This window comes from Ictidomys tridecemlineatus, chromosome X, assembly GCF_052094955.1.
Source record: "Ictidomys tridecemlineatus isolate mIctTri1 chromosome X, mIctTri1.hap1, whole genome shotgun sequence".
NCBI classification, from domain to species: Eukaryota; Metazoa; Chordata; class Mammalia; order Rodentia; family Sciuridae; genus Ictidomys; species Ictidomys tridecemlineatus.
The window spans coordinates 90,442,966-90,515,054 of NC_135493.1; the positions used below are offsets into that span (position 1 = coordinate 90,442,966).

Sequence of the window (72,089 nt, forward strand, 5' to 3'; positions counted from 1 at the left end):
AAGAAAATGTGGTATATACACAATGGAATGTTACTCAGCCATAAGGAGAAATGAAATTATGGCATTTGCCAGGAAATGGATGGAACTGGAGACTATCTTCCTAAGTAAAATATGCCAATTCCAAAAGACCAAAGGCCAAATGTTCTCTCTGATACTAGCATACAGTAAGGGGCAGGGAGAAGGAAAGAAGTTCAATGGATTAGACAAAGGGGACTGAAGGGAAGGGAGGGGGAATGGGAATAGGAAAGACAGTAGAATAAGTTGGATAGAACTTTCCTATGTTCATATATGAATACACAACCAAATGTAACTCCACATCATGCACAACCACAAGAATGGGAAGTTAAACTCCATATATGTATAATAATGTCAAAATTCATTCTACTATCATGTGTAACTAAAAAGAACAAATAAAATATTTTTTAAAAACTTTAGTTTTTTATCATTTACATTTATAACTGATCTGTAATAATTGTGCATACTTCTGGGGTATTGTGTGACAATTCAATATGTGTATACAGTGTGTAATGATCAAATCAAGATAATTAGCATTTCCATCTCCTTAAACATTTATCATTTCTGGTGCTGGGAATTTTTGAACTCCTCTTTTCTGTTTTTTTCCCTCTCTCCCTCCATCCCTCTCTCTCTTCACCTTGTGGTGGTGGAGATGGAACCCAGGACCACTCTCATGCTAAGGAAGCACTCTACCACTGAGTTTCATCCTCCATCCCCTCTAGTTCTTTATAAACTATAAAATATGTTATTGTAAACTATAGTCACTCTACTGTTGTAGAACCCTGGAACTTATTCCTCCCCTCTATTTTGGTCTCAGTTATCTGACCTTAGAGAGATTTTTTATTATTTATTTATTTATTTATTTATTTAGGTTCTAGGGATTGAACCAAGGGATGCTTAACCACTGAGCCACATCCCCAGACTCTTTTTTAATATTTTATTTAGAGACAGGATGTCGCTAAGTTACTGAGGGCCTCACTAAGTTGCTGAGGCTGGCTTTGAACTCAATCCTCCTGCTTCAGCCTCCCCAGCTGCTAGCACTACAGGAGTACACCTCTGCACCTGGCTCTTAGATGCAGGGAGATTTTTAAAAAGGGATTGGGGACTTGTGGTAGATGATCTCAAAATTCCTTTATAGTACTGAAACCTATTGTTGAGTTGTAGTGCTCATGGAAGTACTTCTTAGGCCAGAAGCTCAGTGCAAACAGGTGTCACTTCTGTTGCATCACTGAGAAAATAATACCATGAAACCCAAAAGTTGTATAGAACTGACCAATTCTAAGTATTTAAGTAAAGCAGTCATTCTCAAACTATGGATACTCTTCTTAGCTTGTTTTTAAGACAAGCCAATGCTGTGTGTGTTAATTGCTTGCTCCTTTTTATTGCAGAGTAGTATTCCATTGTACGAATGTACTCAGTTTATCTATTTCTCTGGTAATGGATAAGGACCATTTCTGTTTTTTTTTTCTACTGTGTTATAGATGCTATGAACATTTGTGTATAGTTCTCTGTTCAGACATTTATTTTTATTTCATTTGTCTTGGGTAGGTATTCAGGATGGGATTTCTAGGTGGCAGGATGATTATTTAACTCCAGAAGTGCTGCCAAAATGTTTTCCAAAGCATTTGTGCCATTTTGTGTCCCTATCAGCAGAGCATGAAGAGTTTCACTTGTACTGTATCCTTGCTAACAACTAGATGTTTACATTGTAAACATTCTCATAGGGGTACAGTAGTGTCTCACCAGTTTTAATTTGCACTTCTCTGATGACTAAGGACAAAAAAAGACATTGAGCATCTTTCATTCCTTACCTGCTCTTTAAAAAGTAGCAAATGGCTGGGCGCAGTGGCACCTGCTTGGGAGGCTGAGGCAGGAGGATCGCGAGTTCAAAGCCAGCCTCAGCAATGACAAGGTGCTAACCAACTCAGTGAAACCCTGTCTCTAAATAAAATTCAAAATAGGGCTAGGGATGTGGCTCTCAGTGACTGAGTTTAATCCACAGTACCCTCTCCCCCCCCCAAAAAAAAGAGTTGCAAACGACTAAACTCAAAAACCCTAGTCTGTACTCATGGAGTTATCTGAATCCAAAAGTCTCAGGATAACAACAGCATAGCCATTTCACGTTGGTATAAATCTATAATTTCCAATGTCCTTGGATGGGTACTGTACACACACAGTTCCTAATATATGGCAGTTTAATAAACACTGGCTGAATTATGGTCTAATGAAATGCTTAAAGGCAACAGTCATCATAATTAGGGGCAAGAAGGGTTTTACAGAAGGTGATGTATCTGATTTAAGTTGAATATTTCAATATCTTGGATTTTATTAGACAATGAAGCTCCTAGAGGGCAAATAGTTTTTAAGATTATTTTTAATTAACAAAGTGTCAAGATTATGACAGAATCCCTGAAACTTGAAGACTGAAAAAGCAGTTCTCTAAAAATACAGGGCATGATCTCTCCAGGACTTAGCTTCTCCATCTACAAAATAAGACAATTAATGAATCTCAGTTCTCTTTCAATTCCAGACACTGCTCAGTATTTTGAACTGCCCCATGACTATTAGGTAGTTTTTTTTTAGTGTGATTAGATTAATTAGATTTAATAGCACAGTTTTGGAGGAAAAAGAATATCCCTGTCAGTACTGACAAAGATCTTTTCCTGCGGTTTTTTTTTTTTCTGTAAGATAATTAAGTGAATTGAATCTCTTGATTTCCTAGCTGTGATAGTTAAATATGCATGGAATCTTTTTTTCCCAACATCTTATTATGAACATTTTCAAACACACTGAAAAGTTGAAAGAATGTTACAATGAACCCACTACCTAGATTCCACAATTAACATTTTCTTATACTCGTTTTTAAAATCCCATAGCATCTATTTGTCACTCAGATTTATCTTCTTTTTGTTTCTTACCTATTTCAAAGTAAATTATAGACATCAGCACACTTCCCCCTAAATGCTTATCAATTTTGCTTTAAGGATGAACTCTGTGGATATATATATATATATATATATATATATATATATTTCTTTTCCTATAAAAAAAGAGATGCTAGAGTATTTCCTAGAATAAATATTCTAGGTAACATCCTTTAGGACAGTGGCTCTCAACAAAGGGCAATTTTGCACTACCCTCCCCAACTCGACGTTATTTGGCAACATCTGGGGACATCTTTGGTTGTCATGACTGGAATGAGCTACCGGTATCTGGTGAGTAGAGGCCAGCAATTCTGCTAAACATCCTAGGATGCACACGACAGTCCCTACAACAAAGAATTTCTATTTTAATGAGTTTTTTCACTGCTGTGACTAAAAGACCCAATCAGAACAACTATGCAGGAGGAAAAGTTTATTTGAGGGCTCACAGTTTCAGAGACCTTTGTTCATTGGAGGCAGACTCCATTCCTCAGGGCTCGAGGTGAGGCAGAACATCATGGCGGAGGAGTGTGGCACACCCCCAATGAAATACTTCCTCCAGCCACACCCCTCCTGCCTCCAGTTACCACTCAGGTAATTCCATTAGGATTATTTCACTGATTAAATCAAGACTATAACACAATCATTTCTTTTCTACACCTTCTTGCATTGTCTCACATGTAAGCTTTTGGGGGACACCTCATCCAAACATAACAATTACCAAGGCCAAATTGTCCATAGTGCTGAGGTTGCAAAACCCTGTTTTAGGAAATGGTAGATTTATCTTCTAGAGTTTCTCAGAAACAGATTGGAGTGTAAAGTTGTACTGACATACTATAGGGAGTTTAGTTAAGCTAAGAAGAAACAAAGACTTGATGAAATGGTGTATTTCTTTTTTAAACTTTCCATGGTCTGCTTATGAAATGAATTTTACTGAGATATCTTATGGTTATCATTTATTTTTTCCATTCCCCATTTTCCTTATTTAGATCAAAAGTAATCATGCATTTTCTTGCAAAGTGGCCTGAAATATGCAGATAACAGTACAGCCCAACATTTTCAGGATGACAATTGTAATACAAAAACACCTCCTAAAGAATGAATAAGTTGGAACTGAGGATGTAACTCAGTGGTAGAGCATTTGTCTAGCATGGATGAGGCACTGGGTTTGATCCCAGCACTGTGTGTGTGTGTGTGTGTGTGTGTGTGTGTCTGTCTGTCTGTCTGTCTGTCTGTCACAGAGAAGAATGAACAAGTCATCTCAGGGGTTAAGGAAGAAGGAGACAAGTTGTAGAGGAACAGGAGTCTGAAAGAAACACATAGATTCATCTATTTTTCTAGTTTTCACATATTTCCTTAACTCCAGTAGCATTTAAGTTTAGATCATCTAAATAATTTTCTCTGAATTTCTTATCTCTACTTTCTATGACATGCTCATTTCTTATGAAAGCATAAGGAAAACAAAGAGTTGAGAGACAAAAGCAAAAATGTAGAATCAGACCCCTGACATGTATTCACTCATGGTAATGATCAGTGCTTCTGAATATATTAGATGTTCCTTTTCCATGTACCTACCAACTTCACCATCATTAGGTGAGTGTCAGAACAACTACAGCAGAGAGGGAGAGTGCAAATCTTCATCATTTATCCCAATATTGGAAAGATAAAATACTGTACCTGAAAGTTCACCCTGATAAAATTGCATTCTCTTAAAGTACTGCAACCAGAATGGCAAAGTTCAAGAGAACTTTGTGGTTTTGTGTTTCTTTTTCCTTGCAATTATTTATTTACTGATTTTTGAAATAGGTAAACCAGTCATATAGTAAAAATTCACCAGATACAGAAGGGTGTACCATGCAGATCAGTCTTCATCCTCTCTGCATCCTTCTTTTGTTTTGCTTTTTAAAATATTTTTTAGTTGTCATTGGATCTTTATTTATTTATATGTGGTGCTGAGAATCGAACACAATGCCTTACTCATGCTAGGCAAGTGTTCTACCACTGAGCCACAACCCCAGCCCCCTGTATCCTTCTTATGTGCCCTGACAACCTATATTGCCAGCTTTATGTACATCATTCCACAGACGTTATATGCCTATCCAAGGATGTCTTCAGAGTTTCCAGTTCTTTTTTATGCAAATGGAAGCTTTCTGTACACACTGTACCATGCCTTTAAAAAACCCTGACACAGTGATGCACCTTTGTAATTCTAGCAGCTGAGACAGGAGGATCGAAAGTTCAAAGTCAGCCTCAGCAACTTAGCAAGAACCTGTCTCTAAATAAAATATAACAGACAGCCTGGGGAGGTGGCTCAGTGGTTAAGCGTCCCTGGGTTCAATCCCTGGTACCAAAAAAAGAAAAAATGAAGTATAACATAAAGGGTACAAGTCTTATGTATATAATTCAATGCATTTTTATCTAAGTATGCATCTGTGAAGCCACCTGCCCAAACAAGATGAGAATGTTAGCAGCATCTCAGAGGTTCTGTGATATCTGAAGAAGCCAAAAATCTTTTTAAAAGACCTCCTCCTCTGAAGCTTTGAAGTGGCAGTGACTTTTTTTTTTCTAAGTATATCTTTAAAGTAATATCTATACATACCTTGGCGCCTTTGCCCCTTTGCCAAGTCAGTCACAGGTGAATTCCTGGGAGTCTAACACCATTATAAATAGAGTAAAAAAGTAAGTATATATGATAAGACTGAAATCTCACTATTTCCTCTGGATTCAAAGTAATCTAAAAAATGCTGGAAACTTTGAGAGAGGAAGAATGGTTTGAAAAACATCATTCTAAGCTGGGCATGGTGATGTGTGCCTGGAATTCCAGTTACTCTGAGGCAGGAGGATTGCAAGTTCAGGTAACTTAATAAGACTCCCTCTTAAAATACAAAATTTTGGAAAAGGATGGGAATATAGCTCAGTGTGAGGCCCTAGGTTAGATCCCCAGTACAGAAAGGGGGTGGGGGAAGGAAAGGAAAGACATTCTAATTTTGTTTCTGCCACTTACTAGCTTTGTAACTATGGGCAGGTTGCTTGATCTCTATAACACTCAGTTTCTCTGTGTAAGGAAAACAATAATGCTTACTTGACAAAGCAGTTGGGAGAACTGCAAATAGTTAATATTCAGAGTCTGGTAGGCGGACAGGGCTGTAGGCCTACCGGGAAATGGAGACAGAAATGGAAAGAGAAAGACTTCTGAACCATAGCAGAGAAGATTTTGCTTCAATAATAACCAAGTTGAGAATTTAGTTTCCTATATGGTTTGAGATTCTCATTCATCAACAGAAAGGTGAATACATTTTGAGAATCTATTCATCTGTTTTGGATTGGGAAAATCTATCTGGAGGTGGCATGGTTGTGGTGCTCTGATTCATTCTCAGGTCCATTCTGCCTAAAGAAAGTGTCATTTTCTGGTTTCTCAGATATCAACTTTTCCCTAAAGTGCCACAGTTTGGGAGTGGAGACATCAACATGAAAGATCATTCCAGGCTCCCCAGATCAGGATGCCTAGGTTGACTTCAGCCTTGCAGATCCAGACCTGAATGTTGTCGGTGGCCACAGCATTGACTGTACTCTGAGGGGACTGACCCGTGTGTAGAAGACATAAAATGCCAACTTGGTAATTTTTTAGCTTGTGAATGTTCGGAGTCAATTGCCAGAGGTTCATGGCTCTTAGCCAGAATCACTGTCATCGAGCCAAGGGCTTCTGGGGAGATGGAGTTGTTATAAAAAAGAGTGGGGAAGGTGGAATGAGGCATAGCAAATGATCTCAATGGCTTGTTCATCCTGGCTGAGTGTGTTTCATATCAGCCAGTGTTTGGTAAACATGCCCACATCTGGGTTTCTGGGCTTTTACTAGTCTGGAACCTGACAATACCCATTCTGGGGTCACCCTTTCTTCAAACAGGTGCAATTTAATTGATTTGGTTTCTAGCCGACAGTTGGTATTTTTTTCTTTATGAGATAACAACCAGCTCATCCAGAGATAGATTTTGGTGTGTATGTGCTGGCAACGAGGAGGGATTAGGCAAGCACTGTCATTAAAAAGAAAATTTAAAATTAGATGTGAATGTGAATATTTATTTAGAAGCAAACCAATTTAAGGAGAATATTTATTTAAAATGTCCACAATCCCTCAACCCTCGCCCTACAGGAGGGAAAACATGATAAAAAGTAAGTGGGAACAGAAAGAGACAGTGGTATTAATTGACTGGCATGATACTATCTGCCTTTTGCAAATCTAAATTTAATTTTCTTATTTATTTATTTATTTATTTATTTATTCACACTGGGCACTGAACCCAAAGGCATTCTACCATTGAGTTACATCCGTGGCCCTTTTTATTTTTTATTTTAAGTTGCCTAGGTTGGCCTCAAACTTGGGATCCTCCTGTCTCATTCTCCAAATTAGCTGGGATCACAAACATGCGCCATCACACCCAGCATCCTTTGCCAAGTTTAGAGAAACATCTGACTATGTGAATACGTAGTAGGACTCTGTTCAGAGCCTTGGAAGTAAGGACACCATAGAAGAGCTCCAGAGTAAATTTACCTCTGCCACGCTCAGGAAGCCCATCTGTGATACATCTGTCAAATTCTTCTGGCAAGTCATCTTTTACATTTTCTGGGTGGATTTTGCTAGTTCTCTTTCAGAGAATAATTGTAGGCTCCTCACATGAAGCCAATTGTGTTAAATGAATAAATAATAGATGTTCTAAAACCACATTTTAGCCAGTACAATGACCATATGATCTTTCTCTCATTTTTTTCTATTTCTTTAATACCTTACCTGCTTGGAGTGCTACAAAGATGGAAGAATATCAAAATAAAGGCTGGATAGAGGTATCTATTTATTTACATAAGTGTGGTGGCACATGTCTGTAATCCTAGATACTCTGGGGGTTTAGATGGGAGGATCTCAAGTTTAAGGCCAGCCTTGACAGTGAAATGAGACCTTGTATCAAAATAAAATTTAAAAGGGCTGAGGATGTAACTCAGTGGTAGAATGCTTGCTTAGCATGTTTAAGGCTCTGGGTTCAATTCCAAGTACTACCAAAAAAAAAAAACTATTAAGGAATTACTGTATCAAGACATCACCACCTCCAGGAGGATCACAAGTTTAAAGCCAGCCTCAGAAATTTAGTGAGGCCCTAAGCAACTTAGCAAGACCTTGTCTCAAAATAAAAGATAAAAAAGGGCTGGGGTTGTGGCTCTGTGGCTCAGTGGTTAAGCACCTCTGGATTCAATTCATGGTACAAAAAAAAAAAAAAGATAAAGAAAAGAAAGTGAGCTGTCTCATAATCTCAAGCCACAAAGATGACCTCTCTTGACAATTGTTCGTCTTCTTCCATGTTTTCCAGTGTGCACAATTTCTGTGTTTATACATAAAAATGTCAGTGTTTATACATAAACTCTATGTATTGTTCTATACTCTAACATTCTCACTTAGCAGGATTTCATGCATGATAATGCCCTGGTATTATCATAAATAATTTAGGACTGAGTTAAAGAAAAGAGACAATTATTTTAATTGTGCATTTTCATTATTAGTGAGTTTGAGCATTTTGTATTTATTAACATTTTTTCTTTCTTATCTACACTATCTGAGCTCATCTATCATTAACTTTTGGTTTACTTATATTTTTCATCTTGATTGTAGAATCCTTTTTATTATGGACATTGAATTGTTGTTTAAATATTTTTTAAAAGGACATCACTACCTCTATGAAAATACTTATGACTTTAGCAGGCTGTTCAAGGGGACATGCTACCTATAGCCAGGTGATCCTTGATTATCTCTAGTCAACTTCATGAATGAACTGTTATCCAGAGGTGAGTAATATTGAAGGAAGTGACATACTGGATGTTCACCCTCTCTAGAGAACATAAGTCAAGAAGAAATAGGTTTAAATAGCAGCAAGAGATTGAGGTGAGTATAAAACATAAAAAAACAGTTTTATTTGGAGGACAGCATGGACTATTAAGGCAATTTTGGATCAATCTTTCTCATAGCTCTTAGTGGATCATCAAATTCTCATCTTTCCAAGGTAATTTAGACACAGGTTTATTTCATGTTAGGAGGCTAAGCAAAATCACTACACAAGATTCCTTCCAGTTGAAATGACATTCAGTGTAGGTTTGCAGCAAATCCAATATCTTAAATTCAATTTACAAAAAAAAAAAAAAAAAGGAAAGAAAAGAGCACAAGAAAAAGAAAGTGTGCAGGGGTGGGAACATGGGAAATACATTTTGAAAGGAATTTTTAATGTAATGGAGGACTTCCTATAAGTTAAGTTTATATAACAAGCTGTCTTCTGGGATATTTAAACTATATTATAGCCTGTGGACCAAATCTGGCCTGCTCTCTGGTTTTGTAAATAAAGTTTTATTAGAACATAGCCATAATGCACATTTATTTATAATATATATATATATATATATATATATATATATATATATATATGCTAGGCAAGTTCTCCACCACTAAGCTCCATTCCCAGTCCTTTTTTTAAAAAAAAAAAAACTTGACAACTCTTGCTTTAGATTATGAGTAGATTTACAAAAATTCAATTATGTCCATAGTGTTTGATATGAAATCCAGTCTTATTTTACTCAGTTTCTGTTGAGAGCCACAGCCAAAGGGGCCCCAGCAAACTTCCAGCTGCCAGCTGATGATTGACTCACAGTGGCCCTAGCAACATCTAGCTGATTGGCTCCTCTGTGGTGATGCTCATTGGAGATGCTCATTGAGCTGTTTCCCCGCCCTTTCAGACTGCCAGCTGATGATTGGCTTACAGCGGCCCCAGCAACATCTAGCTGATTGGCTCCTCTGCGGTGATGCTCATTGGGCTGTTTCCCTGCCATTTCAGACCACGGAGCTGCTCATTGGGAGACTTTTTGGCTCCGCCCACATGACCCAGCCAATTGGCCTCAAGAGCAGGAGGACTGTGGGAAGTGGAGAGGCTGGCGGTTGTGAGAGAGGCTTGTGAAAAGCCGGTGGTGGCAGTTGGGCTCTGAGGGGTTTTCCTGAGGAGCTGTTTTGTTTGGCATGTGTGGTTCTAAAAATAAAGTTAGTTTCTTTTGACAAGTGGCTCCTGATTGTGCCCAGCCAGACTGTGGCACTTCCAGCTGCCAGCAAGTTTCCAAGTTCATATAGAAATTTTTTTTTGGCTGAAGTGACTTTGAACTCATCATCCTCCTGCCTCAGCCTCCCAAGCCTCTGGATTTACAGGCTTGCACCACCACACCTGGCTCAAAATATCTTTTTGCTGATGTATTTGGTGAGTGTGTGGGTATCCAATTCCACTTATCACCTACCAAAGAATATCAATTCATTGCCAGAAATTTCACATAAAAATTCAAAAATACATTTCCCTACCTGAAAGGAGAAATTAAAATCAAAACCAAGAAATCATCAACTGTAAGGTTCAAAAATTAAGTTTTCCCCCACCCCTGAAGTGCTGAGTATTGAACCTAGGGTGTCACATACGTCAGGCAAGTATTCCACCACTAAACAACACTCCTGGCCTGTCAAGATTAAGTTTTTATGGAAATAATGCAGGGGCTAGAGGTGTAGCTCAGTGATAGAGGTTTGCCTAGCATGTGTGAAGCCCTTGGTTTAATCCCCAGCATTGCAAAAAATTAAAAAGTTATAACAATAATAATTCAAATAAAATTGGCTTATTCCATTCAGGTTAGTGTCAGAGAGCATAGTAGAATGCAGATTAGAATGTGACATAAAAATTGAAGATAGTATATTAGTAAAATAGAAAATAAAGCAATAAGTAGTATAGTCTGCTGTCAAATCATCTTTTGATTTGACCATATCAACAATGTCACAATCTAACCATTTATTTCACTTAACATCTGAGGACTTCCTAAAGCCATCCATAGAATCCTGACATTGTTTTATGTCCACAAAATCCAATTCAACATGAAATAGCTTGTGTAGATTACTTAGCACATTTAGTTGCCATCACTAAAAAAGAGATATTATGAGAGGAAGGCTATTTATTTAGACTTTTCACTGATGAAAAAATTTAGTCTTCTGCTTATAAAATGTACTCCAAGATTAAATTTTATATGAATTTTCCAGGCACCGTGGCACATGCCTATAATCCCAATGGCTTGGGAGGCTGAGGCAGGAGGATCTCAGGTTCAAAGCCAGCCTCAGCAACTTAGTGAAGCACTAATCAACTTAGTGAGACCCTGTCTCTAAATAAAATATAAAAAGGGCTGAGGATGTGGCTCAGTGGTTAAGTGCCCCTGGGTCAATCCCTGGTTCAAAAAATAAATAAATAAAAATTTAAATCTTGGCAGTCCTAACCCCCAATACTGCAGAATGTAACTTTATTTGGAAACAGGATTTTTGCAGATATAATTAAGTTGAGGATGATGAGGTCATACTGGAGTAGAGTAGATCCCTAATCCAATTTGACTTAGTGTCTTTATAAGAAGATGGCCATATGAAGACAGACACACAGGAAGAAGTCCATGTGACTACAAAGGCAGAGAATAGAGTTAAACAAAAAGCAAGTCAAGGAACACCAAAGATTGCCAGCAAAGCACCAGAGTTCAGGAAAAGGCCAGGAAGGAGTCATGAAAGTTCCAGAGAGAGCTTGGCCCTGCCAACACCTCAATTTCAGATTTCTCCCTCAGAACTCTGAGACAATCAATTTCTGTTATTTTAAGTCACTCTGTTTGTGGTACTTTGTTATGGCAGCCCCAGGAAACTAATACAGAAAATACAGACAAAATGTTGTCAGATTAACTCTAAATTGCCTGAGCTGAGTAGGAATAGGAGAGCAACAGTGAAAGCCTTACTCATTCCTGTTTCATATTTTCCATTGCTAATATTTTCATATTAGCAATTCTCTTTCACTGATATATATATATATATATATTTTTTTAATTTATTTTATGTGGTACTGAGGATCGAACCCAGTTCCTCATGCATATGAGGCAAGCGCTCAACCACTGAGCTACAGCCCCAGACCCTCACTGATATATTTTAACAAGTTGCTTATTGAGTTTTCCTGCCTCTTCCAGCCCCATCTCCTGCCTGGACCTCTCAGAGAGGAATCCTCAGGAGAGAAGAGGAGAATGGCAAAAGCCATGCCTCAGACGATCCATCCTCCTCAATCCCTGGCATGTGAAGGATTTCCCAACTTTAGGGTAGACAGGTGCCATTTTGGACACCCACCTAGAGGCCTGGTTGCTATCTTAGAGAGTGCCCATATAGAAGAGGCCCTGTACTTCTGTTCCTGTGAAGAGCTACAGTCCTGACAGGAGCCAAAGGCTGCCTTCTACCTCAACATGTGAGCAGACCTCCAAAGCTGGCCTCCAAAACATGTCACCTGGAGCCAAATCACCAATGGATTTTTATTTTTTGTTCAGTCAGGATTTTGACCTAGAGTTAGTGTTAACTTACTTTAAATCTCCAGCCATAGAGAAGTTTCTCCTCTCCCCATCTAACTGAGATACAGGGAGCTAATCTTATCTGCTTGATTTTTTTTTTAATCAGCTGTTTCCTACTTGGTCAGCCTGATAAGTTAGGTAAAGAAATAAATCTTTAGGGGCTGGGGGGTGTAGCTCAGTGGTAGAGTGCTTGCCTAGCATGCATGAGGCCCTGAGTTCATATTCCCAGCATTACCATAAAGAGATAAAGAAATTCTTAATATCCCTTGTTGACAATGTAAGACAATGATAGTAATTGCAGAGATTTATGGAGCCAAAGATTTACAGTTGCCTTAGCTCAGCAAAACCAATTCATAGCATTAACACCATTCAACATTTTTTTTTTAGTATTAGGGATTGAACTCAGGGGCACTCAACCACTGAGCCACATCCCCAGCCTTATTTTGTATTTTATTTAAAGACAGGGTCTCACTGAGTTGCTTAGCACCTCGCCATTACTGAGGTTGGCTTTGAACTTGAAATCCTTCTGCCTCGGCCTCTCTAGCTGCTGGGATTTCAGGTGTGTGCCACTGTGCTGGACTCAATGGTAAACAGTTTTACTCAGTGAAGAACATTTAATGTTTCCACAAGTAGTGACATGTGAAAAAACCCCACATTTTATGTTTACATGATATGGGATAGATGGTCAAGATTAATATTTGTTTCATATGTATATCCAGTTTTTCCATCCCCATTTAGTGACAAGACTCCCCCATATTGAACTGTTTTTGTGTCTTTATTGAAAATCATGTGACTGTGTATGTCCTATACCTTACAATTCTGTTACACTTTATTGTTTTCCAAACTCTGTTTTTTTTTCTGTACCAGAGATTGAACCCAGGGGTGCTTAACCACTGAGTCACATACCCAACCCATTATATTTTTTTAAAAGTCTGAGACAGGGTTTCACTAAGTTGCTGAGGGCCTCAGTAAATTGCTAAGGCTGGCTTTGAACTCGAGATCCTCCTGCCTCAGCCTTCTGAGCCACTGGGATTATACATGTGCACTACCATGCCTGGCCAGTTTTCCAAGCTTTTAGTGTTCATTTCATTCATACAACAACTTTATGAGATAAGCATGGCAGGTATTATTAACCACATTTCACAGATATGAAAACAGGTTCAGAGAGGTGAAGTAGCTTGTTGGAACTTACACAGCTCTAAGTGGCAAACAGGATAAGAAATGGTCTCTAAGGAACCATCTGGTCTTCATTGTTGCTGTATATCCTGCTTCCCATTTCATGGTCACTGTGTATAGCTTTTATTTCAACATGCAGTTGCCTGCTGAACATCTAAAATTCTTTGCAGTAGCTAGTAACCAACACCTCTAGCTGTTTTCCCCTTCCCCTACCAAATCTGCATTTCTCCAGTTACTGAGGCTCAAAACATTGACTTAAATCTTTACCTTCCTTTTTTTCTTTTCCTCTTCATTCATAACCAATCAGATATTAAATGGTAGATTGCTGGCCAGTTTTCCTCTATACCATTCCTCATAGGTGACCCTTCTCTCCCTCACCCCTTCATTGAGATATAATTACATAGCATAAAATTCACCCTTTTAAAGTGTACAACTGAGCAGTTTTTCACAAAGTTCCTTAACCATTGCTATCATCTAATTCCAGAATATTTTCTTCATTCCCAAAAGAACCCCATACACATTAACAATCATTCATCTGGAGGGCTTTGGAAAAGGATTAGTGCCTGGCTGCCACTCCCAGAGATATCAATGTGATTGGCCTGGAATAGAGCAGGGGCATCAGAATTATTTAAAAGCTTTCTGAGAGATTATAACATGCAATGAGGATGGAGAAGCACAGTATCTAGGCACTCTTCACTGGAATCCATTCCCATCATGGCTGCTGTTGTGTTAAGAGCAGCTTCCTAATACATTGCTTTTATCAAGTCATTCCCAGCCCCCATTGTTCATTAGTTGTCTGTTTGTTCAGAATACAATCTACCCTGGCATTTAAGGCCTCCTGGGACCTGTTCCCCATTTCATACCTGTCTGTCTAGTCAACCTCTTCCCGTCTCCACAGCTGCTCTGCCTCAGCCAAACAGATTCACTTCTTGTTTCTCAAACCCCCAAACGTGACAAGTCACATTCTAACTTGAGCTCCCATGAGAGATTCTGTGTCTGAATGAGACAAAGGAATCCCTATAATCAGGCTGCTTTTTGTGGAAAGACACGAAATAAGGGATATTTAATTACAGCAACCTGGAATGACTACACTAACCCAAAATTCAAGTATATTCTAAGTTATAATTTTAAAAGCATAGCCAGCTGAGCACACTGTTGATCACCTGCAATCCCAGTGATTTGGGAGGCTAAGGTAGAAGGATTGCAAATTTGAGGCCAGCGTGCGCAATTTAGCGAGACGCTATTTCAAAATAAAAAAGTGACTGAGGATATAGTTCAGTGATAGAGCATCCCTGGATTCAATTTCCAGTACCTTAAAAAAAAATCACAGCCAGGAGCAAACATGTCTCTGGAAAAAAAAAAAAGAACTGGGGAGTGGGAGTGTAGCTTAGCTCACTGGTAGAAAACTTGTCTTATCATGCACAAGGCCTTGGGTTCCATCCCCAGCACCACCACCAAAAAAAAAAAAAAAGACAACTGCTTTCTCTTAACATTTGATTTATGCATTCCTTTACATTTGTCCCTGGATATCCATTGGGGGATTGGTTCCAGGACTCCCAACAGGTACCAAGATCCCCAAATGCTCAAGTCCCTTAGTCCATTATATAAAGAGCATAGTATTTTCATAGGATCTAAGCACATCCTCCCATATACTTTAAATCATCTCTAGATTACATATAATACCTAATATTGTGTAAACAGTACATAAATAGTAGCTGTGTTGTTTAGGGAATAATAACAAGAAGATAGTACATTTCCAGTATAAACACATTGTTTTCAAGTATTTTCAATCTGCAGTTGATTAAATTCTTATATTTGGAACCCACAGATACAGAGGATTGACTCTATTTTGTTGATTTCTAGCAAGCAAGCAAAGGGAGAACAATTTATAAGAAATTCTATCTGCTAGAAATTTGTTCATGTGTGAGAGAGAAATATTATTTTAGGAGGCCTATTGTGCTGGATACTCTTTGTTAGAGGTTAGTTCAGGCTCCCACCCTGGCTTACCACACTTCCCAGAAATGTGGAAGGCATGTTTCATCTCCCCAGTTGTAAATTTTTCAGAGACAAGGCTGTGTCCTGTGACACTGAATGCCTTACAGTCACCAGCTCTAGGTCCTTAAGTATGCAGCCCAGGTTCTAGTCTCACCTAAACCTTGCCTCCTAAATTGTAGAATCCTAGACATATTAGCTTTCTGAGCCTCATTTTTCTAATCTAAAAAATGGCAAAACAATGCCTATTTCCACTGATGTGGGAAAACAGTGTTAGGAGATGATTCTCTATGGTCTCTTGTATATCTGTAGGTTTTATGAGCTAAATCTTACAAAAAAAAAATAGAGCTTTTATTCCAGACTGTCTTTTCAAGGATGCTTTATACAAAGAAAATCATGGAAAGTAGAGGTAGTGTCTCTATCAAGAGCAGAGAGCCCATTTGTTTGCTCTCTGGTGTAGCAATGTCTCTTTCTGGGCAGAGGTTGGGTACACTTACTGCCCATTATAAAAGATTCGGGTTCCTTAAGCTTGGAGCTTCTCTTCTGTAATACAAGCCACCATGTGAATAGGCTTCACTTGTGCTTCTCATATCTCCTCTTGGAAATTGGAATTTGGAAAACAAACAAATGAAGTTTTGGTTACTGGTGTTGTTGTGAACTGTTCTTTGTTTCTGACTCAGGAACCTTGTGTCTTCTATTGGAATTCAGGAAATTAGCTTGGATGTAGGGCAAAATCTCAACTCTTCACAGTTTTTGATAAATATATACTTACTATACATACTTAATATAGTTCTTGACATGTCATAGCAGATTCTCAAAAAAAAATGGTAACTAAATGTACAATGGTGATAAAATGGCAGAAAGATACCTTTTTATTACACCTCTCCAGAAAATAAAACATGAGAAGCCTAAAAGTGGCTAGTGGAGGGAAAAGAAACAGGGACACCATGTCAAGGAGTCCTGGCTTACTGGGAAGAAGGAGTGATTTTACCAAACATCAGAAACTCAGTTTCTCAAGCAACGGCTTCTCCTCTAATTCTCTTTGCTTTCCAACTTCCAAGTCTTGGGAGGAAATAAGGGAGTGTGTAGAAGATAGGAGTCTCAGTATAAGAGGGATTTTGAGAAGTTGAACCTGCTAGGAAGGATAATTAGGAACAACAGGCCCAGGCTCCAGGGTTCAGGTTCCAACATCAAGTGCATCTAGTCTAAAGCCACCCTGGACCAGCCAACTTGCTCCTCCTCTGGTGGGAAATCATCCCCACAGCTTCCATTAAGAAAGGTGCTCAGGGCTCATTCCCATAAGCAAATAACTCCTGCCTGTAGACCACAGATTATGGGGTAAGTATAATTTTCAGAACTCAGGAGGTTTCTTGTAAGCACATGCTGAATGAGTCATGCAAAGAAGAGCAAGGGATCTGCCCTCCAGTTGAGAGCATATACCACTCTCAACACTTTGTTCTTGCCGATTTATATTAGAAAGAAATTTGTGTGTGAGAACACAAGGTCCCATCTTTCCTTTCAAAGATGGCTGCCTTCACTTTCCCTTTCAAAATCTTCTAGTCCTATGCGCTTACAGAGTGCCATTGTGAGCACTAGGCTTAGGAGTCTCTACTTGTATTTTAGTTCCACTTCTGTCCAGACTTGTGTGCTAGTGGAAAATCACAGAATCTTTCTGTGCCTGTTTCTTCCTCGCCCGACAGGACTAACACCATTTGTCCTGCCTGAGGCCCTGAAATACTGAATGGATGGGACAGTGATAAACACATTTTAGATATTAATTCTTTGGTCTTTTCATTGGATTTTCCTGTTTCTTAACATCCTCAGAGCCTCCTGGGTCAGCTCCCTCTTTTTACCTCGTAGCTATTAGTATTTTTTTTCTTTCTGTTCTGCAAAGAGACCTTAAGCAACCCACAAAAGTCTTGGAAAATACTTCTCCCATATTCTCAGATTCTCATAAATTCTGTAATTAAGCTTCTCCCCCTTCCACCACCATAAAACACAGACTTAAAGCACAGATACACTGTGAAAGGGGAAGCAGTCACGGAGACCTAGGTGACACCAGGTCCTTATCCTGAAACTTAGAATGGGTGGTGCTGGAGGAGGAAGATAATAGGAGAAATGTGAAGACAGGAGTCACTCCTTAGCTCAAGCCCCTTAGCTCAAGACTGCCACCCCATTCAGGAAAAAAAGCCAAAGTCAAACTGGGTGCCTATATTTTGCAGCTAATTGGGAGACTGAGGCAGGAGATGACAACTTTGAGGGTGTCCTGGGCAACTTAGCAAGACCCTATCTCAAAATAAAATAGAAAGGGCTGGGGTATATCTCATCAATAGAACATTTGCCTAGTATGTGTAAGGCCTTGGGTTCAATCCTTAGAACTACAAAGTACTACTAAGGCTTACATGATGATATCCCTGGTACATCTCTCTCTCATCTGCTATTCTACCCTGTTCCTTCTGTTCCCAATATACAGGATCCTCAAACAGACCAGCTCTGCCTCTTGTGCAGAACCTTTGCACTTTCTGTTCCTTCTGCCAGGTCTATAATAATTCCCATAGCCACATGATTTGATCCTTCATGTCTTTCAGGGGAAATTTTTCTTACAATCCTATTAAAATTGCAACCTCTTCCCTCTCTCCTCCCAAAACTCCTTTACTCCTCTTTCCTGGTTTATTTTTCTCCACAGCATTTAAAAAATATTTTTGCTGTAGGTGGACACAATAACTATTTATTTTTTATGTGGTGCTGAGGATCAAACCCAGTGCCTCATGCATGCTGGGCAAGCACTCTACCACTGAGCCACAACCGCAACTTCTCCACAGCATTTTCTACTACATTCAAAGCTAAATATTTATGTATTTGTCTACCATGTCTTTTCCCCACTAGAATGCAAGTTCCATGAGGACCTAATTTTTCTATTTTGTTTATTGCTATATCCTCAGAGTTCAGAATAGGTCCTGCAACTAAGTAGTTGATCCATAAATATCTATTGAATGAATGAATTAGTACAAGAGTGTCTCTCTTCCATTTCTTTAACTATGGGATCTATGAATGATTGCATGCCCATGTGAATGTGATGGAAAGCCCCAGGGGAAAGATCACATTTAATCCCAAATCAGTGGAGAGTAGGAAAGTGGGGCCTCCATGAATTTATTACTTACTCAAATTTTCAAATAAATGGAAGGGATTGCAGAATGGTGAACTAGAGACCAGGGATAAAGCTGACATTCACCACTAATGCCTTTGCAAGTTATTTAACCTCTCTGGCCTTCAGCTGTATCCTCTGTAAACTGTGGATGTTGAAATAAATAATTATTGAGAATAAATAGATAGCACTTTATGGCCTAACGTTTTCTTTCAAATCTACAATTAACTCTCCTCCACATCTGTGGGTTCTGCATCCTTGAATGCAACCAACCTCAGTTTGAAACTATTCAAGGAAAAAATATTGAATCTGTACCAAACATATAAACTGTTTTTCTTGTCATTATCCCCCTATCAAATACAGCACAATTACTATTTACATAGCATTTATATTGTATCGGGAATTATAAATAATCTAGAGAGGATTTAAAGTAGGTTATATGCAAATATGACTCCATTTCATATGAGGGACTCGAGCATCTGCAGATTTGGATGCCCTCATAGGTCGTGGAGCAAATCCCCCTTGGATACTGAAGGACAACTGAATTATCTCTGAATCCTTTGAGGTAGCCAGGACAGGTAGGTAGACCAGAGAGAACAGAAACCCTTTGGTTAGCTGTTGCTACCAATAACCCTTCAGAGATCCTTAAGGATCCTAAGTCACACAAGTAGGAGGATCCTTCACTTGCTGAGCAGGTGATAGGGGACAAGTTTGAACTTGGGAGAAGAGTATACTGTTTTATGTAAGAATCAGCTGAGATAATAAGGACAGGGCAATATCAGGGAGCTGAAAACAAGAGAAACAAAAGATAGGTGGGGACAGAGTTCTGCTGGGAAGGTTAAGAAGAGACATTCCTTTTTTTTTTTTTTTTTTTTTTGTGGTGCTGGGGATTAAACCCAGGGCCTTGTGCATGCAAGGCAAGCACTCTACCAACTGAGCTATATTCCCAGCCAAGAAAAGATACTCGTGATTAGATGAGTAAATGGGGTATAGAAGAGAGAAATAGCAAGAGAGATGGAGCTTGTTCTGTAGGGCACCATGTAATCCCTACCTATATCTACTTTAGAAAATTCAGGTTGCTTCTGATGCCTTGGCCCAATTAAAGTATCTCAGGAGAGTAGAAATCAACATGGAGTCCTATGTGGAGGTTGCCAGGGGGGATTAGAGGGACAGCCAACATCCTGACCACATGATGGAGAAAGGAGAGGTCATACTTCATTTAAGCTGGGTTCTGGTCCAGAAAGAGTGGCTACCATGTAACCCTGACCTGTTCCCTCACTGACTTTTTAAGGATATGATCTTGCCTACTTCCTCCCTGAATATCACACAAAGGGTTTTATCTATTATTTTAAACTTTCATCAGTTTAGTATACATAGACATTTTAGTATCCTGAGTTCAGTAGCAGAATCTTCCTTGGTCTGATAAAATGATCATCATGTTAAGGGTCACAGGGTTGGAACTGAAAAAGTCTAGAGCCTTTCCTCAGTACTTTGACTTAACAATTAAGGTGTGTGTGTCGAGGGGTCGTACTGAGGATTGAAGCTGGGGGCACTCAACCACTGAGCTACATCCTCAGCCCTTTTTATTTTTTATTTGGAGACAGAATCTTGCTAAATTGCCCACGCTGGCCTTGAATTTACCATCTTCCTGCATGCGTCTCCCAAGTTGCTGGGATTACAGGAATGCACCACTATGCCCCAAAGCAATTGCCTTTTTGATTTTCCACACTTATGTAAATGAAAAAGCACTTTGAACTCACTTTTAGATGATTAATAGAGAAAGTGGCTTCGCAAGTCACAATATGGCAAGGTTCAAATTGAGCAAATGAGAACAAAAATCAACACGTACATATTCATGCAAACCTTCTGCCATAAAGAATTTTCATTTAATTTAAAGTGATAAATCTGGAAATTATGTGATGATTGCTCATAAAATCATTAATCAAACTCACATTTTGTAGCAATTCATACAAAAGCCTTCGATTAGAATATTTTAAAAAAAAAAATTTGTAGTATAGGGTATTGAACCCAGGTCCTCATACATGCTAGGCAAATGCTCTATTTATGAGGTACACCCCCACCCTTAGGAAAATATATTATTTGAAATTTTATATACCATGCCATTATAACTATTTATCAATGAAAATGGGAAAATGTATCTTGGCTAGTTCCATTTAGTCAATTATTGTAATAAAAGGTGTTAGATACTATCAAAGAAATATAATTATAAATAATAATACAATGTATACCTGCTTCCAATGTGTATTCCCTGATAAACACCCAATGTAAACAAAATACAATATTGGATCTAGAATGGATCTAGATAACCCTTTAAAAGCAAGTTTGTCAGAAACAGATAAAGCACACACACAACTTCTTTTCTCCATTTTCTTTACTTTTGCTAAGTCCAGCACAGTCGACTTTTGGGGGTATCTCATGCATATCTTATTCAGACATTTCCCATCTGGGATAAGAAAGTGTCAATAAAACCAAAATGAAAACAGTAAAGTTTTGAGGCAAGTTAAAAAATAGGATTGTTTTAGAAGACAGAATATGCCCGGCATGGTGGTGCATGCCTATAATCTCAGTGGCTCAGAAAGCTGAGACAGGAGAATCGTGAGTTCAAAGCCATCCTCAGCAATGTCGAGGCGCTAAGCAACTCAGTGAGACCCTGTCTCTAAATAAAAGACAAAATAGGGCTGGGGATGTGGCTCAGTGGTCAATCCCTGGTAACCGCTCCCCTCCCTCCAAAAAAATGACAGAACATGATACTTAATATTTGGAGCTGTCCACAGACTGACTTTTAGAGACTAAACTTGGTTTATGCTCAGCTTCATTAAATGGAGTCAATTCTTATGTGGACTATGGGGTACCTTTTAAAAGAAGATTTCTTTTTCTGTGGCTTAGAAGCATCCATTTGCCTCACTTGGATTATCCATATTCTCTTTTAGCTCAGCAATTTCCAGCTTACTTGAGCATGCCATTTATTTCATCCTTGGATGGAAGTGCATTTCCCAATATATTGGGCACTTTTGATCCCTTTGGCTCAGAGGCCTTCTTTGAAGATCACGGTCAATGAAAATATTTTTCTGTGGATGATGACAATTGAGAGAATGACAGGTAACTCTTAGAGCTGGTGAAATGAGCAGTTCATTTCCAATTGGGATGGTTCACTCACAGATTTGCAGATGGGTTGATCATGAAGATTAAAGGAGCATTCTTTGCATTTCAGTTTCTGAGAAATGAAAAGAAACTGAAAACGTAATTAACTTCCTTCTCCTGTTGATGAATATTGAGGTGGTTCATAGTTTTTCAATATTACAAATCATGTTGCAATCACAACTTGTTTATGTTTCCCTGAACCCATGGTGAAGATTTTTTTTTCTAGAATATATACCCATGAATAGAATTGCTGGAGCAAAGGATGTATAACTTTTCATTTTACAAAATATTATTATATTGCTTTTCAAAATGCCTGTACCAATTTATACTCTCATCAGCAGGGCACAAAAATGTTTATGACTCTACATTTTCACCAAAATTCCATACTATCTGTACTTTTATTCCTTTCTGTCCAATAAGAATAAATTGTCCTTCATTACTATTTTAATTGACATTTCTCTGGTGAGTAGTCATATTGGACAACTTTTTGTATATTTGTTGGCTTTCCAGCTTCCTTTCTGTGAGTTACCAATTCATATTCTAATTCACTTATTCCCCCTTCCATTGATTTCTAGGAGCTTCTTTAAAATATTCTTTGTAAGTAGTAGCAAATAGCATTTTTGTAGTTCATACATTTTCTTTTCACTTTGATTTTTTTGTACTTGTTTTTTAAAGGTTTGTTTGGTTTTTTTTTGTAGTTGTAGATGGACAGCATGCCTTTATTTTATTTATTTTTATGTGGTGCTAAGGATCAAGCCCAGTGTCTTACACATGTTAGGCAAGCGCTCTGCCACTGAGCTACAGCCTCAGCCTGATTTTTTTGTACATTTTATACTCTAGAAGTATGTGATTTCCGTATAGGTGAATTTACTGACCTTTTCCTTTAAGATTTGTGCCTCTTGTATTTTGAGAAATCCTTCCCTTGGCCACAATCATGATATTATTTTCTAAATTTAGTTCACAAATTGGTAAAGCTTTGTTTCTCATAACTGAAATTTATTTTTCTTGCTTGTGTGTTAGTTCTCTATCACTAAGTAATAAATTACACACACTTAGCATCTTAAGATAAAATAATTTTAAATTTCGCAACTAGGGATTGAATCCTGGGGCTCTTGGCCACTGAGCTACATCCCCAGCCTTTTTTATTTATTTTTTTTACCTTGAGTCGGGGTCTCACTGAATTGCCTAGGCTGGTCTCAAACTTGCAATCCTCCCTAGTTTCTGGGATTACTGGTGTGCACCACCACACCTAACAAGACAGCAAAAATTTATCAATTCATTTTTCCTTAGGTCAGAAATCTGGCATACATATCTAAGTTTTCTGAGGAGGTCACAAGGTTAAAATCAAGTTGTTGGTTATCTATATGCTTATCTAAAAGTTGGAAGTCCATGTCCAAGCTAACATGATTATGTAGTGTTTAGGTCCATCAGTGCTAGGTCTAAAGTCCCATTTTTGATACCAGCTGTTGACCAGAGGCTGCTCTCTGTTCCTAGAGTCCATCTCCATACCTTGCTGTAGGCCCCCTTCAGTCTTCATAGTCAGCAACAAAGAACCTGCCTTAGGTTGAATCCCTGTCATGCTTTAAATGTTTCTATGTGCCAGATACAGAGGAGCATATCTATAGTCCCAGCTACTCAGGAGGCTAAGGTAGGAGGATCACAAATTCAAGGCCAGCCTCAGTAATTCAGTGACACCCTGCCTCAAAATAAAAACTAAAAAGGGCTGGAGATGTAGTTCAATTATAGAGCACCACTGAGTTCAATTCCTAATACCAGGAAAAAAAATCTCTCTCTGGCTGTGAATCTCTCCTTCGGTAAAGTCCCAGCCCTTTTAAGGACTCACCTGATGAGATTAGGCCCACCCAGGATATCTTGCCATGTTAAGATCAACTGATTTAGAAACTTAATCATATCTGTAAAGCTCCTTCATAGCACCACCTAATTTAGTGTTTGAGTGAATAACTGGGAGAAGCTGTATGTCTACCCCGTGGGGGCCATCTTAGAATTCTGACTACTGCACGGTATAAAGTAGGAATCCATAATTTTTCTACATGGATCACTGTTATTTTCATTTTGGCAATCTTAAAGCATATACAAAAGCAGACACAATTGTTGCAAGAGCCCCTGTGATCCCAGCACCTGTCTTCTGTGATTCCAAATGGCCATTTTGTGTCCCAACTCCCTTTTCCTGACTCCCTAGTTCATTAGCAGCAAATGAAACACATTCTGGTTCATCTGTGAATGCTTCTGTATATATTTTTAAAATTTGAGGCAGAGCCTTACTAAGTTGCCTAGGCTGGCCTTGAATTTACAACTTCCTATCTCAGCCACCTGAGTAGCTTGTATTACAGGTGTGCACTGCCAGGCCAGGATCTGTATGTATCTTTAAGATGAGGACTTTTTTTTTCTACCTGGAATTAGCTAAACTCAAGGTTAAGGGCATAATTCTCCAAATCTGACCAAGATTTCTTACACCAACTGCAAATTCAAGGAGGAAAAAAACCACTTTCAGTTTTGATAATTTGCTAGAAAGACTCCCAGACTTCACTTAAACCTAATGTACTCACAGCCATGTTTATTACAGGCAAAGCTGCAAATTAGAAGAGACACATGGGGCAGAATCTTGAACTGGGAAGTTTCCAAATGTGAAGCTTCAGTGTTCTCAGGGATATGTTACCCTCCTGGCATGGATATTTGGCAACATTTGAAAAGAGTACTTCCAACCCAGGAAGCTCACATGAACTTTAGTGTTCAGAGTTTTTATTTGGTGTTTCAGTATCTAGGCACAAATGATGGAATTATTGCCCAAGTGATGTTGAACTTAATCTACAGCCTCCCTCTGTTCCCAGAAATCAGGCTGATATCATGTGGCTCATAGCCTCGACTTTTTTTTTTTTTTTTTTTTTTTTTTTGCTGTTGGAGATTTAAGCCAGGGGCCCTTTACTACTGAGCTGTATCTCCAGCTCTTTTGATTTTTTATTTTGAGACAGGTTTTCACTAAGTCACTTAGGCCTTTGCTAAATTGCTGAGGCTGGCCTCAGCCTCCGAAATCACTCGGATTATAGGTGTGCACCACTGTACCCAGCTTCATAGCCCCAACTTTCTAATCATATGGTTGGTCTTTCTGGAGTGGTTAGCCATCTGTTAAACTATCAGGTGGGATGTAAGGGACTCACCAGGAATAACAAAGACACGCCTATCACTTAGGAAATTTCCAGTGTTTACTTACTTCCCAGGAACTGGGAACAAAAGCCAGTCAAATTCTTCCTTCTTCCTTTCTTTATAACCACAATACTATTATACACCTAAAAACAATTCCTTATATTCATCAAATATCTGATAATTACTATAATTTCCCCTATTACCTCGTTATTAAAAAATAGTTGATTTCTACAAGTTAGTATCCTAACAAAGCTTCACATATCATATTTGGTCAATATGTATCTTAAGGTGTTTTGTTGTTGTTGTTTTAGTTTATAGGTTCCCTTTCCTTCTTTTTATTTATTTATTTCTTAACAATTTATTTGAGGAAGGAAACAAGTCATTTGTTCTATAGAGTCTATCCCATTCTGAATTTTGCATAAGTCACATAATTATAAAATTCATCCAGATACTGTTTACATGGTATCTTAACATATTTTAATTAACTTAGCTAGGAGAAACAGTTCAAACATACCTTGTGGCACACATTTCACAGGCATAAATGTCAAGACGTTTGTCAAGCATTTAGCAAACAGGTTGGTGACATAGAAATTCTAGGATAGCTATCTGTTCCTGATCCAGCCTCCAGGCTAACTGCATGGAACCTTAAGTTAATTATTCCAGTGTGCAGAGGGCCCTGGAGCTTCAAGGCCTGTTTGTACATGACAGACTCTTCACTGAGGCCTGTTATTCAGTACTGCTTAGGGGGACTTCTGAGAGTAAGCAAACTGGCATGTCTATCTGGGATGTGCAACCTCTTAGAATCTCTGCCTATAAAGAGATCAAAACTGGACCAACAAGAATTTTGGAGCTCTGGGGTCCCCCCATATGAACTCTGGAGAAACAAAGCCAGAACTCTGGCTGGAGTAGAAATCTGGTTTTCCAGGCCCAAATGACCTTCAAGTCAGAATGTCACAGATTTACAGAATGTAACTATAAAAAGCTCAACTAAATAAAATTGGCTCTGTCTCAAAAACAGACATGTCTTTTTACAAAGATGCTTTGAGCTTTGAGAAGTGCTTCAAGCACTGAAATGGATGTGAGTTATCTAATTCCACTTCACCATAAATGCACCGGAATTATGTCTTCCTAGAATATGACAGGCCATGATCGGTCCCTTTCTATCCAGTGCAGTTAATGGTAATGGCAAAACCCAAGCCCAAAATAGGTGCCTTTAAAAATCCTATCACAATTGTGTCGCAATTGATGAATCTATAAAAGTCTTTTCTCTAAAAGAGCTTCATTGTCATGTGCAGAAGAGAAATTGTCCCCCCCACAATGAGTACACATTAGGTGTTCTTAATATATTTCAAAGAGATAAGGCTAGGTCTCCCAGTTATGGCTTGAGATCAGGTTTTTATCCTGTGGAACACACAGCCTGAGGATGGGCCAGAAGGAGCCCTTGGACTTTGGGACTCCCTGAAGTACCCTGACCAAATGCTGAGGTGTTTGGCAGATTCAAAATGTAGGTGTACAAACTGTTGTACCCCAATACTGGAATTCTGAAACACACATGCTTCCATACCCTAAACCTGGAATTCTGTTCATCCTAATATCTATCCCTCCTCCAGCTCAGCCTTGGAGCCCAGAGATCATCAAAAAGAGTCAGGTGTGTCATTTTTGAAAATCACTTGGCTGCTCATCATGGTGGGCTTCCAGGACAAACTTGACTTTGTTCTTTCCTGGCTCCCAGCACTGGAATCTTCATTTGGACCACCAAGATCAGCTTCTAGGAAACAGTCTTGTTCTCTGACGGATTTAGGACCTCTCTGTTGGTAGACTGGCCTGTGAATGGAGGCTGTGCATCTGGGAGAAAGTGGAACTCCAAATTGTTCCTTCAAAAGAAGAACTGCTAGAAGTGACCCCATGTTGAGAACTAGAGACTTGTAAGTTGACCTTTGCTCTGGTTTGGGTGCGTCATCCAAATTCACATGAGGTAAACTTGATCCATACCACAGTGTTGGGAGGTGGAACCTAATGAGAGGAGGTTGGGTCTTGAAGGCAGAGCCATTGTGAATTAATTATTGTTGTCATTGCGGAAGCAGGTTAGTTACCAAGAGAGAAAACTGCTTTTTGTTTGTTTGGTTTGGTTTGGGTACTGGGCATAGAACCCAGGGGCATTCAACCACTGAACCACATCCTCAGCCTTTTTTTTTTTTGTATTTTATTTAGAGACAGGGTCTCACTAAGTGGCTTAGTGCCTTGCTAAATTGCTGAGGCTGGCTTTGAACTTGCAATCTTCTTGCCTCAGCCTGCCGAGCCACTGGGATTACAGGCATCTGCCACTGTGCCCAACCTGAAAGCAAGCTGTTTTACAAATGAGTCTATTCCTTATGCTTTCTCTACTACCTGTTCACCTTGTACCATGTTATGATGTAATATAAAGACCCTTGTAGCTAGTTATGCCCTTGGACTTCCCAGCCTGCAGAACCATGAGCTAAATAAACTCCTTTTCTTTATAAACTACCCAGTGTATGGTATTCTGTTATAGCAACAGAAAATGGACTGAGACAGCCCTGAAGATTTGACTGAAGCCTGGTGCAGTGGCACATGCTTGTAATCTCAATGCCTTGGGAGGCTAAGGCAGAAGGATTGCAAGTTTGAGGCCAGCCTCATCAACTTAGTGAGACTCTTTCTCAAAAAATAAAAAGGTGTGGGGATGTAGCTCAGTGGTAGAGAACCCCTGGATTCTATCTCCAGTACCATTTAAAAATAATAAAAAAAGAGTTAGATGAATATTGTTTTGCTAAATGGCTCATAGAAGTGGAGGATGAGGCTAGGTTTTTATGAAAACTGGTATTGGAGACTGAAATACCCCCACTCCCAAAAAGGCTGCCATGGAGGAATGCTTCCTAAGATTGAAGGAGAAAGATATTGAGTCTGGGAAGTTGTTGCCAAACGGAGCTGGGCTGATGGGTGAGTGAAGCTTTTGTGCTATTGAAAGCATTCATAGAAAACTGACCTGGGTCCAGGTTCTCAGGCTCCATGAAATGTCTGTGGCAAACTTGGGCACTGCAGTTTACACAGCTGCTCTTCTGGAAAGCTTTTGCCAAAGGGAACCCAGCAGGATAGCTCTTTGTAGTCAGGAAGCACTCCTGAGGGAGGTCCCAATGTGTACACTTCTTCCCTAACAAAGGCAAAGCAGTGAACCTGTCAATTGGGTCTGATGGGATGAAAACCTTTTTACCAGGCCAAGTCTATGACTTTGGAAGGAGCTATTACTTTCTTCCTGATCAGTGTGATGATTAATTTGGGGTATCAATTTGACTGGATTGAGGGGTGCCTAGATGGTTGGTTGATAAAGCCTTCTTGATGCAGAGTCTGTGAGAGTGTTTCCAGAGAAGCTTGGCGTCGGGGCTGGAGGACTGAATGGGTACAGCCACCCTCTATGCGAGAAGGCGAAATTAAAAGGTAAGGGGACTCTTGCTTTCTCTGTTTCTGTCTCTCTTTCTCTTTCCAAATGGGATCCCCTTGGACTGGGGTTATGGCTCAGTGGTAGAGCACTTGCCTCACACATGTGAGGCACTGGGTTCGATCCTCAGAACCACATAAAAATAAATAAACAAAATAAAGATATTGTATCCACGTATTATATGTGTGTGTGTGTGTGTGTGTGTGTGTGTGTGTGTGTGTGTATGTAAATGGGACCCCCTTCTCCTCTTCTTGCCCTTAAACATCATTGATCATTGGAAGCCCAGGATTTGGGGCCTTTAGAATCAGCCTTGCACCAATGACTCATGGGATTCTCAGACTTTTGGCTTTGCACTGGGAGCTTCACAGGTTCTAAAGCTTCCAGAATAAATTCCCTGGTTCTCCAGCTTACATGGCTTATGTGGGACCTCCTGGCCTTCTCCTTGATCATATGAACCAATTTCCTTAAATAAATCCCCTCTCGCATATTCTCTTGGTTCTGACTCTCTGAGGAACCCTGACTAATATGGTCTATATTAAAGTCAAGGATCCATGACACCGGCTACTCCCCTTATGCAGACACCTGGGATGCTCCTTGGGGCCAGAGTTTGCATTTCAGCATACAGATAAACTTTCCCACAATCCTCCCAGACCTCATCTTGTTTCTTTCTAAGTCACAGCACTCCAGGTTCATTTTTACCCTTAGACAGATCACCCCCACCCCTGATTCCATCATTCCATTGGAATTTCATGGCCTCTGCTCCCCTTTAATTCTTCTTTATCAGAACAGTCCTCTGCTCCTTGTCTTTATCTTCTTCTAGAATCTTCACAATCTTTACTGTGTCTGTTCCTGGCATTTGTCCTGGTATGTGGCCATCTGCTCTGGCAATGCCCTACTGATGGCTTCTTTAAGTTTCTGTAGAGGCTCCTTCAGACTCACTCCCCAGCTCACAAAGATGAAGTAAGAGTGACTGGGGGATCCTTGAGCAAGAATGACTGGGGGATCCTTGCTGCAGGGAGGGCACAAAGCAAGATGGCCATGAACCTCAGAGCCAATGTGGCTGCTCAGCTTCTCAATCCATGCCTCCATATCTGATAGGTGCTTCTCCAGGGGCACTGGCAGGCCTTTGAGGGGGTTACAGGATGCAACTCTGAATTCCTGATCCAATCCTACCCCAAGAGAATCTCTTTCATCATTCATATCACAGAAAAGCCTTCCTTCCAGACTCACTGAGCATCTGCTTCAAGCCCAAATCAGTCAGAAAGACCATGGCAGTGGCTGCCTGAAGCCAATTATTGTCAAAAGCAGACAGGCAGGTTGAAAGCAAGGGGTGGGAGGTGTTCCTCAATTCCCATAGGCTTATTCTCCTAGTCTTTGTTTTCTTGGGTCTATTTTTCTTTCTGAATTCTCGCAAACATCTCTTTATGGCTCAAAGCCCCAAGAGCATTTGTTATTCTTTCTCCTCAGCAGCACTGAGAACTATGAAGGCAGCTTGGGGAAATGTAGACTTTGTTGATTTCTTATCTTTGTTGAAAGTGTCACCTTTTTTCTTCTTTTCCTATCACCTTCCTTCAACTTCTCCTTCTTTGGTGATTTTTTTCCCTCTTTTTAGATTATTTTTATTTTTTAAATTGGCATATAATATTGTGTTTTTACCTTGTACCACATGATGTTTTGAGTATACATGATTATGGAATGACTAAGGCCAGCCAATTAACATAGGCATTACCTCACATAGTTATCCTTTTGTTGAGAGAACACTTTGCATCTACTCTCCTGGCATTTTTCCTCCCCATGACTTTATCGAGGCAAAATTGAAGTTCAATAAAATGCGCATATTTGAAGTATGCAATTTGATCGGTTTTAACGTGCATGTAACAATACAATCAATATAAAAAACATTTCCATTACTTTTTTTTAATTTCAAATTTTGCAGACTGTATTTCCTTCGTGTTTTATCACATTAGAAATCAATCACCTTGAGCTGGGATTGTAGCTCAGCAGTAGAGCGCTTGCCTAGCATGTGCAAGGCCCTGGGTTCAGTCCTCGGCACCACATATAAATAAATACATAAAATAAAGGTATTGTGTCCAACTACAACTAAAAAATAATTTTTTAAAAAAGAAATCAATCACCTTAAGTTATATGGAACCCCCACCTCCACATGTCAACTATTTCAAAATTAAATGGCACACTTATAAATATCTCAGAGGTTAAGGAAGAAAGCACAAGAAATGTAAATAAAAAGTGCTTTGAACTAAGTGATAATAAAGCTTAATATATCAGGATCCTTGGGATGAAACAGTACTCAGATGAACATTTATAACTTAATGTGCTTGTATCAGAAAGAAGCTAGAATAACAATCAAATTATTTTCAAATTATGTTGTAAGAAGGAAAAAATAAGAGTAGGAACAGAAATATATAAAATAGAGAAAAAATAATTCAGCTAAAATTTTATTAAAAAATAAACAAGTCTAATCAAGAAAAAAGCAAGAACACAAAAATTAATATCAATGGAAACAGAGCTATCAAAATAACCATACAGATGCTAAAAATATATTAAGGTACTATTACAATTGTATTCCAACACATGTGATAGTTTACATAACATGATCTATGCTATAGAAGGATCCGTGTGCTGCTAAGAAGAAAGTGTATTTAGTCATTGATGGATGAAATATTCTATACATGTCTGTAAAGTCTAAATTATCAATTATAATTTTTACTTCTGTGGCTTCTTAGTTTTTGTTTGAAGAATCTATCCATTGGTGACAGAGGCATGTTAAAGTCACCCAGTATTATTGTGTTGTGGTCTATTTGATTCTCGAAATTGGGAAGGATTTGTTTGATGTATGAGATGCTCCATTGTTTGGGGCATAAATATTTACAATTGTTATGTCTTGTTGATGTATCATTCCCTTAATCAGGGGAATGATTTGTCCTTCTTTGTATTAACTTTGACATAAAGTCCTCTTTGTCTGACATGAGGATAGAAACCCCTGCTTGTTTACATCATCCATGTGAGTAATGTTTTTTTCCCATCCTTTCTTCTATGGATGTCTTTGCCTATGAAGTGAGTCTCTTGGAGACAGCATATTGTTGGGTATTGTTTTTTAATCCAATCTGTCTTCTGGCATTTTTCAAGAATACTATTGTGTTAATCAACATTCCATTGCTGTGACAAAATACCTGGGATAACCAACTTATAAGGAGTAAAGGTTCATTTTGGCTCGTGGTTTCACAGGTTTCAGTCCATGGTTGCTTGGAACTGTTGCTTTGTGTCTGGGGTGAGGCAGCACATCATGGTGGAAGTGCATGACACAGGAAACCTGATGACCTCATGGTGGTTGGGAAGCAAAGAAAGAAGGGGCCAAAATCCCACACCCCTAATGACCTAAGTTTCTTCCATTATGACCCACATCCTAAAAGTTTCACCAATTCTCAGTAGGCTTGCAGGCTGGTGATCAATCTTTTAACACTTAAGTCTTAGGGGGCACTTTGATTCGAACTATAACAATAATTTATTATTATTATTATTATTATTATTATTTTGGTACCAGGGATTGAACCCAGGAGCACTTAACCACTGAGCTATATCCCCCAGTCCTTGTTTGTATTTTATTTAGAGACAGGTTCTCACTGTGTTGTTTAGCACCTTGCCATTGCTGAGGCTGGCTTTAAACTTGCAATTCTCCTGCCTCAGCTTCCTGAGCTACTGGGATTAAAACATGCACCACCACACCTAGCTGATTTTATTCTCTTATAAAGCTAAATAGTATTCAGTTAAGTATATGCACCACATTGTTTTTATCCATTCATCATCTGATGGACATGTAGGTTGTTTCCATTTGTAGGCTATTGTGAGTGCTGCAATGAACATGGCACTTTGGATACACACCCAAAGTGCCATGTTCATGGCTGGACCATACGATAGATCTATTTTTAATTTTTTTGAGGAATCTCCATACTATTTCCCATAATGACTGTACTAATTTGCATTCCCACCAGTATGCAAGGGTTCCCTTTTCCCCATATCCTGTACAGTACTTTTATCATTAGTCTTATTGCTATCAGCCATTCTTACTGTGGTGAGATGATAATACCATTGCAGGTTTGATTTACATTCCCCCAATGATTAGTGGTGCTAAACATTTTTTTTTCATATATTTGGTGGCAATTTGTTTTCTTCTGAGAAGTTTATTCAGGTCTTCCCCCACCTCCTTTCTTTAATGAAGTTATCATCAGATCTTGATTTAAAAAAACAAAACAAAACTATAGGGCTCCTAAGTTAATACAGAATCCTCCACACTTTATGGTCAGAGAAACAGGAACAAGCTCATTATTCGCTTCAAATCCTAATCAGTCAATGAAGGAATCAGATTCATCATACCCATCCCCCATAATGATTAAGTCCTATCTTTGGTCTTTTCTATGATTCTTTACACCCCCCCTTTTTTTTCCAGATTGAAGATCTCCCACTTTTCCCTACATATTCCTCACCAGCTCTGGGTGGAAGAATTCTGGGCAAACCTTGCTATTCTGAGTCAAAGAGAGTAAGTTGCTGTTGCTTAGAGTTTCAGTGCTGTTCTGAACAACCTCCTATTTCCCAGATTTCTATAATATTGCTACTATATGGCTTCTTTGTCAGAAGTGCTTGAGCATCATGAGCTGCAAATGTCCCCTCAGCAGCAGAATGGGTCATGTGCAAAGGCCATAGTTCTAGTTAGTAATTGGGTCCTGAAGCAAGTCAACCTATGGTGTCCCCTGCAGTTCCATGGTCCATTCCACAGATGAAAAATCTGTGAAAGTTGGAGGGGGGAAATCTAAATTCAAGGTCTATGAAAAATCTCTGGGGACAGTGGGCTGGCTTGTAGTTAATGCATTTGGGAGAATTTGTAACCCTGGCGACTTGGGACGCTGAGCAGGAGGATCACAAGTTTGAGGCCAGCCTCAGGATTTAAAAAAGAAAGGCTGGAGATGTAATTCAGTGGTAGGGTGCCCCTGGATTCAATCCCCAGTAACACACACACACACACACACATACACACACACACACACACACACATTTGGTTCTCTGAAAACCAGTCATTAAAAAGAACATTAACTTAAGCTGGGGTTGTAGCTTGGTGGTAGAGCGCTTGCTTTGCACATGTGAGGCTCTTGGTTCGATCCTTAGCATCTACAACTAAGAAAAAAATTTTAAAAGAACATTTACTTAAGGGATGGGGTTGTGGCTCAGAGGTAGAGTGCTTGCCTAGCACGTGTGAAGCCCTGGGTTCAATTCTCAGAACCACATAAAAATAAATAAATAAAATAAATATACTGTGTCCAACTACAACTAAAAACTAAATATTAGAAAAAGAACATTTGGGGCTGGGGATGTGGCTCAAGTGGTAACGCGCTTGCCTGGCATGCGCAGGGCGCTGGATTCGATCCTCAACACCACATAAAAATAAAATAAAGTTTTTTTTTTAAAAAAAGAACATTTATTTAAAACTAAACATTTCTTTAAGGAAATAACTCAGTTAAAAGATAGGTAAAAGATTTGAACAGATGCCTCACCAAAGAAGATATAGAGATGGTAAATGAGCATAAGAAAAAGGCTCCATATCATGCCATTAGGGAATTGCATATAAAATAACAGTGAGATTCCAACACACACACCTATTAGAATTGTAAAGATCACAAACATTGACAATACCAAATGCTACTGAGAATTTGACATGATGGGAACTCTTATTCATTGCCAGGAGGAATGGCAAATGGTACAGCCATTGCATGAAAAATAATTTGATAGCTTTATTTATTTATTTATTTATTTTTGTGCACTGGGGACCAAACTCCAAGTCTCAAACATGCTAGGCAAGCACTCTACCACTAAGCCACACTCTCAGCCCAGTTTGGTAGTTTTGTGAAACAAACAAAAAACTAATAGAAATCATGCTCCTAGTTATTTCTTCCTGGTGAGTTGAAAAATTCACATACTCACAAAAATCTGCACACAAATATTTATAGCCACTTTATTCATAATTTGGAAGCAGCCAAAATGTCTGCCCTTTAGTAGATGAATGGACAAATAAACTGTGGTATATCCAGACAATGGGATATTATTCAATGCTAAAAAGAAATGAGCTATCAAGCCATGAGAAGACATGGAAGAAACTTAAATTCATATCACTAAGTGAAAGAAGCCAAAAATCTGAAAAATCTACATACAGGCTGGTAGAGTGCTTGCCTCACATGCACAAGGCCCTGGGTTCAATCCCCAGCACCACACATACACAAATATGGTATGAAAAGGCTACATACTATATGATCCCAACTGTATGACATTCTGAAAAAATTGGAAATATTAAAAAGATCAGTGATTACTACGTGGAGGGGGAAAAGAGGATGAATCAGTGTAACCCAGAGGATTTGTAGTGAATTTTAACTATTTCATATGATATTATAGTGGACATATGACATTATACATTTGTCTAAACCCATGGAATGCACAACATCAAGAATGAACCATAACGTACACTATGGTCTTGGGTTACAATGGCATGTCACTATAGGTTTACAAGTTGTGACAAATGTACCACTGTGATAATAAGATGATTATAGTGGGGGGAGGAAGGCACTTGGGAGCTTACCAATTGATTTTTTTGTAAACCTAAAACTGCTGTAAAAAATAAAGACTATTAATTTTTTTTCAAAAGCACTCAAAACATCAGGAAAGCAGTCTCTGGCAAATAAGAGTAACATCTGGAACCAGTAGAGTGGACTCTCTCAGGTCAAGGCCAAACAGTGCCCCCAGAGCAAAGGAATAACTGTGTGCACTCTTCATGGGGCAAGGGAGAGGGAGTAGGGTCCATGGGTGTAGGGTGGTAGCTGAGGGACTGGGTTCTGGTGGTCAGAATCCCAGGGGGAGGGGCAGAACCATGCCTTCTTTTCAATGGATATTATGCCTTCACCTATCCCCTTGGAGGATTTGAACAGGGGAATGGCCATCTTCCTATCTCTACATCGTTCTGTATGATCTGATCTAGAATATTCACTCCCATTTTGCCTAGGAGACAGAAAAAACTTTCCTACAGTGAAGAAGAAAACGGAAATGCGGAAAGAAGCAAAACCTAGAAATGAGGAGAGAGAAATTCATGAGTTCCTCTTTTTCCTCCAGCCCTGTTCTCTGCCCTTCCTGAAGTTTGTCTAACTCTTCCTTGGAATCCCAGAAACACCTTACTGTTCTTAGAATACCTCCCCTGTATAATTTTTTGCTTAAGCTGGTTCTGGTGGGTTTCTGATACTTGGATTCAAAAGACATGGCCACCCTGGGTATCTCAGGCCTCCCTTGTTATAGGATGCTATGCTTCTTGTGACAACCACTGTTGCATTTCACTAGGTGAGAGTTGGCCACTCCCAGCACCCTTGCTTTGCAGTAGTCATCTTGACTTTCACTTTCCAGTAGGAGAGTTTGGGTACTTGCCACAAGAAAAATTTGATAGGAAGATATGTTGCAGGCATCAAAGGACTTCATGGGACTGGGAGAAGAGCTCAGTGGTAGAGAGCTTTAGGGCCTACCATGCACAAGGCCCTGGGTTCCATCCCCAGCACTGCAAAAGGTAGGGGAGGGGCTTCAAAACTCACCTAAATATTGGGGAGCTAGGGTAATGGTCTAGAGGCTGCAATGGGAAGGTTGGAGAAACACTGATGCCTTCAGCATAAAGCACTGGACTAGGGCAGGCAGTTCTCAGAAGTTTTACTGGAAATTACCAAAATTTTCAAGCAACCAGTAGTGATCTGGACAATTGTCCCATTCTCCAGAAACAAAGTGGGAATCTGAGAAGTTTGAGGAGCTATGGCATTTGGCTACAATGATTGCCAAGTAGGAAGTCATGGATGACTTCAAGTCTGGAGCTTGCAGAGAGCTCTGAGGAAATGAAGTTTATGGAGGAAGCCTTAGAAGTGGGCTGTAGCCAAGCAAAGTGGACAATTGACAATTGAGCCAAGAACCTTTGAATTAAAGAATATAGTCATGTGTTGAGAGCCAGATGCCTTCTCCAAAGCAAAAAATACCCGGACAAAATGATCTCTAAGATTCCTCCCACTTTAAAGATATGTTGAATCTTTAATATGATCCACAATATTTCCCCTATAGTCTCTTCAATAACAAAGAAAAAGAGATTAGTAAGTAGACAAGAGCCCCTTGCCCACTGGCCTATGATTGGAAAGGCTATCCCCAGTGTTTTAGCATAGTTTGTTTTTCTCATGACTTTGGCTTTCCTGAACAAACCTATCTTCCCTCCAATCCCTAACCATCTCCCTTTGGTTCTGTCTCCTGATTTTTGTGTTAGGACTTGCCTTTGAGGATATCTTTTCCTGCCCCCAACTTACCTACTCAGTGCTGGACCATGAGTGATATTATTCCCAGATGGGCTGGCGGGGACAGAAATGCTTTCCTTCCTCTGTCTCCTTAGACAATTGCTATATGTACAGGAACCTGGAGATGAGGACCCATGCCTTCCTCCAATTTAAAAAAGTATGCCACCTCTGGGTGTGGTGGCAAATACTTATAATTCCAGAAACTCAGAAGTGTGGGGCAGGAAGAGCACAAGTTTGAGACCAGCCTGGGTAAATTAGCAAGACCTTATCTCAAAACAGAATTTAACAAAGGACTGGGGATGTAGCTCAGTGGTAGAGTGCCCCTGGGTTCAATCCCTAGTACCACAAAAGAAAATTATAATAATAATTTTAAAAAGTTTGCCACTTTTTTTAGATCTCTTCTTCAGCTAGCCTGTTTTGCTTTCCTCTCTTCACTGAATATATATAACCTTTGTTGTACATTGAGGGCTTGGGAAGACTTGTTTTAGCCACATGATTTAAAATAATGTGTTAATTATGCATTACTCACATGCTCTGAGCTTTGGCTGCTAATGTCATTTTACTGGACCGGGGAGAAGGTTCTTGCAGTGATTACATAATCCTTAGACTTGCTGATGAAGAATTTCACCACCATAATATGCTTAAGTGAGGGTTCTCATTTTTGATTCATTGTTTTGATGAAACAAAATCCTTTTGACATCTTCTTTCAGTCAAATGGTAATGGAAAAAGTCAGCATTTTCTTTCTTTTTTTTTTTTAAGTTTTTTGGTTGTAGGTGGACACAATACCTTTCTTTTATTTATTTATTTTTATGTGGTCTGAGGATCAAACCCAGTGCCTCACGCATGCTAGGCAAGTGCTCTGCCACTGAGCTACAACCCCAGCCAAGCATTTTCTTTTATCCAGATGTTCAACTTTATTTTCATAGACAAAGATCATTGAAAGACTGAAATAATATTGATGGTCTGAACAGAGCACTCAAAATTCCTATATTAATGATTGTTGGGGTTTTGAGATTCAAAAAAGTAAATCACAGAGCATCATTTTATTCCCTCAAAATTTAGTTTCAAAAATAATGCACAGTTCAGTATCATAAACAGGGTGAAATTAATTGATCAGAAATGCTACAGTTCCTTCATGGTTGCAAATGGTTATGATTATCAAATAGGCTGACATGGAACACTTGGCAGCTCTTTCCTTCTTATACACCATAATTAATCTTGAAACCAGCTGTATTTGTCAGTTTTCAAAAATAAGTCAGTGAAACATGCAGTTAACACATTAGCATGATTCTATGACAAATAGTTATGATTCATGGTCCCGAGCAAGTTCATACTGAAACCAGCTTTGCCTTTGGTTAAATGAGATTGCTGTTTATATAGCATCTTCCAAGTACTTAACAAAACCTTGTATTTGAGGCTGAAATGCATATATAGCAGTCCTTTGGAATCCTCAGGTGACTGGTTCCAGAACCTCCCACGGATACCCAATCTGAGGTTGTTCAAGTTCCTTATATAAAGTGGTATAATATTTGCATAGAACCTGCACATATCCAGCCATATACTGTAAGTCATCTCTAGGTTATTTATTTTAATTTATTTTATTTTATTTTATTTTTTTGATACTGGGGATTGAACCCAGTGGATTGGATTCATATCTTACCCTTGTTCCTTCCCCTGTTATCCTGAAGAATCTTCTACATATGAATATTCAATTTTTCTTGGTAGGTGATTAGGCCAGGAGGACTCTGCCTTCATGGATGGGTCTAGTGCTCTTATACAAAAGGGCTTAATGGAACAAGTTAGTCCCTTTTTGCCCTCCTGCCATGTGAAGACAACATTTGCCCTATGGGCCATGTGAAGATGCACCAAGAGGCACCATCTTTGAAGCAAGGAGTCCTCACCAGACCCTGATCTGCTAGTGCCTTGATCTTGCACTTCCCAGCCTCTGAAACTATGAGAAAGAAATTTCTCATATTTATCAGTTACCCAATCTAAGGTATTTTGTTATACTAGCAGTGACTAAATAATACAGTACAAAATTCAGAAGGTACAAAGTGCTATACTTTGAAAACTCTCCTCCCATTCGTCTTCAACCCATTGTGTTTCTAATTTCTTGTCTGTCTCAGTGTTAACTTAAGTGCATAGAAGGAAATGTATATATATATATATATATATATATATATATATATATATATATGTCCTTGAAAACATAGTAGCATACTATAATACATATTATAAAAGCACCTTGCTTTTTTCATATAAAATATGTACTTAAAGTTATTCCACATCCATACACAAAAAGCATTCTTATTTTTCTTTTTCTCACAACTACACAGTATTCCATTGTATGGATGCACCACAATGTAATTAACCCGTCACTTATCAATGGTCTTTTTTCCATTGTAAACAATGCTGTGATGAATAAACTTGGACATGCATCACATAGCACATATGCACACATAACTGAGAATAAATGACTATACGTGGAATATGAAATTGCTGGGTCATGATGGCAGGTTTTTTGTTTGTTTGTGGAGCTAGGGATGGAATCCAGGGCCTCACATGCTAAGTAAGTGCTCTACCACTGAGCTACATGCCCAGCCTTGATAGCAGGTTTTGTTAGTGCCTGGCCCAGATAATTTATGGGGCTGGTGTTACCATCGGTTACTAGTGACAAGTTCCGCTTTCCCAGATGTGAAGATTAAACACTCAGGGAAACGCCGAGACAAGCATAAAATACAAGTTTTATTTAAAGAATAGTAACACAAACTTCTCTGCAGAGAACTGGGCCCAGAGCAGTGTGTCGGTGGGAGGGCTGAAACTTATTCTCTTTTGGTACTGGGGATTGAAGTCAGGGGCACTCAACCACTGAGCCCCATCCCCAGCCCTATTTTGTATTTTATTTAGAGACAGGGTCTCACTGAGTTGCTTAGCGCCTCACCATTGTTGAGGCTGGCTTTGAACTCATGATCCTCCTGCCTCAGTCTCCTGAGCTGTTGGGATTACAGGCATCCACCACTCTGCCTGGCAAATATTATCCTTTTTATAATTTCCAGGTTTCTTATGTCTCATGTTCCCTCCCTTTATCCCTCTCATGAGGTAAAAAGGCAGGAGAGGGGCAATTCAGTAGCCCTCCCCCCCCCCCGGAATACTCATTAATAATTCCCTGCTGTTGAGGACAATCTCCCCAGAGGCAGGTGACATTTTAGTTATTGGTTAGGGGAGTGGGATGTGTCCTGAAGGTGTTAACATTCCGTTGAACCAGCTTCCATCTTCCTCTGACTTGATTCATCTATCTATATCAACTGCCTGACCTTTGTTCTTGCTGCACTGGTACACCCATCCCTTACCTGCTTGAAGAAGCTGCTTGCTAAAAGCTCATACCTACTTTTTTTTTTTCTAGTAGACTGCTATTGGCCTACAGTTGCTGCCTGGCCTGGCAATGTCTTGACAGTTACATGCCCTTCTGGGGCAGCCCTTAGCCAATGGTGGACAAATACATAAGCGTGGCAGCCAGCCTCCTTGTGTTTGGGTAGAACATATATGGTGCTGTTTTCACTCAAGAGCTCCTTGTGGGATCTGGCTGAGGCTTGACTTCTGAAACCATCGTTTACCCTAGCTCCTTTACCTGCCATCCTGTGTCCCTGACTCCCTTACATGTTTCTCCATAGAACATTTCCTCCAATAAGTCATCAATATAGGGTTCTTCTCTCTGCTTCTGATTCTGGGGAGTCTACTGTAAGACAAACAGTATGTGTACATCCAATTTTTATAGATTTTATAGATATTGCTCAATTGCCCTCCAGAGAGATTATATCCATGTAGATACAGATCCTAGTGATATAAGAAGGTGTTGAGTGTCTGGGGCTGTAGCTCAGTGGTAGAGCACTTACCTAGCATGCACAAGCACCTGGGTTGAATCCTTAGGACCACAGACACAAAGTAACTGTTGGGGAAAATCTTATCATCTTAACTGTTCATCAGATATTAGTGAAACAATGAATATATGCTGTATCTTATTTTGATAATGATACATTTAGTGTGGTGTACCCATACTTTTTTTAAAAAATAGTGTTTTCAGAGGAACAGGGGAACATATCTGCTTAAATTTGTTGTTTCTATCTCAACAGTCATGTGCCCAAGGACCACATGGCCTTTCTATCTGCTGTGGATGCCTGCTGAAGAATGTTGAAAAGCAGATGGCAGGGTGGAAAAGGTCAGGCAGGGTCGGTTATTTTAGGATATAATAAGATATAAGGAGTGATCTCATTCTCTCCCTCTCTTGACAAAGCACAAGATATTCAGATTACAGTAGAACCCTTGGGACCCCTAGGGAGATTCTGTATCTGATCCACACTTGATCAATGCTGATAATTTACAGAAACTAGAGCATGCCTCTGTGAGCTGTGAGGTTAGGCAGATTTGGGATCTAATCCCAGTTCTGCTACTTTCTAGCCCTGTGACCTTATCTTTTTGAGTCTTGGTTTCATTTTCAGTAAAATAGTAATAATACCTATCATTTTGCAAAATTATTAGGAGGATTCAAAGAGTTTGGTTTCTGGTAGGGGTTATATAAAGAATATTTTAAAATGAGTGGGTTGATGGTGTAGCTCAGTGGCAGGCCCCTTGCTTAGCATGCAGGAAACCTTGGATTCCATCCATAGCATAATAAATAAATAAATAAATAAACAAATAAATGTTGGCCAGGCATGGTGGCTCCTACCTATAATCCCAGCTACTTGGTAGGCTGAGGCAGGAGGATGACATGTTCCAGGTCAGCCTCAGCAACTTAGTCAGATCCTATCTCAAAATTAAAAAAAAAAAAGTGGACTGGGGATGCAGCTTAGTGGTAGAGCATTTACTTAGCAAGTTCAAGGCCCTGGGTTCAATTCTCAGTACAGCAAAAAAATTTAAAAGGTAGTAGGAGAAATTGGGTTATTATTGGAGAGTTCTCATGGAGTATGAGGAAAGATTTCAGCACTAGAAAGTGGGTTTGATACCCAGGGAAAGGTTACCTGGTCTTCAAGTACATGCTTCTTGGCATTGACCTTTCAAATCCTTCTACACTAATAAAGACCAGTGTGTTCTTCCCTTTGCACCAACCTCCCAGTTCATTTAGGGTCTTGGTTAAGAAGCTAATAAAAGAAAACTACAGCATGTGGGAAGCTGGATGTTTTCTTCTGAAAAATGCTTGGGAACCCAAAGACCTGCACCTTAGAGGAAAGACTGATTATATAGTGAGGGATTTTCATGATGAGAGGTTTTCTCATGTCCACTGAGTACCACAGAAAAGGAAATAGAAAAGCTGGAGGAAAAAGGGGTTTGGAGTGACTTAAACAAGCTTTATCCAGACCCTTATTGCGAGAAGACTCCATACTGTGAACACATTGCCTCTGAGTATTTTTTTATAGTACTAGGGATTGAACTCAGGGATGCTCTACCACTGAGCTACATCCCCAGACCTTAAAAAAAAAATTTTTTTTTTTTAAATTTTGAGAAAAGGTCTTGCTTAGTTTCCCAGGCTGGCCTTGAACTTGGGGGTCCTCCTGCCTCAAACTCCTGATGCTGAGATTATAGATGTACACTACCATGCCCGGCCACTTCTGGGTTTATTTGAATATAGCCTAGCTTCATAATTCTGCATTGGCTTTGTGATTGTTTAAGCTACCCGAAGCAATCCCCATTCACTATACAAAATGCACACATTAAGAACAAAGGCAAGAATTATATTTTTTCCAAAACCCTCATTATGTTTAAAATCATTTGGGGCGGGGGAAGTTTCATATTCCCCACTGTTGGCCTGCTCATAAATGTTGATGGTGTGTAATGGATAGGGTTGTAAGTTTATTTGCTTATTTGTTTTGGTGGAGAAAGTGGAATTTTTTGGAGAAGAGAAAATTGGAATTTTTTTTAAAGATAAATAAGAGTTTTCTTTGTTTTTGAAAAATAAGAAAACCAGGACTATTTTGAGCCTTTTGAGTTGGACAATAGTTTGAGAGTATGTCTTCACATCATGTAAAAAAATCATTGCACCAATTATTTATCCTCTTTGCCTAAATAAAGAACCTTTCAACACTTACACTTTAGGGAATTTACAAATGCAGATTGGGAATGAAGTGTGCTCCTAGTTTTTGTCTCTTGAGCAATAGGGAAGGTGGAATGGATAAAGCTCATGATAGTATACAGGCATTCATTCACCAAGATCTAGGTGCCATGTCGGGAAACTCCAAAGGAAGCCATTACATTGTATTCTATGTGAATGGTGTCCTCTGGATTACAACAGCATAAATATTGATCCCTGGAGTTGTACATTATTTAGTAATGTCCACATTTTGCTTCCATATGTCACTTTGGGGATTTTCCTTCATCTGATATCCCTTGGGAGCACTATCTACAGCCTAAACCACCATGGTGGTTAACATAAGGTTGGTATTGTCAGAAAAGAAGTTGGCAACCAAACCAGTTTAAAATGATCTTTTTCTCTGAGTACAACTGGAGTGTGAAAGAGTGATTATGGCCTGGCTCCCACATGCAGATACTCATAGCACCCATCTAGGACAATATGTTTTGGTTTTCTGATCTATGGGTTTGGTGACCATATATTTTCAAACAAAAACCAGGACAAATGCTCTGAAAAAGAATTATTTATGGTCTGTGGATATATTTAAAAGGAGTCTGACAAGTAGCTTTAGTTATTTATGTGACAAATCATTGTGTAAAAAAGAATGACCCTGAAATTGATGTGGTTCCAGGAATTTTAATGTATAGTCACTACCTATAACATGAGCCATTTATTAAGGGATTATTATTGAAGCTTCAAATTAAATGCTTTTTACAAAATTATCACATTTTCCCCCACAACAACTCCAGGAAGTGGGCACTATTAATTCATTTTACAGAGAGGATAACTGAGGTTCTGAGATGAGAAGTGGCTTAACAAGATCATATAGCTAGAAGTAGTAAAGCTGATGTTCCCACCCAGAATGATGAAACATATCCTCTTTGATAATATGACACTGTTCTCTCTCTCTCTCTCTCTCTCTCTCTCTCTCTCTCTCTCTCTCTCTCTCTCTCTCTCTCTCTCCATCCCTCCCTCCCTCCCTCTCTTTTTCCTTTTGGTTCTGAGGATGAAACCCAGGGCCTGGCATATGCTAGGAAACTGCTTTACCACTGGGCTACACCCTATCTTCCTATCTCTCATATTTAATAAGGGCCTTTTACTCTTTTATTGGTAATTACTTATTTTTATTGGTGTCTGGAATTGCAACAAATGTCTGTAGTTCCATTGGACCTAGAGATTTGCAACCATCCTACATGGGTTCAGAATATGGTGGTTTCTCTCTTAAATTTAATTCAGAATGACAAACATTTATTGACTACTTGGTACCAGGCTCTGTGATAGACGTTGTAGAATATAGAGATAATAAATATTAGTAGTATATTGTTCCTACCCTCAAGATGTATGGATAAGAAGGAAAAGGCAAATGTAAATAACTATAATATAAGGTCAATTGTAATAAGTGACATGATTTGAGAAGCTAATTGATAAGAATACTTGGAAAAGGTAGAAAATTGCCAGTTGTGGTGGTGCACACCTGTAATCCCAGCAGCTCTGGAGGCTGAGACAGGAGGATTGTGAGTTCAAAGCCAGCCTCAGCAACAGCAAGGTGCTAAGCAACTCAGTGAGACCCTGTCTCTAACTAGTATACAACATAGGGCTGGGGATGTGGTTCAGTGGCCGAGTGCCCCTGAGTTCAATCCCTGGTACCCTCTCCCCCCACCTCCCCCAAAAAAGAAAAAGTAGAAATTAGTTTTTACTAGTGGTGCTTCTTTTAAAAATTGGCCTTTATGGCCAGGGTTGTGGCTCAGTGGTAGAGCACTTGCCTAGCATATGTGAGACACTGGGTTTGATCCCTGGCACCACATAAAAATAAACAAATAAAATAAAGGTATTGTGTCCATCTAAAATTAAACAAAAAATATTTTTTAAAAATTGGCCTTTTTTAGTTAGGGCACTGGAAGATTGTAGTATTATCATGGTTAATGTGGTAGTGTAACTGATTACCCCCAAAATTAGTAGCATTAAGCAATCATTCTAGTTTGCTCACAATTTTATGTTTAGGAGTTCAGGAAACTCTCAGCTAAGCAGTTGTTATTTTCAGTCTCTTAAGTCATTGCAACTAGGTGTGACTGGGGCTATGGTCATCCAATGGTTCAAGAAGCTGGGTGTCCAAGATGTGGCTGGCATTGACACCATCTGTGGCTGGCATTGATACCATCTGTCAACTGGGAACTCAGCTGGGTTGCCTACTGGAATGCCTACACATGGCTCCTCTGGCATGGTGGGTCCAGGCAGAAGTTGCATGGACTTTTCTGATGTAACCTTGGAAATCACATGGCATTATCTGTGCTACGTTTTACTGGTAACAAGAGTAATGAAGGCCAGTCCAGATTCAAAAGGACTGAACATAAGGCCTCACCTCTCAATGGAAGGACTTTCAAAGTCACATGGTAGAAGAGAAGGTAGGATAAGTAATATTTTTTGTGTGCTGAGGCTGTGGCTCAGTGGTACAGTGCTTGCCTAGCAAGTGCAAGGCACTGGGTTCGATTCTCAGCACCACATAAAAATAAATAAATAAAGGTATTACTTTTTTTAAAAAAAAAAAAGAAATTTTATTGCAAGAGGAGTGTGGTGGTGCAAGCCTGTAATCCCAATGACTCAGGAGGCTGAGGTGGGAGGATCACAAATTCAAGGCTAGCCTCAGCAATTTAGCAAGGCCCTAAGCAACTTAGTGAGACCCTGTCTCAAAATGTAAAATAAAAAAGGGCCAACCTCACATGTTTCAGTGATAAAGTGCCTCTGGGTTCAATTTCCAGTACTCCCCCACTCCCCCACCCCCAAGAAAGAAAGAAATTTGTTGCAATCATCCTGAAGAAGTACAGTCAGCAACAAGGACATGACAAAGGTGTGGCAAAGGTCCTTCAAATCAGACAGAACAGCAGGAATAGGGCAGAGAGCTGTTGAAAGTATGTTAAAAAATGGCAAGTTATCTGGTATAACTGGAGGGAGGACTTTGATAAATTGGGGGCGATACATTTGGAAAACTATTTTGGATCCCGTCCACAGAGGGTTTTAAGAACCAGAATGCTGAGTCTGGATTTTACTGAGAGGCAACTCAGTGATGAGATTAAGAGCATGGCTTTGGAGTCAGCCAGAACTCTTTCCAGATCCACCTTTAAGTAACTGAGGCTTTGACCAAATTCCTTACCCTTCCTGAGACTCAAAGTTCTTCCCTGAAAAAAATGGGCAAGTTAGAATTTTGTTGTACTTTTGCTTCATAGAAGATAATATATGTAAAATACTTGGTATATAATAAAGGGTGGTTATTATTATTATTATTATTATATTATTATTATTATTATTATTATTATTATAATTATTATTATTATTATTATATTATTATTGCTACTCGGTGAGTAATAAGATAGCCGTTGCAAGTTTTTGAAGATGAAGTGACATGATGACATCCATGATTCAGAAAGACACCAGCAGCCAGCTAATAGGCCTGAAGTCAGGAAGTCCAGTTAAGAAATGACATTCAGAGACCCGCCTCACTGACCTGCGCAGAGCTCAGGCCCAGGGTAGGCCTGAGTCCATCTTGCCACCGACAGAGCCCTACCAGAGCTCAGGCCCAGCCCAGGACCACCTCCACCTGCTGGCAGAACCCCACTGGAGCTCAGGCTGGGCCCAGCTCCGCCTTGCTAACCTGCATGAGAGCCAGGGCCCAGGGAGGCCTATGTCTGCCCCCCCCCCGAAATACATGGGAGCCCAGGTCTAATCCACTTCCATCTTGAGATACTGCAGCCATCCCCATAGCCTTCCCCACACAGTAGTCTCTTAGGACAACAGACAGGGCCTAGAAGCACCTTATATGGTTTTGGGGTATGAGCATTGATCAAAATCTATGTTAAACAGGCATTGAAAAAGTATCAAGGCTATTGGTTGTGTCCTTTAGCCTGGGTTTTAATTCTTCCTGTAATTTCCATTTGGGTTCATTCTCACCTCCCATTTTTCCACTTCTGGGACAAAGGAGTTGGTTGGAGTTTTCCCACAGATGAGCTTCATGGTCTTTCACATTTGAAAAGGACCTGGGCTCATTGCCTAACTTGATATCTATTCTTATTCAAAAGTTTTAGAAAGGAAACTGGAGGTAGGCATTCTTCTGGCAAATGAGTGCTCTGAGGAGAATGTGAGTGAGGTAAGAAGGTTGACAGAAGAAACCTTTAAGAAAGGAGGTGGTTTCAAACTGGGCACAGTGGTGCATACCTGTAATCCCAGCTATTTTGGGAGGCTGAGGCAGGAGGATCGAAAGTTCAAGGCCAGCCTCAATAATTTAGGGAGACCCTATAAATAATAAAAAATGAAATAAAACAGGCTAAGGATGTAGTTCAGTGGTAGAGTGGCTCTAAATTCAATCTCCAGTAAAAAACACACACAAACACACACACACACACACACACACACACATACACACACACACACACACACACACACACACACACCCAGGAGCTGGAGTTACCTGGAAACTAGTTTCAGCCAGACTCCACAAGGAGCTCTGAAGCTTGGTTACACTACACAATTAACTACACCTTGAGGCAATTACCTCACAGTTAGCTGGCCATTGGCTTTGGGTGCCTGGGACTGGTGGGTGGGTGGGTGTTATCTCCCTTGCCAGGTGGCTACATTTGACCAAGAGCAATTCTCAGGAGAACTGGGCAGCTATAAACTCTCAACAACCACCATTCCTAGCAGCCAGGGAATGGTTGCACTGGCCCAGAAAAGAGGACTTGGGACCAACAGTGTCCATAACAAAGATGTCAGCCATGCAGCCTGCATGACCCCTTCCTGAGTCAGGGAACCAATGCAACTAGATGCTCAACACACCTACTTTCATGATAGAAAATTTCTGAGGTTGCAAGCTGTGATAATAACTGATGTAGTATGTCTAGGAAGGCATCTTTTCTTCTTCAAAGACCCCAGGGTATGGCATTGCACAGGCATACTCTGTTGAAATGGAGGCTGAATGAGTTCAGAGCCTCTTAGCCTGCAGGTTGGGGTGGGGGTGGAGAGAGGGAAGGAGATGTGATTGCACTGTATTTACTGAGAAATTCCACTCTCGTAATTTATGTACCTCTCAAAGGACCCAGCAGGTGATATTTATTTATTTCATCTCTCGTTCTGTGATCTTCTGTTCCATGCACACTGGATGTGATTAAAATTAGACAAATCGCTATTTTCTTTTAAATGGGAGACTTCTGAAGCAATCTCTGAATGCATCACATGATGAATGTAACTTTTCACATAGGCACTGTTTCCTTCCCTAAAGTCAATATAAATGATTAAACAGGAATAACATAGAATTCAAAGTAAACATGCACACATACCAAATCTTTAGATGAATGGTTTGGCAGCCTGCCACCAGAAATCTCCCAGTTCCTTTTTTATTATTAGTGGCAAACATAAAACTGAATCAACACCATCAAGGGTTTGCCCACTTGGAAAGGATATTGCATTCCAGAGAAGTCCAAAAGTTATACTACTCAGGGCAATTGTATATCGTTTTCTCTAAAGTTCATGGGAAGAAAACCATCATTGTATTCTGCTCATTCCAGCTTTATAGCCCTCAAAGTCCTTCTAAAAGGGAGAAGCACACCTTTTGTGCATTTTGTAAAGTGGTCTTCTTTGGGCTCTCCATTGTTTGTGTTGGAAGCCCTGGTCTCCGTGGGTAGGTCCTCTCTGATTTCAGAGGTAGAGAACATATTTGTGAAAACCACTCACAGGCTATTGCTGCTTCGATACTGGACACATTACTATATAAGAAGAGCCTCCTGGAGGTCAGAGTTATATGTTGATGAGTTTCTAAATATGTGTTAAATGCCACCTTATTGAGTAAACAACAAAATACCATAAAGTGGTGGCTCATAAACAATAGAAATTTATTCCTTATGGTTCTAGTGGTTAGGAAGTCCTAGAACAAGGTGCCAGATCTGGTGTCTGGTGAGAGCTTCATCCTGATTTATAGATGGCTGTCTTCTTGCTGTATCTTCATATGGTAGAAAGACAAGGGAATTCTTGGGAGCCTCTTTTTATAGGCACACTTATTCCATTCATGAGGGGGTCCATCCTCAAGATCTAATCACTTCCCCAAAGCTCAACCTCCAAAATCATCATTATGGAGTTTCTGCCTACAAATTTTGGAGGGACCTCAGCATTCAGTTCATTGCATGGGTTTTCTCTGTCAAGGTTAATACTCAAGATGAAGATGTTTTATACATACTTATAATGAAAAACAATTCTTTGTTATCTGATGTTCAATAAAAACATAATGATTTAGGAAAATCTGACAGCAACAGGAGATTTTTTGGACAGACCTTCTGAGGTTAAGATTCTCTACCTCTGAAGTGATAATATTTGGTTTTGTTTCATTTTTTGCAGTGCTGTGGATGGAACCCAGCAACTCACACATGCTGGGCAAGCACCATTGAACCCCCAGCCTGAAGTGATAATGTTTGTAGACTAAACACACAGTGTTACTGGGAACAGCTAAGGAAAAATAAATGAAAGAAACTTGATAAACTCCTAAGTGATGTTCAAATAGTAAAAAAGGGAAACTTTAAATAGTTATGCATTTAAACTGTTCTCTTATTCTGTCATGATATATGTTTACAACAAAAGGCACAGAAAAGCAAAAAGGAAAAAAAAGTGGGGAAAAACACTCAGTTATAGGATTTAAGGGGTTGATAGATTAAAAGTGATACTTCTGTGAGTTGCATGGTGTAGTGAGATGGATTGTAATCCCAGAAGATATGTACAAGAAGACAGGTGTGACACAGCTCATGCCTATAGTCCCAGCTACTCAAGAGGCTGAGGCAGGAGGGTCATGTGAGCCCAGGACTTCAGATCTAGCATGAGCAACAATAGAAAGACCCCATCTCTTCATTTATTTATTATTTGTTTGCTCTACTGGAGATTGAACCTAGGGGCACTCTACCACTGAACTACACCCCCAGCCCTTTTTATTTTTTATTTTGAGACAGGGTCTTGCTAGGTTGCCCAGGCTGGCTTCAAACTTGTGATTCTCCTGTCTTATAGGTGATTACAGATATACACCAAAGCACCCAGAAGATCCCAGCTCTTAAAAAAATTTTCAGATTTAGGGGCTGGGGCATGTAGCTCAGTGTCAGTGTAACGGTGGTCCACTTTATGCTTTGAATATGACCATTGCTGCTCTGCCACTGTGATTAATTTTTAAAATGGACATGTTCTTTCTCTTCCTCTCTCCCTGCTCCTCCCCAATCTCTCCCCATCTCTAATCTCAGGGGAAACAGGATTACCTTTCTTCCCCATTTTAGGCAGAGTTATCTGTCCCTGACTACAAACCCACCAAAGGAACAAAGTAATCCAGACTTTGGGGATGGCACCAGAAGATCTCAGAAATGACTGTCTCCCAAATTAACAAGTAAATTGCAACTCCAGCAGAGAACATGTGGAATGCAGCCTTTGAATCACCTCTTTAAAACTCCTTGTTCCTACTGATCACAGAATCATAGTCTTTGGGACAGGAGTCCACTGTGTTTCTTCTTTGCTAGCAAAGTAATAAATCTTCTTTTTCCTTTTTTCTCAAAACTGTGTCCTTATTATTGAATTGGCATTGGGGACAAGGACCAAGCTTTTGGCAACAAGCTAGAACTTGTGCTTCAAATTATAAGGCCCTAGATTTGATCCTCAGCACATATGTACACTCAAAACAGATATGTCAAAGTCCTAACCACCAGTACCCGTGAATATAACCTTATTTGGAAAAAGGCTCTTTGTAGATATAATTAAGTTAAGGATCTCAAGATGAGATCATCCTGGATTAACTGGGTGGGCCCTAAATTCAATGACAAGTGTTGTTATGAGAGGATGGCACATGCCCAGAACAAAAAAAAAAAAAAAAAAAATCAAAGTCTGGGACATGTGTTGTTGACAATCTATGATACATGACCTTCCTAATGAAAAAGTTTATCTTTTGCCCTTTTGAAAGGCGTTCAGTTGCTTTAAACACACTGAAAGAAAACATCATTAAAGCCAAGTTAGGAAAAGGCTGGGAACGAAAGTAATCAACAATGAATAGTAGAGACTGAGTTGGTTGAGCAGTGATCTTTAATATTAAGGAAAGACTTTCGGTATGGAATTAGGTCAGTGAACATTTCCTCTTTAAAATGAATCATGGGGGCTGCGATTGTGGCTCAGCGGTAGAGCATTCACCTAGCAAATGCGGGGCCCTGGGTTCGATCCTCAGCACCACATAAAAATAAATAAATAAGGGTATTGTGTCAAACTACAACTAAAAAGAAATAGATATTTAAAAAATGAAGCATGGGAATAACAGAAGAAAGAAAAAAAGATTAGGAATGGTAAGTTTAGAGAAAAAAGTACCCAATTGATTCAGAATTTTCACCATCTTTGGCTCAGACTTTATCATTTCTTTTGACCTTATGTTTAGTTATGTTTTAACATTTTAATGAGATTTATTCTTGTCACATACTGTTGGGAAAAATTCATTGTTTAATTTGGGTGAGTTTGAGCAAAGGAAGTTCTTGGCTATTTGAGCAACCTTAATGAGGCACTTGGCACCTACAGCTCAATCTGATGAAGCCTGAATTTATAATATGGATTTTCTATATCCTAGGACTGACATTTTTCCATAGCAGGATTTTTATTTTTGAGACAGGGTCTTGATAAATTGCCAAGCTAGCCTTGAATTTGTGATCCTCCTGCCTCAACCTTCTAATTATCTAGTAGGACTTTCATAAGAACTTTCTGCTCAAGATGGAAATTACCTTAATTTAAAATCTGCCAAGCTCCTATCTTGCCAAAGCCAAGACCCCTTAATTGTTTTAAATTCACTTGGTACCTTTCTTTGGTTGTCTTAGTGTTAAAAAAAATAAGAAGCACTATTAGTCATCTTTCCATCACGGTGATACAATACCCAAAAGAATTAACTTAAAAGAGGAAAGATTTATTTTCTCACAGTTTCAGAGGTTTCAGTGCATGGTCATTTGCTCTTCTTGCTTTGAGCCTGTGATAGCATAGTACATCATGGCAGGAGCACATGGTAAAGGAATTTCTTACCTCATGATGGTTTTAAGCAAAAAGAGAGGTGTTGAGAGAGAGAGAGAGAGAGAGAGAGAGAGAGAGAGAGAGAGAGAGAGAGAAAGGAAAGGGATGAGGACTCTTTCAATGGTACACATCCAATGACCCAACTTTCTTCCTAAAGGTTCCATCATCTCCCAATAGTGCCATAGGCTGGTGACCAAACATTGAACACATGAATCTTTAAGATCCTGAATAAAACAAGCACCAGTTACCTCTAAGCACGCTCATGTCTATAAACACCATTTGAGGCTCATGATGATTTTGAGAGGTGTTTATTATTGTTCCCATGATATACACAAGGAGACCAAGGAAATGTGACCCTGGAGGTACGATTTGGCAAGTGGAAATCAGATAGACCTGCATTAGATTCCAGAATAGCTGTGTGACTTTGGATGGATAAATGACATAACCTCCCTAAGCCTCAAACTTCTCATAGGTAAAATGGGATAATACACCATTTTCTTGTGCTCTAAGCAGCCTTTTATTTTCACTTATTTTAATATTTGAAATTGAGATGTGTCTTTAAATTGCTCATGTCCTGTATTTTTCACCCTATCAAGCTATTACTAAATCGATGATGTATCTTACCATTGGTAACATTTGATAACTGAGGTATTTCATAATAAATATCCTCCAAGGTTCTTACAAAACTTGAAGGTTACATATATAAAGTGCTTGGTACAGAGTCAGAGTTCAACAAATGGTGATTACTGTTACCTTTCAATAATATGGCCATAGGCTATATTGCTAGTAATTGGCAAAGCCTAGATTAGAGTTAAGTTTACACCTGTTGATGCAGAGCTCCTTCTCTTCCAGTCCCAAATACCAGCCACAGTTAGTGAAGGCAATAGCTCATAGTTTGAATATGGTTTGAATGTGTCTCCCAAGCCTTTGTATGGATGAATGTTAATCCCCATTGTGAAGTATTAAGATGGTGGAAACTTAATCCTGCTATCATGTTTAAAGGTGGGTCTTGTGGAAAATGATTAGGATTAGATGAGGTCATTAGGGTGGAGCTCCATGCTAAACTGCCAGTGGCTTTATAAAAAGAGAAAAATCTCAGAAGACACACAAGCACACACACTCTTTCTGTCTCTTGCTATGTGATGCACCGTGCCACCTCAGAACTCTACACTAAGATGGCCATTGTGAGATGCTGCTCCTTAACCTTGGACCTCCAGAACCATGAACCAAAATAAATATCTCTTCTTTTTTTTAATTAAATATTTACTTTTTAGTTGTAGTTGGACACAATACCTTTACTTTATTTATTTATTTATTTATTTTTATATGGTGCTAAGGATGGAACCCAGGGTCTCTCACATGCTAGGCGAGGACTCTACCACTGAGCCCCAGCCCCAGCCCCTAAACCTCTCTTCTTTATAACTTATCCAGTCTGTAGTAGTGTGTTATTAGCAATAGAAGTTTAATTAATGTTAACCACCTCCCCCTTTCAGCTGTGAGTCTGTCTCCTAAATCATGGCACAAGCTCCTTGATTCTCATTGTCAGATCAGGCAAAGCAAGTAGCAACCAAAGGAGGCAGATTTAAAAAGGGCCGCCGAATGAGGCTTTAATGAGATATCACTCCCGGGGGAATTCCATCAGACCGACAGACTGGACAAGAGAAGGGTCTGAGGAGAAACCATGTGGGAGCTTGACTGGACTGGACTTTTATGGGGCTTACAGCAGGAAGGGAAGGGCTTGGGACAGGAAAAGGTGTTCTTAGGGTCCCTTGTCCCATTGGATTTGATCAGGGGAGTTGGCTGAACTCCAGGATTGGCCAGAGGGTCCTGCTGATTGACAGGCGTTAGTCAGGAGATCTCACTGATTGATAGGTGATTCCACCGGTGCCTGATTGATGTTCCTTCCCCCCCTCACCCCAGGCTGCTTTGTTCTAAGTCGCCACCAAGTCGCCACCACAGACCTAACACTCATGACTCTGCCTGCTCTTCTCTCATACCTCCACCAGGCAAAAAGCATGTGAACCCACGAACATTTTAAGTTTGAAATTTTAATCCTTAACCTGGAGCATACAAGGCTTCCATAAATTTCATTTGTCATGTTAAGTTACCATGTTGTCCTCTGGGTCCTGTGATTCTGGGATATTAGGAAGGAGATAAAAGAAAAAATCGGCTAGTAAGCAAACAGGAAGGCAGGTGTTAATAGGACTGGAATGAAGTTAAGCCCCTGGCTCATTCCAGTATTCTGTTTTGTGTTTTGTCTTTTTTTCCCCCAGAAATAATTAATATTCACCATTGTACTAGTGATTGGTGTCGATACTCCCCTAACCACTGAAAGTGACTTCAAGTTGGTGAGGGGAATGTGGCCAACAATTTTAACCACAAAGTTGACGTAGTAGACAGCTACAGTTGTTTGCCCGCCCAGCATCCTATCTTTCTTCTTTTCCATTGGAGGAATTCTGTCCTTCCTCAGTCCTTAGGATTTCTTGGAGGTAGGGATGATTTGAGAACCCAAGACTGGACAATCAGTGCATTTCATCCCCTTGATCTCTATATTTGATTCGAAGATGAGGAAATAACTTACATTTTTTGCTTAACCTAGTTCCAGTTCATAGTTTCTAACACTTTGAACTGAAAGTGTTCATCTTCACTAGTATAATGGGAAATCAAGATTAGTTGGTGATAAGGGATGCCCCTAACAGCCACAGACAAACATTAGAAGTAAACCCTTAATGAGGCATTGATAAGGATAGTTTGTCAGGGTCCCTGGGCACCATCAAGGAAAAGGCTTGCTCTAATGCACTAACCCAGGTATAAAATCAGCCAAGCAGATATTTTCATTTGGTGTGAGCTTACTGTGGTACCTCAAATCAATAACCTTTATTTAAACTGTACAATTCCCTCTTCTGGAGTCCAGTGTTTGTCAACCAATTTGGACTTAATTTAGCCTTTCTTCCCTGGGAAGGGAGTAGAGAGAGAAGGTGAAACCTGTGCTCTGGGAGGCATTTAGTCTGGTAGGTATAAATGAATGAACTCATGGTCTGGTTGGTAAGTAAGCCTCCTGGAAATGTGATTATCAGGAACCAGTCCCACTAGAACACACCCGTGGATAATTTAACAAACTTGAATTTTGGAACCTACCTGCAAATTTGAAAATCATACCCCAAACAGAGAATGATTAATGGTAAGTCAAAAGTACCTTAAAGATTCCTTTAAAGCACCAAATTTTAGAGCTGAGGATGTGGTTCAGTGATTCAAGCGTATATGCTAGACCTTAGGTTCCATCCACAGCACTGCAAATATGAAAACATACTAGAGTGAGCTCTTTTCTGTTTTGTTTTTGCTTTTATTTTGAGGGAGGAGAGAAATTGATGTTATCAAGTCAGTCAGGACTTGCCCACTTTTCCAAGTCCTCACTCATCAAACTTTTTTTTTTTAAATTTTTTTTGCAGTACTGGAGATTGAACCCAGGGCCTCATGAATGGTAGGCAAGCACTCTAAACACTGAGCCAAATCTCCCCCTTTTCAACCCTCGAATTGTTGCTGAGATGTTAGCTATGAAAGGTGGCCAATCACAGTCCTGGTAGGATGTTTTAAGAAGTTACTTGATAAGGTGATTGATCAGTCTTTCAGAAAGTTCACATCTGTGGCTACCCTGGTAAAGCATTAGATTCCAGAGAGAAAAGGAGTGGAAAGTTGAACGACCAATTTATTTTACAGTATGGCTTATGACAGCATCCTCAGGAAAAAGAATGCCATTTAGGGGATATTACTCTTTATGAAGGAGATGTGATATTCGATGTGAGCTGGAAATAACAAGCTATTAATAGACTTGCTAGGATTTGTGCTTATGAAGTGCAACAAACACTGAATATCGACTATGCACACGGCATGGGTTAAGTAAATGTTCCTCTTTATACAAGGTACATGCAAGATGCTGTCAAAGTAATTTCATAATCATTTCATAAGCCAGATAAAGGCACTTACCATAAAGGTTGTAATATGTTTTAAATGTCAGAGCAGTAACTGAACAATTATAAGAGTTAGGGCACATTTTGTTATTAATTTGTCACTCTTACTATGACATTAACTTCCTTCCTCCAGATGACTCATTTGACATTTTTCCAATCCAGACTGTGTGAGAAGCTTCACAATGGACATTGTCTCATTTTACTTTATTCTTCTTTTCTACAGTGATTTAAAAAGAAAACCTACAGATGAAGCACAAATACTTTCTTGTAAAAATGTTCAAATTATGAAAAAGCAAATGTTCTCTTAGGTTCCTACACAATCTTGCTCCCCTTTCTTGAACTTCCACTGGTGATTGTTTAATGCATCATTTTCTATAAATTTATGAAAAAAACATGTTCATATATCAATGTGTGGCTTTGGTTTGAGTATGTATGTTTATAAATTAGATCCTGGTGTATGTACTGCTTTGCAATTTGCCTTTTTAACTTCATGGGATATGTCACGCAATAATTCAATGAATATTTGTTGAGCACATTGTGGATTCCCCACTGTTGTTTGGCAGACATTCACTATTCTTTCCTCAGCTCCTCAAAGGAGGAGCATTTCCCAGACCCAATGATGTGAAGTTTGCTCACATGAATTGCTTTCACCAATGGAACAGGAGTGGTGGAAGGAACAGTGTGCCAAATCCTAGCAGTAGCTCTTAGAAGCATTGCAGAACTTCTGCCTTCTTGGGCCCCTGCCCTCCACAGAAAGAGTAGGATGTCCTGCATGTTCTTCAGTCTGGCTCCTAAAATAAGACACATGGAACAGACTTGAATCCAGGCCACAACCTGGAACAGAGTTGTTACAATTGATTGAAGGACTATGAGCACGTAATAAATGTTTGTTTCTATAAGCCATTGAGATTGTGAAATTTTTGTAACTCAGCATGGTCACAGAAACACTGTCAGGCATAAACACTTGCTGTTTGCTGGGCATTATTCTACATGCTGGGAAAACAACAAAAATCCCTGTTCATATACAATTTATGATAAAATTCTGGGTAGTATTCCATGGGTTGGTTGAATCATGATAAGATATTATCTCTTTTTCAGTTCCATAGGCCACTTGTAGAAAATGCTTAAGCACAAGATGTCTATGGCCTCAATGCTTCTGCCACCTCCATTTCTTCCTTCACACTCCTATTGCCACCAGTTCACTTTCCCCCTCTTTACTTTCTATTTGACCATAGAGCAAATACTGATTGGTTCTTCTATATTCTCCCCATCCTCAGAGGGTCCATGCAATACGATGGTGCAACCTCTGGCCATGACTTTGCCCCATGTAAAACTTAATGACCCAGCCTGGTACAGTGGTATACTCCTGTAAACCCAGCTACTAGGGAGGCTGAGGCAGGAGGATAGCAATTCCAAGGCCAGCCTGGACAAGTAAGACCCTGTCTCAAAAATCTTTTTTTTTTTTTCTGCCAGGAATTGAACCCAGGGGTGCTTAACCACTGAGCCACATCCTCAGCCCTTCTTTACTTTTTATTTAGAGACAGGGTCTCACTAAGTTGATTAGGGCCTTGCTAAGTTGCTGAGGCTGGCTTTGAACTCATGATCCTCCTGCATCACCCTCTGAGCCACTGGAATTACAAAAAAAGATCTTTTAAGTGGGCTGGGGATGTGGCTCAGTGGTAGAGTGTTTGTCTAGCATGCATAAGGCCCTGGATTTGATCCCCAGTTCTGAAATGAATGAATGAATATATATATATATATATATATATATATATATATACACACACACACACATATACACACACACACACATATATATATACACACACATATTTATATATATATGTATACATACATATATATACATATATATGATATGTATATATATACATATATACATATTTTATATATGTATACATATATATTCATATATTTTATATATAGGTCTATTTTATATATAAATATATATTTTATATATAAATATATATTTTATGTAGAAATATATATTTTATATATACCCTATATAAATATATATATATTTTTTTAAAGGACTGAGGATATAGCTCAGTGCTAGGATGCTCCTGGATTCAATCCACAGTAGCAGAAAACAACTACAACAGCAAAACTTACACCCTTCCTCCCTACACTAAGTCTAGATTTCAATGTCCACTCCTTCCAACTTCCTTTCCCAACCTCATCCTTTAATCCTGAATTCTTATGTTTGACCACATCAACCTGTTTACTGCCCAGGGCACACACATCCCTTAGTGGACTTTGTGGTGGTCATTCACAATTCTCCCTACAGAACTGAGGTACTTGTTTCCCCAGCTGCAACAAGTATTGGTGGAGGACAGCTTTCATATGCACACTGCTCTGGAAATTGCGCTCAACTATAAAGAACCAGCCCACTCAAAAGTCACCCTGCTTTTTTTTTTTTTTTCAGTTCTATGGATTTAACCCAGAGGTGCTCTACCACTAAGGCACAACTCCAGCCTCTCCCTTTTTTACTTTGAGACAGCATTTTGTCCTTGAACTTGAGATCCTCCTGCCTCAGCATCCTGGGTAACTGGAATTATAGGCCTGCACCATCATGCCTGGAATGGCTAAGGTCTTTTTTATGACTGTATTGAAGTCCTCTATAGAATATTATCTCTTTACCTCCCCACCGTGATTAGGTTTGCCGGGAACCTGAGGGAAAACACACCCGACAGGTACTTGGGCCTTCTCCACACCTTTGAGCATGCTATCTTCTCCACACAGAACACTTACAATCCTAGTAGTTAAATTCTACCCATACTTCATAGCCTGTCTCAGACATCAGTGATTCCATAAATTTTCCCTGAAACACTTGCTCTCCCTTGGAACCCCTGCCAACAACAGTTTTTTTTTTTTATTATTATTTTGTACTTCTGGCATGATGCTATGGGAGCTGGCAAGTTGAAAGGGAAAAAGGTTAGATTTTGGAGTTAAGAAGGTTAGGATACTTCCACTTGCTAGCTGTGTGACCATAAATTCCTCAGTTTCTCTCATCAATGAAACAGGATAAAAATAACTACTTCATAGAATTGTTGGGAGCATTAAAAATGAGATTATATTCTGGCTGTGGTAGCATATGCCTCTAATCCCAGATACTCAAGAAGCTGAGGCAAGAGGACTTCTACTTTGAGGCCAGGCTTGGCAACTTAGCAAGACCTTGTAACAAGAAAACAGGGCTCTGGATGTAGCTTAGTGATAAAACACCCTTGGGTTCAATCTCAGTAGCAAATAGGAGGAAGAGGGAGGGAGGGAGGGGGAGAGAGAGAGAGAGAGAGAGAGAGAGAGAGAGAGAGAGAGAGAGAGAGAGAGAGAGAGAGAGAGAGGATAAATACAGGAGGAGATACCCAAATTCAAGATCCCCCCACATTTTTCTTGGCTTCTTCACTTGAATATGGTTTGTATCTTATTGATTATATGAGTCCTTTGTTGGCCTGTGTCATCTGCCTCTGGGTTTTGTAAGAATATGTGTTGCTAGTTCTTGTATTCACACAGCACTTAGCACCCAAAGTTTAATAAATGTTGGAGTGACTATCACTTTGAGGCAAAAGTCTTTTAGTTTGTTGTTGGAGCCACAAATTTCCGTGTTGTATCCCACAATTCATAAATTTATCACACAAATAAGGGAATGTCTGTTTGTGGATTCTCAATAGCAACTATAACTGAAGAAAGTTCTGACAGCACTCGGTTGGCCTTCTTTCTCTCTGTGGGTGCCATATGGGAAAGCAAACTACAAACACAGGTGTGTTTAAGGTGTTTGGACTAAGATAACAGCTAAGGAATTCCAAGGCAAACTGAATACAGTGTTGTTCCTATGACTAAAGTTTCTTTTTTCTTTTGAAAAAGATCTCTTAAGATGTAATTTTCAGTTTTTTAATTGACAGATGTTATGGTTTGAATCTTAAATGTCTCCCAAAAGCTCATGTATTGATCTGGTCCTAATGTGATCCTAACTAATGGCAGTTTGGGAGGTGGTAGAATCTTGAGGAGATTAGTTGGAGGAAGTTAGGTCACTGAGGATGTGCCCTTGAAGGGGATCTGGGACCCTAGTCCCTTCTTCTCTCTTTGCTTCCCATCCATTCCACCATGTGCTCCCTGCCATGATGTTTGGCCTCACCATAGGCCCAAAGCAAAAGGGCCAAGTGACCATGGACTGAAACCTCAGATACCATAAGCTGAAATAAATATTTCTTCCTTTTAAGTTTATTTATTTTTTGTCCCCAGGGATTTTGTCACAACAATAGAAAACTAACTAACACAACATATAATGTGCCTATTTGTGGGGTACATTGTGACATGTCAATGCATGTACACACTATAATGATCAGATTAGGGTAATTTGTATATCCATCCCTCAAACATTTAAAGCTTCTTTTAATATAATTTCTTTTATGCCCATAGTTGAGTATTCTAAAATAACCTCAAAGGTTAGCCATGGCATATGAAGTGACCAACCTAGCACACTGTCTTAGTATATGTTCAAGATGGTTTTTCCCCCCCTTTGGTCATAGGAGTACTGTGAGTAGATGGCCCTCAACTGTCAACCCCTTCTGGGCCTGCCTTAGCTACAGAGAACCACCTTGCCCCAAATCACAGTATCCTGGGGACTACCCATATAAAATGACTGATCAATGCAGGGGTGTAAAGGACTGATCACCTTGGCCCAACTTGAGGCAACTTTGCAAACAATCTGGTTTTAGAATTCCCTTTAGGGTAGGTCAAAGCTATCTGGGTCTGCCCTGCAGCCCAACTTCCCCTGTGGCCATTCCTGCTTCCTTCTTGTCCATTTCACAGTTATTGATCCCAAGGGTTCTTCTTAATAAATATCCTGCATGCTAATTGAGTCTTAGAGTCTGTTTTCCTTGTGCTATGGGCCATTAATACCAATGAAGAAACTTAGACTCAAAGTTCTATTGGGTTCTTATACAAATTGTCCTTCCACGGCCATAGCAGTATCACCATGTGTGTTCCTCCTCAGAAATGATGTGGCAAACACCAGAGGCACCCTTTCATTTACCCCAGCAACACTCTTAAGAATGGTTATCTTGGGGAGAAGTCCAGCTCTGCCCTTAATTTTTCCCTAAAGGTGACCAGGGTGTGTCTGAAGAGAAGGAGGTATCTTTTATAGGACTTCACTCATGACTCAGCACACCCATCCATTCGTTCACTTATTCATTCAAGGACTATGTCTCGGGCTGGAGATGTAGCTCAGTGGTAGAGGGTGTGCTTAGTATGTGCAAGGCCTTGGGTTCAAAGCCAAAAATGATTTTAAAAGAAGTGATTCTCCTCAGGGCTTTCAAGAGATCTTTCACCTTGTGCTTCAGTACTATTCTATTATTGCATCTCTCATTCAAGACTGGGATCTTCTTTAGGACCCAGCACCTGGCAATATCTGCCTCAAACCTAGGGAATTGATTCATGTTCAGTGAATGACTGGATGAAAGAATGATGGCATTCACCAAGCGATGGTATGTGTCAACCTGTTGGCTAAAAAGTTACAAAGTAGATCCATTATAACTTCATGTATATTTATTCTGACTTTTAAACTTCTTAGGGAGATCAGTAAAGGAAAGGAAAGGGACTAGGGGAAGATGGAGATGGAAAGGGGAAATACTAGAGAATGATATTGGCCAAATTACATTGTTATATTGTGTGCATGTATGAACATGTAACAACAAATTCCACCATTATATACTACTGTAATGCACCAATAAAAATATGGGGAAAATAAACTTATATAAATAGTTCTCTTACATTCTCTTAATCCTTTTTACTTGGCCTGCTGGCTGTTTTGTCAAATAAATGGTGTATATGCTACTTTCCCAAGCTACTATTTCCTAACCAATAAGTTGAGACACTTTTGTGGGCTGTGAAGATACTTTTGATGTGTCACAAAGCCCTGGGTTTCCTCATCCTCTGTGATCAATTTCTTACTGGTAGGGTAGGATTAGGGATAACTGTGGTAGAGAGAGGAGATAGAACAACACAAACAAATATAGCAAGTGTCCATAGATCAGGCATTTGAGGTGTGGGTTGCTAAGGAGCTGATTGACGATGGAGGGGGTGAGAGGATGCCACACCCCCTGCCCTGTCTGTGTCTCCGACTTTGCACAAGGTTGGTGAATACCGAGATTTCAAATAACTGAAAATGATGTAGCAACAGAAGGCTTTTAGCGTGGAATCAACTGCCATTGCCACGTCAGGACAAGCTGAGGGTGACAAATGCAACAGAGCAGGAGCAGAGGATATAGATAGCTCAGAGAAACTTTTGCTAGATAAAAGAGAAAATTCGCACTGTATATATATGTGGGAGTTTATCCCCACCCACCAAGCAAGCAATGTGGCCATCAGTGGGGAGATATCTAATTTGATTTGTAATAAAGACTTAGACTCTTAAGTTTTGTTTGCAAATGTCCAATGGGTAATTAAAAGCAGGATTAAAAAAAAAACTTGGCATTTCTATCTCCACTTTGCATATGTCTCTTTCACTATGAGCCACCTTGGATTCCAGGAACAAAAGATTTGATCAATAAACACCTTGAGAGGGGCTGGGGATGTAGTGCAGTGGTAGAGCACTTGCCTGTTATGTGTGAGGCACTGGGTTTGAGCCTCAGTACCACATATAAATAAATAAAATAAAGGTATTATGTTCACTAAAAAACACCTTGGGAGTTGAAACTACCTCCTAGGAAACAGCAATTCCCCTCCTCTCCCCCTCCCCTCCCCCCTCCCATTCTCCACCCCCTCCCCCTTCTCCCCCTCCTCCCCCTCCTTCTTCTCCTTCTTCTTCTTACCAGGGATTGAACTCAAGGGCACTTAACCACTGAGCCACAATCCCAGCCCTATTTTTATTTTTAAATTAATTAATTAATTAATTAATTTTGGTACCAAGGATTGAACTCAGGGTGCTTAACCACTGAGCCACATCCCCAGCCCCATTTTGTATTTTGTTTAGAGACATGGTCTCACTGAGTTGCTTACGGCCTCACTGTTGCTGAGGCTGACTTTGAACTCGTTATCCTCCTGCCTCAGCTTCCTTAGCTGCTGGGATTACAGGCGTGCGTCACCACACCTGGCAACAGCAATCTTCTTATCATAGACAAAGTTTCATTGGAGCAATTCTGAGGTGATGGACCATGCCACACCTAATCAAGATCGCACTTTGTCAGTTGTTCAAACCCTCCAGCCATGCAAACCCCAAACCCATATCCTCATTTCCCTTTCTATATAACCTCAAAGCCATTGTCATCTCCTCAAAGACAGGGTTGAGACCCTTGATCTCACTTTGCCTTCCCAATATGGCCATATTGACTCAGGTTCCTTTCCTGCTTTTCACAATTTTTCCATTTTTTTTGGCGGGGGTGGGTGGTGGCGGGGGAATGAGTGGTTGAACCTGATTTGTTGGAAACTCCAGAGTCAAGCCTCTGGCCTAGGACTCTGCTAACAAACTCAATATTAAAACAATCAACCTGGAGATAGTGCCAGATCTCCTGGGATAAGAGCTCAAGTCCCACAAGATTGCCCTCCTTCACTTCAGAGACTAGTTGTAAGTCTGGGTTTCTGGAACTGCTGACCTACTGGGTATAAATTTGGGTTCCCATGACCCCCTCATATGCTTTGATTAATTTGCTAGAGTGGCTCAGGAATTCAGGAAAACACATTTACTGGTTCATTATAAAGGATATTACAGAGAATACAGATGAAGAGATGCATAGGGATAGGGATGCTAGAGGAGTCCTAAGCTCAGGAGCTTGTGTCCTCAAGGAGATCAGATGTGCCACCTCCTAGACATGTGTGTGTGCTCTTTCTCACCTTCTTAGAAGACTATCTGAAAGATCTCTGCATCCAGTCACTTTGGGTAGTCCATAGAGGTTTCATGACATAGGCGGGGTTGATTAAGTCTTTGGCCATTGATGATCAATTTAACCTTCAGTATTTATTCCTTACTTGAAGGTTGGGGTTTTTGTGGGTGATCAAACCCCATCCTGAGGCTACTTAGGGGATGCCAGCCATCAGCAAATCATTAGCATACAAAAAGACACTTATTTCTCTGTAGATCCCAAAGATCTTAGGAATTATGCCCAGAAATGAGAACAAAGACCAAACATATATCTCACAGTGTCATAATATGTCTATGAAAAGAAGACTCATGAATTAGAACTCCTGTGGTTGCAACTGATAGAAACTCACCTTGAACCACCTTAGGCAGAAAGCAGGATTTATTGGCTCAAATAGAAAACTGTAAATGCAGAGGTAGGGCTGGCTCCTTCGAGGACAGGGACAGAGGCTAGTTTCCCCATCCCAACACCATCACCAGCATGGAGAATGCATGGAGGTATTATTTGTTTTCAGACAGCCTTTGGCACAAGACTGAATTTCAGATGATAGCAGCTACAACTCTCATCTTTCCAGATTTCATTTACCCAATTCATAAAAGTACAGGCCCACTGCTGTTCTAGATGTTGGGAATAGCAAGGTGAGAAAAACAAGAAAATATATGAACACCCACCAGTGAAACTCCCCATCATGTACAACCACAAGAATGGGATCCGGATTAGAATCAGTTCTACTCCATGTATGTAAAATATGTCAAAGTACACTCTGCTGTCATTGATATCTAAAAAGAACAAATTTTTAAAATAAGTTTAAAAAGAAAATAATTAGTTTTGATTCTGGGGGTAGGGTGAGGAATGTAGATATGGAACAAAAGTAAAAAGGAATATTTTATAGTATGTTAGAAAACTATAAGTGCTATGGAAAACACATCAAGTAGAGTAGGAGGCTAGGAGGGCTGGGGGTGGGGGTGGCAATTTAAATAGAGGAGTCAGGGAAGACTTTACTAGGAAGATGACATTTGAGCATAGAAGAGAAGGAAAGATGGGATGGGACTTGTGGACAACTGAGGGAAGAACACAGAGTTTGGAGGAAACAGAGGACAGGAGCCAGGTATGTGCTTAGCATGTGTGAGGAACAAGCACAGGTCTGAGAATGGATAAGAGTGAGGAAGGAGAAGGAGAGTAGGAGATGAGGCCAGGGAGCTAAGGGGATATGGAGAGAGCTTTTGGGGTCATAGTAAAGGCTTTGACTTTGACTCTGAGTATGAGATGGGCAGCTACTAGAAAGGACCTTGTAAAGGAGTGACATTAGATTTGCATTTGCCTCTGCCTTCTGGGTTGAGAATGAACTTTCGAGATTCAAGGGTACAGGTAGCAACATCAGTTAGACCTACTGCAATAATCCAAGTGAGATATGATGGTGGTTTATACTGGATTGCACCACAAGGTTGTTCCGTGAAAGGGACTGCTCCTACCATTTCCAACTAAGAGCAAGATTATGGTTTAGCTATGGAATATTCCTTGAAAATCCACGTGTGGAAGACTTGATTCCCAATGCAGCAATGTCCAGAAGTGGGGCTTTGGGGAAGTGATTGAATCCTGGGGGTTCTAACCTCATCAGTGGATTAATCCATTTGATGGATTAATAATTCAAATGGACTACTGGGAGGAGGTGGAAACTATAGGCAGGTGGGGCATGGTTAGAGGAAATAGGTCACTGGGGGCATGCTTTTGGGGACTATATCTTGTCTCTGGCTCCTTCATTTCTCTCTTCCCTTCCTCCCCCTCTTTCTCTCCCTCTCTTCCCCTCTCATTCTCTTCTTCTTGGCTGCCAAGAGTTTGAGAAGCTTTCCGCTTCCTTGCCCTTCTGCCATGATGTTTCTGCCTTGGAGACTCTAAGTTGTTTGTGTTGGTCATAATGCCATACATAATACCGTGACTAACACAAAGGGAATGAGAGAAAGCTATAAGTGCTATGGAAAACACATCAAGTAGAGTAGGAGGCTAGGAGGGCTGGGGGTGGGGGGTGGCAATTTAAATAGAGGAGTCAGGGAAGACTTTACTAGGAAGATGAAATTTGAGCATAGAAGAGAAGGAAAGATGGGATGGGACTTGTGGACAACTGAGTAGTCTTATACTTAAATATGATACAAACACAGTAAGTGGTCTTTCCATCTCCACCTACTTCTTTGTCATAAAGGCATGATAGAATGGTATCTGCTACCATCTCAGGTATCTATGAGATCATATGAGTAACAAGGTCATGAGTATGACTCATTACCACACTGGGAGCACTTGAGTGGAGTGATGGAGGGGTTAATTTAGCATTAATGTGGAAGATGTTTCTAGAAGAAGGGAGAAGCAGGAGGTAGATAGAAGCAAGCACTATCTACTTTAGGCATTTTTTGCTCAAGGCTGCCTCACAATTTCAGAAACATTCTCCTGTCATTGACTCTCTGTTTGCATAAATCTGGAGAAAACTTCTTTGTCTAGAACTCACATAATAAATTTTACTACAACCATGGACTAGTCTCTGAAAACCAAGCCAAGGTTTTCATAAAGAACTGGGCCCTGAGTGGATTTCATCCTGCACAATATCTTTTACAGTCCTTGTCTTCCTTCTTTGAGAAGTGTTCTTCATCGAAATATAGTTTATTCTATTTCCTCTTTCCTGTCACAACAAATGACTTCAATGGTTCCATATAGGGACACTCAGTTTTCTCAAAAACTACTTCTTTAGAATGCCAAACTGATTCTCCAAAAGGAGAATGTGAGACTAATATTGCAATATTTATGTCATCTTTGCTTCTGAGTGACTCTTGAAAATGCTGGACAGAAGATTTAACAGCCTTAAGAGTAAATAGGCTCTTCCAATATTGTTAGTACAATATTATGAAAAACTACAGACATGTCCCCCCTTTCACTTGCCTGAGTAGTCTTATACTTAAATATGATACAAACACAGTAAGTGGTCTTTCCATCTCCAACTACTTCTTTGTCATAAAGGCATGATAGAATGGTATCTGCTACCATCTCAGGTATCTACAATTGTGAAGAGATGTGTCTTATACTAAAATATCTCCATGACAATTACGATGCCCTCCCCACCAATAAAACACAACTCATTTTTTAAAAAAATTTAAAACAATTTTTAGCTAATACATAAAAACAAAAAGTGTATATGTTAATGGGGTACCACATGATGTTTCAAAAACATTTATACACTGTGTAATGTATAAATCAGGTTGAACATAGTTACCTCCTCAAACATCTATAATTTCTTCACATTGAAAACATTCAATATCTTTTCTTCTTTTTTTTTTGACATAGACAGTACATTATCACCATTTATAGTCACCCTACCGTGCCATAGTACAAACAGAACTTCTTGCTTCTATCTAAATTGTAATTTAAAATTCATCAATCAACCTCTCCCATCCTTCTCTTCCCCATTACACTCCCTGGCCTCTGGTAACCACCACTCTACTCTCAATTTCTAGGAGATCAACATTTAGATTCCACTTATAAGTGAGGTCATGCAGTAGTTGTCTTTCTGTGCTTGGCTTATTTCATTCAATATCATGATCTCCAGTTCTCTCCATGTTATCACAAATGACAGGATTTCATCCTTTTTATGGCTGAATAGTATTCCGTGGTGTATATCACATTTTCTTTGTCCACTCATTAGTTGATGGACACTTAGGTTGATTCCATATCTTGGCTACTGTGAATGATGCTGCAATAAATATGGGAGTGCAGATGTCTCTTCAAAATACTGATTTCATTTCCTTTGGATGTATACCCAGGAGTGGGATTGCTGAACCATATGGTAGTTCTATTTTTAAATTTTTGAGGCACCTCCATGTGGTTTTCCATCATGGCTGAACTAACTTACATTCCTACCAACAGTGTACAGGGTTCGCTTTTCTCCATACTTGATAGAACTTTTATTATACTTACCACTCCTGGTTGAGATTAAATTGAATGTTATCATCTTTTTTTCCTGGAAAAAGAAGCTACATAGGTCTTTCTTTGCAAGCTTACCTGTGGCCTTTCTAGAATGAGATGATTAGACTTTGTCTCTATTATATACTCTGAGTACTACAAGGTGCCCCCACATGGAAAAATTATTCCCAGATGGGAAAAATCCTTGTTAAAGTACCATTGCCTTCATTGCTGATTCCATGGTCCACACCTGACAGTCAGGATCTCTCCCCTCAACCAATAGCATCTATGTGCCTCCCACTTCTTCTCTCTCTTTACCTTCCACCCCACTTTTCCTCTTCCCTCACCCTCACCATAGCTTTAGCAAAAAATTTAAACAACACGCCCAAAATTTGTTTTGAAAATATAAAGCCATGTTACATTGTGAAACTGTATATAGTATGTTGTATCATTAACTTTCACAAAGTTGTATATACAAGAAAACATAATGGATGCACTGAGCAATGAGTACTTCTGATGTCACAGAGAAAGTGGTAGGAGAGTTGTGTCCCAATGCAGAGGAATCCTTTATCACTGATACTGTGGCTTGCAAATGGTAGTCATAAAAGGAAAACCAACTTTCGGTAATGTAACTGTTGTTTTCAAACTCTCTACAGACAAGGTCTCCCTTTATTTCCTATATTTGGGGTTGACCACTCTTACTGCTTCCACTTGAGTTCACCATTTTCTGGTGTTTGTTAAGAAAAACAAAAAAGAATGCAAGCCATATGAGGGCAAGGATTCGTGTTATGTTCTGTTCATTAGTGTATCCCAAGTGCCTAGAACAGTGACTCGAATATATTATGTGCTCAATAAATAAATTATTGAACATATTAATTTATTATCAGATATGAACACAAATAATAGAAGGTATATAATAAATTTATAAGGAAAATATAGCAAATACTCATCAAGCTAATTTAACAAAATTTGGGGAATAGCTGATGATTGAACCCAAGACTTGCTCATGCTAAGCATGTGCTCTACCACAGAACTACTCTCCCATCTCCTGTAAACAGAATTTAATACTGCTGGATCCCCAGTATAACCTTCCCTTGTCATATCCCTTTCCATTAGTCCAGAGGCTACTATGAACTAAATTACTCTGTTTTTCTATTTTGTTATATTATTATTTTATTTTATTTTATTTTATTTGAGGAGTACTGGAGATTGAGTCCAGGAGTGTTCTACCACTGAGCTACATCCCTAGCCGTTCTTATATACTTTTTTCACTTAAGATAGAATCTCCCTAAATTGCCCATGCTGACCTCAAACTGGCAACCCTCCTGCCTCAGCCTTCTGAGTCACTGGGATTACAGGAGTGCACAGTGTGTCCAACCTATTTTCTTTCTTAATTGAGTGTGATTGATTTTGTACATAAAAAAGAAGATTATATAAAGAAGCACCCATATATCTATCACATAGCTGAAGTAATAGATTATTATCAAGACCATAAGGTTTCTATATTCTTAACAAGTCTTAAAAATTACATCTGCCTGTCCTTTCCTAAGATAATTTGTATCATTTTCTTGTTTGTCTTTATATTCTTCCTACATTTTTATGTATGGATATGAATAGTATATTTTTCAGTCTGACATTTTAAACTTCATTATAAATGGTAAAATATTGTATATATTCATCTGTGACTTGCTTTTTTAGTGATCAGCATCGTGTGTGTGAGTCTGGGACTGTGGGCACCAATTATATTGCTTGTAGACTTCACAACTCTAGAGGGAGCTGATTGCTTTGAGGTCTGGTGAGTGATAAGTCCTGAAGTTGTAAAAGACTATGATCAATTGTGTTTCTAAACATGGCCACAAAAAAAATCTCCCAAGATGGGTGAAGTGGGACTCATAATTCCATTACTCAGGAGGCCAAAGTGAGAGGATCTCAAGTTTGAGGCCAGTCTGGGTGTTATGGTTTGGATGTGAGGTATTCCCCAAAAGCTCACATGTGAGGCAATGCAAGAAGGTTTGGAGGAGAAATGATTGGGTTAAAGCATTAACCTAATCAGTGAATTAATTCCTGATGGAATTAACTGAGTAGTGACTGGAGGCAGGTGGGGTATGGCTGGAGGAGGTGGTTCACTGGGGTCAAGGCTATGGGGTATATGTTTTGTATCTGGAAAGTGGAGTCTTTCTCTGCTCTCTGATCATCATATGAGCGGCTTCCCTCTGCAATACTCTTCTGCCATGATGTTCTGCCTCACCCAAAGCCCTGAGGAATGGAGCCGAGCCAGTCTTGAATTAAAACATCTGAAACCGTGAGCCCTCAAATAAACTTTTCCTCCTTTACAATTGAGCTGATCAGATCTTTCAGTCACAGTGGTAAAAAAGTTGACTAAAACACTGAGCAACTTAGAGAAACCCTGTATCAAAAAAGAAAAGGAAAGAAAAGGACTGGGGATATAGCTTAGTGGTAAAGCAACACTAGGTTCAATTCCCAGTACTGGGGGGAAAAGAGATTTCCAATTCCACAGGTTCTTTTGCAATGTGACCTTGTCATGCCTCCATCAAGAAATGAGACTGTTTCCCTCTCTGTGGACTGGGCTGACTTTGTGACTTATTTTAACTAATAAAATGTAGCAGAAATGATGCTGGATAACTTTCAAGTCTAAAAAGTAAGAGATCTCTAGCTTCTGCCTTTACTACTTGGAATGCTGCAAGTTACCATGTAAAAAATCAGATTACTCTATATGTTGTGAGGAAGTCCAAGCTGACCCCATGGTAAGAGAGAGGTCACTTGGAGAAAGACTGAGATGTCACACATGAGCATGAAGCCTCTTAGCTCAGCCCAATCACTGCCAGAATGCAGCTAAGTCAATGACCCCAGTTGATGTCATGTGAGGCACATCTGCCCAGTGTGCTCTGTCCAAATACCTGAGCAAATAATATGGGGCTAGAATAGCTCTTCAGAACTTTTGCAGTTGTCCTGAGTTGGGCTGATTGATCATTGAATATGGCCACCCAAGCAAGAAGTGACATTGGATGAAGCAGTTCTCTGTAACTATGGCAGTCCCCTGAAGTCTGAGAGCTGAAGGTGGATTGCCAACAGCAGCTAGGATCAGAGGTTCATCATTTCTTTCTTTTTCTTTCCTTTTTGTTTTTGGTACTGGGAGTTGTACCCAGGAACACTCTACCACTGGGCTACATCTCCAGACCATTTTACTTTTCATTTTGAGTCAGGTCTCTCTAACTTGCTGAGGCTGGCCTTGAACTTGCCATTCTCTTGCTTCAGCTTCCCAAATTGCTGAGATTACACATGTACACCACCGCACCCTCACAGGTTTTTCTTGAAGGCGGATCTGAGAAGTGTATTCATGTCCACAAGTATTTTACTATACAAGCATATGATTTTTTAAATCTTCCTATTGATGGATATTTGGATTACTGAGATTATCAGATATTCTCTTGTATTTTCTATATATGTTAAAGTCTTGCTGTTTATATTCAAATCCTGACTGAGCCAGGAAGTGATTTCTTTTTCATGAAGTGAACTAAAGATTATACACACACACACACACACATACATATAATATATACATTATATATATATGCACTTATATATATATAATTGTTAATTCACAACAATGCTTCTGTCATATATCATGTGTCTATATATTTCAGTGCCTTGTTGGGTCACCAATTGTGCTAAGTAGGTTCATTTGTCTAATTCTGAGCCAAAGTCATAGTGCCTTAATCACTAGAAGTTTATATGACTTGTAGCTCTTCTCCAGAAATGTCTGGGCTATTCTTACTCTGCTCTACCATAAAAATTTTAAATCAGTTTCTCAAATTAAACACACACACACACATACACACACACAAATCTATTAAGAATTGTTTGTGCTGGGCATGATGGTGTACCCCTGTAACCCCAGTTATTAGGGAGGTTGAGGCAGAAGGATGGCAAATTCAAAGCCAGGCTGGGCAACTTAGTAAGACCCTGTCTCAAAATAAAAAATAAAAAGATCTGGGATGTAGCTCAGTGTAGAGTGCCCCTGGGTTCAAAATCAATACAAGAAGGAAAAAAAAGGGATTTGTCTTGTTTTCTATGAAAATGTCTATTTTATTTTATTTTGATGCTGAGGATTGAACCCGGGCCTCATGAATACTAGGCAAGTACCTTACTGACCTATATGCCAGCTCATGTCTTTGTTATAAATGGTCTTTATCATGTGTGTGTGTGTGTGTGTGTGTGTGTTACTAGGGATTGAACCCAGGGGTCTTAACCACTGACCCACATCTCCAGCCCCTTTTAAAATATTTTGTTAGAGACAGGGTCTTGCTGAGTTG

The 72,089-nt window shown here is 39.6% G+C and overlaps 1 pseudogene; it reads right to left on the bottom strand.

Moving 5' to 3' along the window:
• Positions 1–29,272: 29,272 nt before the first annotated feature.
• On the bottom strand, positions 29,273–46,934 carry LOC110598011 (ubinuclein-1-like; annotated as a pseudogene).
• Positions 46,935–72,089: the final 25,155 nt, after the last annotated feature.